Source organism: Mustela erminea, chromosome 12 (assembly GCF_009829155.1).
Source record: "Mustela erminea isolate mMusErm1 chromosome 12, mMusErm1.Pri, whole genome shotgun sequence".
Taxonomy (NCBI): Eukaryota; Metazoa; Chordata; class Mammalia; order Carnivora; family Mustelidae; genus Mustela; species Mustela erminea.
The window spans coordinates 66,682,831-66,743,778 of record NC_045625.1 but is presented as its reverse complement, the minus strand read 5'-3'; the positions used below and the strand labels follow the sequence as shown (position 1 = coordinate 66,743,778).

The 60,948-nt window shown below is 48.2% G+C and overlaps 1 protein-coding gene across 3 annotated transcripts; it reads right to left on the bottom strand.

The window, feature by feature from the left end:
* Positions 1–251: 251 nt before the first annotated feature.
* GOLM1 (golgi membrane protein 1) lies at positions 252–57,017 on the bottom strand. Of its 3 annotated transcripts, none has more exons than XM_032308648.1 (10): positions 56,789–57,017; positions 45,591–45,739; positions 43,593–43,772; positions 25,029–25,083; positions 22,222–22,324; positions 14,640–14,769; positions 9,524–9,683; positions 8,640–8,912; positions 6,986–7,099; positions 252–990 (listed from the first exon to the last, which is right to left on the bottom strand). In XM_032308648.1, exons 2-10 carry the CDS (start codon positions 45,717–45,719, stop codon positions 914–916), a joined length of 1,221 nt encoding a protein of 406 aa, XP_032164539.1. In that variant the 5' UTR covers positions 45,720–45,739; positions 56,789–57,017; the 3' UTR covers positions 252–913. The 3 variants fall into 3 exon arrangements, with proteins under 3 accessions (XP_032164539.1, XP_032164538.1, XP_032164540.1); XM_032308647.1 differs by lacking the exon at positions 56,789–57,017 and adding an exon at positions 56,331–56,439; XM_032308649.1 differs by lacking the exon at positions 56,789–57,017 and adding an exon at positions 56,331–56,439 and having other exon boundaries at positions 9,533–9,683.
* Positions 57,018–60,948: the final 3,931 nt, after the last annotated feature.

Below are 60,948 nucleotides of genomic sequence, written 5' to 3'. Positions count from 1 at the left end.
ATGCTCTTAACATCAGCTTCCTCTTTTTTCCCTACGATGGTGCAGTAGGCAGTCTGTCCACAGCAAACATGCCCCCGTAGTGCTGTGCTGCCCCCCCACCTTGCTCTGCCACAGGCCCCAGGGTCATCTCTGCTTTGGCCCTGTTCTGTCTGAAGTCTGATCCACTCATGGCTCTTGGTAATACAGACTTAATACAGAAGATTTTGCTTTGTCCACACATTATTAAGCAAAGTAAAAATAGATCACAAATGTTCAAATGACAAGCATTTTTGTATGTTAATGACAGGTTGGTTATACAAGTAGGGTTTTCTTTAAATTCTCACATAAAATGCCTTTGTATATAGACTTGTTTAAAACTGTTGCTAGTGATGTTTGTTTAACAGTTTTGTGCTCCAGGCCCCTGACTGTCTGAACCAGAAGTGAGCACATGAGAGCATAAGCCAGTAATCATTCGGCACTGACGTGGGAGAACAGAAGTACCAGGCTGGTACGGGCCACTCGGCACAGCATGTGAAGGACACCAGAGGGACCAGAGAAGAATTCTCAGGTGTGGCGGGTCTCTTGGTGTCAGAAGACAGACTCCTCCTACAGGCTTTGATTTTTTTTTAAGTTACATTCCAGAATTTCTGAAGCACCACTGTCCCCATACTTGGAGAACTTGGGTTCTGTTTTTGATGTTGATTTTCTCATACCTATTAGCTGACAAATTTTGACACCTTAGTATAAACACCTTGAAAATACCCCCCAAAACCATCTATAACACAATCATTTTCCTACATAAAGTACATATTAAAACTCCACAATAATCATCTTTAGATGTATATTTTACTTAGGACATTTCACAGTATTCATCCCCTCATAAATATTCTGTAGTGATCGCTCTTCAATCCTGAGGTATAGGATTCCAGTTGATTCAGAGTGTTTGGTTCTTCTTTTCACGCTGATCAAGTAAATTTATCATGTCTCCTTTCTGATTTTCAGCATTAAGAACTAAAAAAAGAAAAATAAATAAAAACCATAACCTAACATTAAATATTTAGGGAAACCAGCCAGGCAGTTTCTGTTTGACCTGAGTATATAGGAACTGCTTCATCAGGAGGACAGTATCTCCCACAGCAACATAATGGGGAACTGCATTGCTAATCAAGGACAAGATAGTGAAGAGACTACATGTATAGCCAACATGGTGTCATGAAATAAAGCTGTAACACCTAAAAACGTCCTATTTAAAATAATGAAATAATGCCCCATGTCCTCATGTACTCCTAAAATCTGTGACACAACCACAACTCTTCCGTGCTCCATGCATCCCTGTTGGTGTCCCTCCAACAGGAAGCACAAGGCCCTCAGAGCTCCCTGCAGCTTCAGTCAGCACTTGCGTCTCTGAAGCTTCTGCTTTCCAGAGCTGAAGTCTATGTGGCTCCCATCATCCTTACTCTATCCTTTGACACACACAGGACATACAAAGACCTCACAAAACCTAAAACCACCATGCTGATTTACAACTACAACACATTAAATGGTTAATGATTTCGTTAAATGCCTTAATACTGTCTTTTAAAGTTCTCTAATAAAGTTGGAACGAATGCCTTTTTCTCATTTCCTGGAGCAAGCAGGATCTCAAACTGTTTCAATGATAGAATCTTAAAATGATGGTGACGACAATCCTTGAAACTTAAAGCTTACAGAGAATTTTTCTTTGCCCACATCCTTCGTTTGAAGCCTCATACAAGGTGAAATATGATCCTGGGACCCCTGTATGTAGGGGGTGAAAATCCCAGAGCTCTACTGCAAAGCCAAACATTTAGGACACTAGACTGATTTGAAAGGATAATAAAACAGAGGTCAGGACCGTAACCACACCAAGTAGTCAAGGACCGAGGTACACAAATGAGTGGAATCGATGACAGAACAGAAAAAGACTTTGTATTTGTTTAAAATTCTGACTTGCTAATATGTTTCTTTTGCGTTAAAAAATCACCTAAACAGTCTAAGAAAAATCAAGTTAGAACCTATTTCTAGAAACCTCAAATAACTCTGCCAACTGTAATAAATGCTGGATGAAATATGAAAAGATACTTTAAAGAACACACTTTTTTTTTTAAAGAGAGCAAGAGCAGGAGGGAGAGGGAGAAGCAGGTCTCCTGCTGAGCAGGGAGTATGACGTGGGGCTCGATCCCAGGACCCTGGGATCACCACCTGAGCGGAAGGCAGACACTTAACTGAGCCACCCACGCGCCCCGAGAACACACTGTTGAATCAAATCCAGGTTGAGAGACTCTACCAAGTAACTGGCCAGAACACTTCAAAAACTATCAACGTCCTAAGATAAAGACAGATGGTTTTGAGTTAAAGGACCCTAGGGAGGTGTGACACTATGGTATATAATTCTGGATTATTATATCTTGGACCAGAAAAGGGATATTAAGTTGGACAATTCACTGAATTTGCATAATAGCATTGTATCGATATTCATGTCTTCATTTCAATAATGGGACTGTGGTTATGTAAAATGTTAATATTTGAGGAACCTGGGTGAAAGGTATATGGAAGGGGCGCCTGGGTGGCTCAGTGGGTTAAGCCTCTGCCTTCAGCTCAGGTCATGATCTCAGGGTCCTGGGATCGAGCCCCACATCGGGCTCTCTGCTCAGCAGGAAGCCTGCTTCCTCATCTCTCTCTGTCTGCCTCTCTACTTGTGATTTCTGTCTGTCAAATAAATAAAATCTTTAAAAAACAAGTAGTTTAAAAAATAAAAGAGAGGTATATGGAAATTCTGTTTTAAATTAAAATCAATTATTTTCAAACTGCAAAGTTAAAAATTTCAAAGACATTAAACTACACCATCTATAATGGCAATTGAAGAAGGATTCTGTGAGGCCAAATGTGAAGTGGAAGTTCCAACCCCTGAAAGGTAATAAACATTAAAGCTAGCTCTACCCTGAGGACTTCTAAAGCCTGAAGCTCCTCTCTTCACAGCGTGCAAAGATGCAGAGGGACAAAAACTAAAGATGAAGATTCCAGTCTGGATGGTAAGTCCAGAAGGGTACTTCTAAATAAAGCTGAATCTCAACTCCCAAAGGCTCACGTCCTTGGATTAAAATAAAGGTAATGGAGCATAAGTCTGCCATGAAGATGGCACAGCCAGAAAGACGGCCAGAAACTCCAGTGGTTAGACTGAGGAGGAGGACTTCTTAATTATGAGATGACCGTGCAAGTGTACAGTTTGAACTCACATTTCCTCTGTGAGAATCTACGTTATTAAAGAAGTGGTGATTTTGTCGTGCCCTTCTTGAGACTGCTAGAGGCAAATGACCTCTAGTGCAGTGCCAGTGTAACCCCAGAGGCTTCCTACTGATAACTGTTCCCAGGAAACCAGTAGCTCACGGTTAAAAGCACAAAACCCCAGAAAAGAAGGTATCCTAAGGACAATCTGATAAATACCCACAAGGTTTTTCCGATACTGCAACTGGAAGATAAAAAACGTTTGTAAACATGGGCAAAGAATAAGAAAGTTTAGATATGAGAAAATTAGAAACAAAGCATGAGTTAACAGATAAGGCATAGCTGAAGGCAAAAACTGGTGATCTCGAAGCTATGTCTGAGGAAATTCTGAATGTAGTAGATCAGGGAAGCAGAAATGGGTATTATGAAAAAAACAGGGTAAGAGACGTATAGAATGGTAAGACCTAACATTTCTGATCCGAGTTCAAGCAGGAATCAAAATGGGAAGAAGCATTATTCAAAGAGATCTTGACCAAATTCTTCCAGAAGTAGACTTGTCAGATACTTTTAAAAAGGGTGGGGGGTGGGGGGGGGCTGTTCTCCTTAGAACAGTGTGGTATAGTGTGAGTCAGCAGGGAAACCAATGGAACAGAAAGTCTGAAAAGTGCATACAGAAGTTTATTTGGTAAAGGTGGCACCTCAAGTAAGTAGCCTTGAGCTGGTGTTGCCCTTAGGAAAAAGAAAAATGGAGCCAACCTTGTGCCACACTACCTGAATACATTTGGAATTAATGAATTTGAGATCTAAATGTAAAATATAAAAACAGATGATGGTCCTGGAAAAATGGTGGCAACTGTGCCATAGTTTTTGTATTTCAGGGTCCCTACATAAAGCGACTACACTGAAAAACTCAAAAGTCAGACATTTTCAAGAGTAGATGACAAGGAAGCCTATAGACCCCAAAATACAAGTGGAGACGAAAACAATGGACGGGGTACCTGGCTGGCTCAGTGGGTTAAAGCCTCTGCCTTTGGCTCAGGTCATGATCTCAGGGTCCTGGGATTGGGCCCCGCACTGGGCTCTCTGCTCAGCAGGGAGCCTGCTTCCTCCTCTCTCTCTGCCTGCCTCTCTGCCTACTTGTGATCTCTGTCTGTCAAATAAATAAATAAATCTTTAAAAAACAAACAAACAAACAAACAAAAAAAACAATGGACAGTGCTTGTAGGCTAGCAGAGTCTAGAAAGAAAACAGGAGCCCTGGAGCACCCGATGGGCCTGAGAATAGAACAGGAGAACCCCAGGCAGCCGAAAGACACCAGAAAGCACCTGGGAGAAAGCAGGAGACTTTTTGCTACTCCCGCAGCAGATGACCACAAAGTCGCTGTGGTAAGGACTGAAGGGCCAGGGGAGGCTGAGCCCCATGAACTTCTGACACTCATTTGCCAGGACTCCTTTCTGGGGCTCCCCAGGTAGAGCCCCATGGGGGGAGGGGGAACGGCTGGGTGTGGAGGACAGCGATGGCTGAGCAGGACAGGGAGAAGAGACAGAGGACCTGAAGGTTCAGATTAAAGTGGGGGAAGGTACTAGTGGCCAAAGAAGACAGGACAACTTGAATTTCAAAAAGGATTATAAATACAATTGAACAAAACCCATCAAACAGCTTTAAATTCAATGAATTTGTATTTTCACCTTCAAAGGATGACAGGGAAATAATTCATTATTTTGAAAATGGGTAAATAAAAACAAGCACTTTTATCCTATGTTATATGACTAAAACCACTGACTTGCCTGTTCATAAAAATATTCCAGTTAACGACTGGAATAGAAAAAGCTAAATTAGAATACCATGAATGAATTAATGAAAGCACTGAATACCAACTGCTAGTTCTGTCAGGAAAAGAAAGGCGCTCCTTGCCTTCTGATGAAAGAACATGCCATCGCCTCCCACTTTACAAGGGCTTGTGCCCAATCTGAGCCAAGCCTGTGGATACCAGCTGCCAATATGCGGGAAACAGGAAAGAACATACTGAACAGCACTGTGAAGGTACTATCAGCACTATACAGACTATGGAAAACTCCAGGGCAAATGGAGGAAAGGAGTGGAGGGGAACCTGTAGACTATGATTTTAAGAGCTAGCAATTTTAAGAAGATGGGCAAAATTCAACTCCGGTGTCCAGGGATGCCCACTTGAGTGTTCAGCTCACAGAAATGCAAGAAAATACCCTCTAGAAAGGTCAGGATAGGGGGCTATTATGGGGAGAAATGGGGCTTCTGGAGGGCTGGTCAAGTTCTAGTCTTTGAGGAGGGTGGGGATGGAATCCTAAAAACATTGTTTTTAGGGGTACTGGGTGGCTCAATCATTAAGCATCTGCCTTCAGTTTGGGTCATGCTCCCAGCGCCCTGGGATCGAGCCCCACTTCGGGCTCCCTCCTGCTCAGCTAGGAACCTGCTTCTCCCTCTGCCTGCCACTCCCACTGTGTGTGTGCTCTGTCAAATATACTTTTTTAAAAAAAGACATTTGTGTGGTTTTCTGAATTTGTGTTTTACTTTTTAATAGAACTAAAAGAAAAATTTGAAAGCATACTTAAACACACAAATGAATTCTTCTAACACTAGATGGAAAAACTTACTATGACTCAATATTCAGAGGCAATAAAAGAAAAGAAACATTTTGAAACATTCACATGGTGAAAACACCATACATAAAACCAAAACAGACTGGGAAGAAGTATTTGCAACTTACACCACAGATAAAGGGCAATCTCCCTCAAATATAAAGAACTCTTAACCAGGAAAGGAAACACTAAGAATTTGGTAAAATGAATTTTATAAAAAGGAACCATGAAACCACATGATACTATGAGAGGATATGTGGCAGGGTGACGGCATTAGAGAAGCCACCATCAGACAAGGTTTTTCAATGGACGCTAAAGCCACACCGTTTCAAAGCATCCCTCTCTAGATGACTTCTCAATTACTAAGGGAAAATGGCCCTTTGCAATGGACGAGACCGGCGGGCAATACCTTGACCAAGCCGTCAACCTGCCATGACCTGCCTCCTGGGGGGGAGCTAGAGGAGCACCCTGCAGCTGCAAAACTGTCCAACCGGAATCCAATCACAAGTATATGGACAAATCCAGAAGCTAATACATCCCACTGGCCAGGGCTCTTCAAAATTCCAAATAATAATGCAAAATGCCACTCTACAAAGCTGCTTGGAAGTACTGTGCAGATGTAAGGGCTTTTGGATTACTGATACAGTGTGACGAGAGGTGACCGAGCCACCTGTTGGAAAATCCTTAGGTGTCATGAAGACAAATCCTCCAGCCAAAACCTGAGGGCTTGATCCCCCCCCACACCAGACCTTCTGGAAGGTCTTCATCTTGGACTTCTCAATCCTCCCCTTCCCTCCACGCCCCATGTTCAAAGGCTTCTGAACTGGATGCATTACTAATTTTTTTTTTAAGATTTTATTTATTTGACAGACAAAGATCATAAGTAGGCAGAGAAGCAGGCAAAGAGAGAAGAAGGGAAGCAGACTCCCCTGCCAAGCAGAAAGCCTGATGCAGGGCTCCATCCCAGGACCCTGGGATCATGACCTGAGGCGAAGGCAGAGGCTTTAACCCACTGAGCCACCCAGGCGCCCCTGGATGCATTACTTATAACGTAAGTGCTGGGATTCAGTGTTTAGTCACCGCCAAAGAGAACGAAGGACCACAATGTGAAACGCGAGGCAAGCCCACCGCCTCGGCAGGCCTCTTACCGTTCAGGTTTCTGTTGTTCCCTGCTAGGGCTGCCTGCTTATCGGTTTCTGATTCTGCCTCATTTTCATCCATGTTGTAGTCCTCCTCTCCCCCCAGCTTTTGCTCGTGTCTCCCTGAAAAATGAGCACAGGCACAGCCAACACAACCCACATGACTCTCTCGATGCCGCAGGAGCTCCAGAGCCCAGTCACAGCTTATCAGGTCTCTCAGCGACCTCTCAGAGCATGGTGGCGCTTGTGTGTCCGCTGCCAGTATGAAGAGCTGGTGCGAGTCCTCCGCTTCCGTACGCCCCCACTTCAACTCTGAGTCCGTATACACCCAGACCCTCAACACACGGCTGTATTCTGGGCTGGAACTCGGAAAACTAGCTAATTAACCCCAAATCCCAGGGTTGTTTTTGCTTTTTTAAGCGGCCATCAACTCAAGGTTAAAAGAAGGTGCCCCACTGTTGCTGGAAGCAGGTTTCTAGTTAGTGATGGCACCTCCTGAGACGGGCCCCTGGCTCCAAGGAAGGAAATGGGAGTGGCTGCTGGGTGCCGAAGGCTTTTCCATCATCCCTACAGAAGTAGACCATTCATCACTGCAGTCAGCCCTGCAGAGGACCTCCACCAGGCTAGTTGATCAGGACCAAAGGCGTTCAAGAGGCATATTCATATATTTACATACACGTATAGGTAAGTAAACAAAATCTTTGAAACGCGTGTCTGGGAGACCTGGTTCTAGTTACATCTCCTGCACTCACAGCCTGAAGTGGAAGCAAAGGCCACGCCTTTGGGCCCGGCGGCTTTACTCTACAGATGTGATGGCGACCGCGGCCCCAGGATGATGCGTCTCCCACAGGCTCTCAAACCAGTCTCCTCATGCTACCCTCTGTGGCCAGTCTGAAATCTGTGTGCCACTGGGTCAGCCACTCGAGCTTCCTCTTCTTTTTAATTCTTTAACTGAAACCTTGTGAAAACAGTCTTCAGAAAGAGAAACTCGAGCACAAATGAGATCTGGAATCGGTAATTTCCACAAATAAGCACATTCTCCCGTTCTTGTTAGTGACCTGTCCCAGAGCACAGGTATTGTCCATAAGTGTTCCTGGCTCGGCTGGAACAGCTTTTAGGGACATAAATACATCCCAGAATATCGTGTTGATCTCAGTTTTCCCACACTTTATCTTTAAAAGATACACACTGTATCTTTGAAAAAAAAAAAAAAAAGAAGAAGAAGTGCATCAAACCAGATGGGATTCATGGGTCACTTTGCTGCCAGGCTCAAATATGCCCGAAACCCCATCTACCCAGTCACCGCCCCCACCGCCCCCCGTCACCGCCCCCACCCCATTCACCAGGCACGTGACAACACGTGCGGATGCGGACCCAGGCGGGGCCGTGTTCCAGAGCGGGGGCCGCGTTCACGGGCGCCGAGCGCCCGCCTCACCGCCTCCCTCCGGAAAGCGCCCGCAGCCCCCGCCGAGCCGCTGGGTTACTTGGGACACCTCCACCTGCCCGCGAGCCGGCGCTCTTCCTCCCGCCTCCCGCCTGCTCGCGGAGACCCAGCGAACAAGAACCACCAAATCGCCCACGGGGCCCTTCGCAGGGGCCCTGCCCGCGTCCGCCGGAGCAGAGGAGCGGAGTCCGCAGACGACCCACAGCGCGGCGCACCCACCTTCCTCGGCCGCGTCCTGCTCCTCCTCCTCCTGCCCATCAGGGATGACCAGCTGATCCCGCTCGAGGTCCTCCGCGTCCCGATTCTCCTGGCCGGCCAGCCTCGCCGCCGGCGCCCGTGCGGTCTGGCCCACCGCGCCAGCTCCCCCGGGCCCTCTGCCAGCCGCGGCTGCGTCCGCCTCCACAGCCTGCTCGCGGCCCGGCTCCGGCGGCAGCCCCAGGCTGTCCCTCGGAAGCTCCTCCTCACTGGCCACCTGGATCTCGTTGGTTTCCTCTGTGCAGGGAACAGTTAGCTGTGACCTCACCAGCATTTAGCTGAATTAAAATGAAAACAGAAACCCTCCCACCACTCAATTCCCAGAGCCTTCCCAAGGGCTGTGGGCCGGGAGCAACTGGGTGACTGGTTCTGTGGCGCGCAAAGACTGCGGCTTCTCCACACCTGCAGCTCAACTTCAGAACCGACAAGAGAAGCGGTTTAGGAAGAAAATCTGGACAAGTTATTTGATTTCAGTGACAACCTGCGAGCCAAAGTTATTGGACCATCATATGTATCTGAGACAAGGCCCCCTGTTCCCAGGCGGCTGCCCAAGCCTCAGGCATCTCCCCGTAACCCCTCAGTCCCAATGATGTCCTCGGGGAAGCACAGCCTGGACCATCACCAAGAACAAGGCACTCGGTCTACAGGGATGACAGTAAGACAAGGAAAAGCCTGGCGGCCCCAATTCCAAACACCCGGAGAGACCTTCACCTGCCTCCAGCAGCCCAAACCCAGCTCAACGGCTGCCTCCCACAGGGACACTTTGCCGTGAGGCCATCTGCAAAGATGCCGGACTGCCACTATGTCTATCTTAGGGCTTAAATGTGCAATTACCAGGCTTCACTTACCTCTCTCACCTTGTCTCTTCAAATCCAAAGCCGCCTCAGAACTGGGGGCTGGTGTCTGGGGCTCGCCGTTGCTGGGCACGATTCCTTTCACCGGCAGCACCTCTGCCTGGGGCAGGTCTGCGTCCTGCGGCCTGGGCTGAAGCTCGCTGGGGGCTCGGAGCTGAAACAGAGCGCACGACAGCCGGGGGCTCCGTGACTTTAAACCTCACAACAACCCCATGCAAGGCAATGGACATCCTTCTGACAAAACACTCAAACCCCGAGAAAGGCCTTGATCTACCCTAGTTGTGCCACATACTACCTGGCATAAATGCAAAGGTCAAAGGTTAAGATCTCCCAGAAAGTACTTTCAGTAACAGATTAACAAGCAGGTTTCTAGCAGTCTGAGCAACAAGGACAAGGATGACCTGAACGCTATAAACAAACCAGACCAGGCTGACTTCCGCAGAACACTGACCTGACAAGAGCAAAACACATTCTTCAAGGGCACATGGAACATTCCCCAGGCCAGAGGCTAGGCCATGAAACAAGCCTCAACAAATCTGAAATGACTGGAGAACATACTCTGTATGATGATAATCACGATGGACTGAAATTATCAATGACAATAAAATTTGAGAAACTCACAAACATGTGGGAATTAGGCAACATGTTCCTAAATTAAACCAATGGGTCAAAGGAATCACTAGGCATAAAGAGAGTATCTCGAAAAAAATTAAAACAAATACATGACATACCAAACTTATGGGAGGCTGTTAAAGCAGTGCTTAGGGGGAAATGTGCTGGTCTATATCAAGCAGATGGTAAATCAGTAACCTAATCTTCCACCGTAAGACACTGGAAAAAGAAGAGCAAACAGAACCTAAAGCAAAGAAGGAAATAATAAAGGTTGGAGCAGGAATTCATGAAATACAGAACAGAAAAACAGAGAACATGAATGAAATCAAAGTTAGTTCTTCAGAAAGTTGAACAAAATTGACAAACTTTTAGCTGGATTAACCAAGAAAAAGAGAAAACTCAAATTACTAAAATAAAAAATAAAATGGGACAACACTACTAACCTTACACAAATAAAAATATTAAAAAGGAACACCACGAATAACTATGTCAGCTTTGAAGACTTAGAGGACAGTAACCAAGTTCCAAGAACAATACAAACTACCAAAACTGACTCAAGAAATAGAAAATGTGAGGGGCGCCTGAGTGGCTCAGTCGGTTGGGTCTGGCTCTTGGTTTCAGCTCAGGTCATGATCTCATGGGCCGTGAGATCGAGCCCCACATTCTCTCCCACTGACCCTCCACCCTGTCCCTCTCTCTCAAATTTCTTTAAAAATAGAAAATGTGTAAAGACTTGTTACATAATAAGAGATTGAATTAGTAATTTAAAAACTTCCCCCAAAGAAAAGCCCAAGCCCAGATGACTTCACAAGTGAACCTCACCAAGCATTTACAGACCAATCAATACCAGATCTTCAAAAACTCTTCCCAAAAAAAACCAAAAACAAACAAACAAACAAAAACCACAAAAAAAAAAAACCCAAACCCTGAAAGGAATATGCCCCAACTCATTCTATGAGTCCAATATTAATAGATATCAAAACCAAAAACACTACAAGAAAACCAGTATCTCTTATGAATATAAACACTAAAATCCTTATCAAAATACTAGCAAACCAAATCCAGCAACATATAAAAAGATTATATACCATGACCAAGAGGGATAAACAACCATGAACGCAAGGTGAAACGTGTAAAAATCCGTGTAACAGTGTATCAGTAGCATAACAGACAAAAAACCCCCACATGATCATCTCAATAAACTGAGAAAAAGAATTTGACAAAATCCAACACCTCCCGATAAAAACACTCAACAATGAAGATGAAAAGGGAAGGGGTGCCTGGATGGTTCAGTGGATTAAGTGTCCAACCTTCGGTTTGGGCTCCAGGCTCCGGTCATGATCCCAGGGTCAGGAGGTGGGAATTCCGCCTCAGGCTCTGAGCTCAGAGGGGAGTCTGCTAGGGATTCTGTCTCTCCCTCTCCCTCCTACCTCTCTCCTGCGTGCTCTAAAATAAATCTTTAAAACAAGAAACAGAAGGGGACTTCCTCCACTTGATAAAGTCTCCCCATGAAAACACACAGCTGACATCAAGCTTAGTGGTAAAACGGAATGTTTTCCCGCCATGATCAAGAACAAGGGTCTCCGTTTTTCCACTTCTGTTAACACTGAATGGGGGTTCCAGCCAGTGCAATTAGGAAACAAAGGCATCCAGAGTGGGAAGGAAAAATACAAAACTGCCTCTGCTTTGATGACATAATACTGTATATAGAAATTTCAAAGAAATCAGATATCAAGAAATACTATTAGAATAAAGTTCAGCAAGGTTGCAATATACCAGATCAAAATAAACAAATGAATTCTATTTCTACAGAACTAGCAATGAATATGAAAATAAAACAATTCCATTTGTAACAGCATAAAAAATAAATTGAACAAAGAAGTACAAGACTTCCGTAAACTATAACACATTGTTTGAGAGATTTTTAAGGGACTTAAATGAGTGGAAGGACATCCCACATTCATAGAACAGTAGACTTAATGTTGCTAAGACGGCAATACTTTCCAAACTGATCAACAGACTCAATATAATTTCAGTCAAAATCTCACCTGGCTTTGTTGAAGAAACTGACAAGCAGATCCTAAAACTCATATGGAAATTCAGCTGGCACAGAATAACCAAAATAGTCCTTTAAAAGAACAACATTGCGGGTACCTGGGAGGCTCAGTCAGCGAAGCACCTGCCTTCTGCTCAGGCAGTGATCCTGAAGTCCCTGGATGGAGCCCCACATCAGGCTCCCTGCTCAGTGCAGAGCCTGCGTCTCCCTCTCCCTCTGCTCCTACTCCCACTTGTGCTCTCTCTCACTCAAATTAAATAAATCAATAAATTAATTAAATTAAATTAAATACAATGTTGGAGGGGTGCATGGGTGGCACAGTCAGTTAAGCATCTGACTCTTGGTTTTGGCTCAGGTCATTACCAGCCCTGAGTCGGCTCCGTGCTCGGTGGGGGGTCTGATGGAGATTCTCTCTCTCTACTCTTCCCACTGTCCCTTCCCTAAGAGAAATAAATATTTTTAAGAAATTAAAATTAAAAAAAGGAGGCACCTGGGTGGCTCAGTCAATTAAGTGTCTGCCTTCGGGTCAGATCACGATCTCAGGGTCCTAGGAACAAGGCCAGCTCTCAGCACAGTGGAGAGCCTGCTCTTCCCTCTCCCTCCGCTGCTCCCCCATTTTTGTTCATAAAATCTTTAAAACAACATTGGAGGAGTCATACCCCCTGAATTCAAAGCTTACTACAAAGCCACAGTAATCAAGGCTGCACATATGGTACCAAAATAAGTGACAAACAGACCAATGGAATAGAACTGAGAATCCGCAATAAACCCTCATAGTTACAGTAAACTGATTTTTGACAAGGGTCTCATGACAGTTCCATGGAAAAAATAAGTTTTGTGTTTCCCCCCCCCCCAAAAAAGTGCCAAGAGACAACTGGATATCCATAAGCAAAACAGTGAAGTTGGACCCCTACTTCACACCAGATACAAAAAATTAACTCAAAATGGGCCTTAGGACTAAATCTAAGAGGTAGAAATTATAAAACTCTTAATATTTTCAAGACCTTGGATTAGGCAAAGCGTTTTAAATTACAACACCAAAGGAACACACAACAGAATAAATAATAAACTGGACTTCATCAAAATTTAAAACTTTCATATTCCAATGAACACCATGAAGAAAGTAAAAAAAAAAACAAAACCTCACAGAATAGGAAAATATACTTGCAAATCATAGCTAATACTTTCATATATATGAATATATAAAGAACTCCAACTCAATTATAAAATAACTCAATTTAAAAATGGGTAAAGTGTACAGACATTTCTCCAAAAAGATACAAATGTCCAATAAAGCAGAAGAAAAGATGCTCAATGTTAGTTATCGTGGAAATGCAAACCCAAACCACACTGACCCAGGGCCCCACACCCACGAGCATGGCTACAATGATAAAGACAGGTAAGAGCTGGCCAGGATGTGGAGAAACGAGACCCCTCAAACTGCTGGTCAAAATATAAAAGAGTATGATTGGTTTTTGAAAACGGTCTGGCAGTTTGTCATGAAACACTGAGTTACCATATGACCCGGCAACTCTACTCCTAGGTATACACCTAAGGGAAATGAAAACTTACCTCCATACAAAAATGTCTACACACATGTTCATAGCAGCATTATTCATAATCTGCCTAAAACTAGAAATAACCCGAATTCCTATCAACTGACAAATGAATCAACAAAACGTGGCCTCTGCACACAATACTGTCCAGCACAAACAGGAGTGAAGCAGTCACACATGTGAACCCACGGGCGAACCTGGAAAGCTGTACACTAAGTGAAATGATCCAGACACACACAGTCACAAGGCTATGATTCTACCAACAGGAGATGTCCAGCTACACAAATCGATGGAGACAGAAAGCAGATTAATTGGTTCTCTAGGACTGAGTGGGGAGAGCAAACGGTTATGGGGTTTATTTGGGGGAACAAGAATGTTCTAAAATGGACTGTGATGATGGCTGCACAATTTTGTGAATAAACGAAAAACCAACGAATTGTAACTATATGTGGGTGCATGGAATGGTCTGTGAAGTGTCTCTCAATAACGCTGCTCTATCTACAGCCAACAAACATGCAGGTTTCCCAAAGGCCTCGAGCAGCCACATCATGGGCCGAGCGGCACGTGCCCGGCCACCGGGGCGCTCAGCAGCCACACCCCTGCCCTGCTGGTGCGGGGACCACAGTACTGAAGCCTCCCCCAGGGGGGCTGCAGACTTCCGCTGAAGCAACCCCGGTGACGCCCTGAGCCAAAGGACCAGGCAGAGCCCGGATGCCCTTCAGAGTGTCACGTCCTGGGAACAGCTGGCGTGTCTCAGGGAACCAAACCCACAGCGGAGAGCAGAGATAAGTGCCAATCCGTCTGCAGACAAGGGAACAGGATGCCCGAGGAGAGGCGAGGAACGCCTTCTGGAATCCTGGGCAGAAAACTCCCCTCCCCGAATTACCTGCTGGTTTTGGTCCTTTTTCTCACTCGGCTCTCTGGCAGCAGCGGCCTCCTTCCCCCTCCTCGTGACCTCTTCGATCCGCTCCTCACACTGCTCCTTCGCCTCCTTCATCTGACTGATGCACTGGCTCCTCCGGGGAGAGAAAGCAGGGGAAAGACAAAGATTTAGGGATGGGTCTACACCGCAAGTCTCCCCTGCCGTGCACGTGCAATCCACCGCGTCAGACACGGCTCCTCTTCCTCCGGGGTCCAGCTCTCCACCTCGAGAGGGCACATAAGGCATGTGGTTTCAACGAAATGGCAAGAAAACTGGAGTTGGCTGAAACTACAAATTTGTCACACTGTTCTAAAACAGGTGAACTTCATCGGTTAGGAAAAAATAATTCTTATGGACACCTGGGTGGCTCAGTCGGTTAAGTGTCTGCCTTCGGCTCAGGTCATGATCCCAGAGTCCTGGGATCGAGCCCCATGTCAGGCTCCCTGCTCAGTGCGGAGTCTGCTTCTCCTTCTCCCTCTGTGCTCGCACGCACACTCTCTCTCTCTCTCCCTCCCTCTCAAATAAAATATTTTAAGAAGTTTTTAAAATACAAACTGTGGTATAATCAGAGATAGCTATATGGTCTTTTCCCCTCTGAGCTAGGTCTCTGAGCTATTAGCACAAAGCTCCTAAAGCCCTTGGAATTTCCTGACTTATAGGAGGGTCTTCTGTCTGTCAAATGAGCCCCCTGGATCACACCCGAGTTTGTGATAATGTGCCAGCTCACAGAGCCTGACAATGGGGGCTGGCGGCCAGGGGGATCACCCCCATGATTAATAGGGCTGGAACTTTCAGCCCCACCACCTCCCTCCAGGGAACGGGGAGAGTAGAGCTGGAGTTCAACTATGTGGCCGACGATTTAATCAATCGTGCCTATGTAGTAAAACCTCAGGAAAAACCTCTGGGTGACAAGGCTTGACAAGCTTCTCAGTCGGGGAACACCACGTACTAGAAAGGTGGCACCCCAACGCCACCAGGAAAGGAGCTATTTCTCCTACAATGGCCCTAAAACCAAGACTCCACCATGTAGCTGTTCCTGAGATACAGCCCTTCTAATGAGCCTCTCGTCGTGAGCACAGCCCTGGGCAGAGTTCTGTCAGCCATCCTAGAGAAGTACCAACCCTGAGGGGTTCGGGAAGCACTGAACTTGTAGCTAGGAGACAGAGTATAGGTGCCTTGGGGACACGCAGACCTTGTGGGTGTCATGTGAAGAGGGAAGAGTCTTGTGGGACTAAAGCCTGTGTGGTTTGTGCTAACACTAGACAGTGTCAAAATCCAGCTGGACTTCCACTTCCGGGAAGATGTATTTAAAACAAACAGAAGAGGATTGAATTGGTAGGAGAGAAGGCAGACTGGCCAGGGCTTTGGGTCTACAGAACACCCCAGTGGTGACACCGGAGAGCGCGTGGGAAGAAGCCTGTGTTTCAGCCCCCACTGATGGGAATGTGTCCTCTCCCCTCGGGATGGTAGCCAAGCAAGTCAGCGATGAGTCAGGGCTTCTCCCAACAACCAGAGGTTTCAACTGAAAACCACCATCACCTCAAGCACCAAGAAGATCTCAAATGAGTGAAGAGAGACCACCAACAGATTCCAACGCTGACATGACAGAGAAGTTACAATGATCTGACAAACATTTCCAAACAGGCACCAGAGAAATGTTTCAGTGAGCAATTCGAAGATGCTTGAAACAAATGAAAGACTAAATGTCTCAGCAAAGAAACAGAAGATGTAAGGAAGAACCACATGGAAATTTCCAAACTGAAAAATGCAATAACCAAAATTAAAGAACTTAAGGAATGAGTGCAAGTAGCAGAATGGAGGCAAGAATCCATGAACTGCAAGAGAGAACAACAGACATGACCCAATCACAGTAACAGAAAACAGACTGGGGAGAAAAAGAAAAAGAAAACAAACCCACTGGGAGATCTGCACAACTATGACAGAGATCTAACATCCCCGTCCTGAGTTCCAGAAAGGAGGAGACTTTCCCCGTGGGGCCCACTTAACTAGTCACCTGTACAACCATGCCCAAAATACTACTCCTCTTAGCTTATCTCCAGGACCACAGGATACCTTTGCCTCACCCAGACCACTCTGAGCTCCTCACGTCCTCTTTCTCTTCTAGAACAAGTCCTAGCTACCCTTCTCGACTCCCCACTAGGTAGGATTCCATTCTAAGTGATCTTCCCTAAGAAGTCTTTTTTTGGGTAACAGAGAAGGATTCACGAAAATAACCGTGTAAGAACAGTATCTGAAGGCACTTTCAGAAAGTCGGTAAGTTAGCTTACCAGGTTTGGCTGGGAGAAACAGGAAGGGCAAATGATACCAATCTGCTCCTTCCATAAACTGAAGTCTCATGTAGGTAGCCCAGCACCAGGATGGCCGATCTGAATCATCAGGGATACAGCACGATCCTAGCACGGGTTCATGATCCTAGCACGGGTTTCCAGCCTCATGATCCAAGATGGCTACAGTGGCCCAGCCATCTTGCATGAGTCCCAAGCAACAGGAAGGAATGAGGGGAGAGGTAAACAAGATGGGGTCTGGTGGACCATCCTCAATTTCAGAAGACTTCCTACGGTCTTGTGCTTCCACTTCCTTCCTGCACTGGCCAGAACTTGGTCACCAGGCCATACTTCACTGCAAGGAGGGTTTGGAAATGCAGGAATTACATTGTGGGAGAAAATCATGGATCTGGAGAAGCCATAGCCAGTCTTTGCCACAGGCAGTTTTAAAAATATTTTGAGCCACAAAATATTAATAATTGCAAACTCTCCCAAGTTGAGAAGATATCCAAAACAGACTGTTCTGTTAACTTAGATTAGAACGGGAGACACCAATCTTACAAGACAGAATTTAGGCTTGGTTTAGTATGCATACAGCTGGGAACCTATAGAAATAGTCATCAATGTCTGTATACAACACAGGTTAGTACACACACAGAGCTCTTTACCCTGCAGCCGATGGGGCCTAGAAACAACCACACCTCAGCAGCAACAAACACACCTAGTACCCAGATCTTGGCTTCTTTTTTTTTCTTAAGGCTTTATTTATTTATTTATTTTAAAGAGAGAGAGAGAGCATGAGATCAGGGAGAGTCAGAAGGAGCAGCAGACTCCCTGCTGAACAAGGACCCTGATGCGGGACTTGATCCTGGGACTCCAGGATCATGACCTGAGCCAAAGGCAGTCGCCCAACCAACTGAGCCACCCAGGTGCCCAGAACTTGGCTTCTTAATACCACTCTCCAATTCAGAGAGAGAGAAATGGTTGATTGAGGGGGCATCCAACTGGGTCCCTCCCAGTACAGAGGGAGAGATAACAGAGTAACTTTATGGTGAAGAAACCAGATAAACACTACCTCAGTAAGGTAATCAAGATTATCATCAACAGGGACAAGCCATATGGATAGTATGTACCCTTGATACCAAGTAATGAAAGTGGTACTTGACCTCTGTGGCCTTCCTCCTAGAAATGTGTTGCCCCAGTTTAACCATGAAAAAAACACCAGATAAATCCCAACTGCAACAAACTATAAGAAAACATATTGACCAGCACTCCTTAAAACTAACAAGATCATAAAAAAGTAAGTCTGAGAAATGGTCACAGCCAAGAGGACTCTAAGAAAACGTGAACAGACGGACTGTGGGAACGGACGGACTGTGGGAATGGACGGACTGTCCAGGAAGAGAAAAAGGCCATTAGGGGGAAACCGAGGAAACACAGACAAAGTATGAACTTTAGTTAATGATGGATCCACACTGGTCCATTAACTGAACCAAATAAACCCCATCACTGGAAAGCGTTAACAACACGGAAACCGGGTCTGCAGTACACAGGAGCTCTTGTAATACTTCTGCAAACCCGAAACTGCTCCAAAATTTAAGCTTCATTTTAAAAAAATAAAAATTAAAAAAAGAACTGAACTGGAGGATGCCCAGGCAGTATCAGAAAATTGTTACTGGAGCCCATCACCTGGCTCAGGCTGAGCCCCCTTTTAGCTAAGATATTCTGAGGGATCACTGGAGCTTTCAGCCTAGAGTTTAAGAGCATCCTGTGTGTCAGGGTTGTAGAGTAATTGAGAGAATTACCCATTTGTAGAAATAAGGAAGTTGGGAAGTGACCTGAATGTGGGCCGCTGACCAGGGTCAGAGAGAGAGATAAGGCTGAAAGCAGAAGCCAGACCTGGGGTTTCCTGGCTCTGTGCCATGCTCTTTCTAGGGCCCAAGCTGCCTCTTCTGGGTCACGGGCCCTTCAGAGCCAGCTGTACGCACACTCAGCCCACAGCTCTTATAATGTGACCTATGGTGCAAAGGAGTCCGTGGGTCCCCAAGAACCACATGCAGAGAAGGGCATCAGGGGTTGCAGACAGAGCAGAAGACAGACTTCCAGACTTTGGACAGCTTACAGATCAAGAGAAGACTTGCTGAAAAATTCATTTAAATAAAACTGTCACAAATAGGCAACTCGCAGGTGATAGACTAGTACGCAGTAGTTCAAACGCACAGAACAAGAAGAGAGACCGTCTAAATCCCGAACGTACTAAACATGCCAGTTCACTGTTAGCTGACAGCATCCCCGACGCTCGGGACCAGCCAACGAACAGGGGCACAGCCATTCCTGAACCTTCAGAAACCTACAAATGGGAAATACGTACTGTTTTCACCTGCTCTCAGCCCTGCCAAAACCGAGGACAAAGAGCCTCACTCTCCCAGCCTTGCGGGTGGAGGCCAGCTTCCCCAATTCCAGCTCCACAGCGGTAAGGAAACAGCCTCAGAATGAAGCTCAAACACCGGGACGCAGGCCGTGGGGACGGTGACAGTGTGACGTCCCAAAGGCCTCAGGTGAGTTTCCGCTTCCATGCACATGCCAACCGTTCAGCCACCAACTAGAGCGAAAACGCAGACATGCGGGACCTGCCGCCAGGGTGATCATGGCTGGTGCGACGGATGCGCGGGTCGTACGCCACACAGGAGTCTACGCAGGCAGGGGGCCTGATCGTCCAGGACGCAATCTCAGGGCAGTGCTGGGTCTCGTCCAGTAACGGCTCTGGCAAACTATTTCCTCGTGGCATGGAAATGAGAAGACAAGCAGTTCACATGAGAAGCCAACCCTACGTGCTCTGGGGAGGAAGCCTGCAAGGCAGTGTGTGACCAAGACCGACAAGAACGTGACCGCTTAGTGACATCTGCCACAGGGGTGGGAGCGAGGAGTGGGGACGCCGATTCGGAAGAATGAACACTAACTTGTGCATCAGGAAGGCGGCCTCACTGTCCTGTCCGCTCTTCCAGTCCCAGCATTGCCAGTAGAAAAGGTTCAGGCCCGAAAGGGTGTTTCCAGAGCGGCTGTGCAGGTGACCTTCCGCTGTCCCACCAACAGAATGCACAACTTCGTAGATACTGCTAACAAGAGATCTGCACCCTTCATCAGGTCAAAAAAGGTCTCTAACCCAAAGACAGCTTCCAACACTCCATGAACATCATCCCCAGGAAACACACCGTTTCTGGGATAACATTTTGGGCACGACCACTGCAATACTGACGTCAGCCAAAAAGCGTTTCAAATTAGCCATCAACCTCCTAAGAGAAAAAGGGTGAGTCCAGCAGGCCTGGCCACCTTCCCTGTCTGCTCCAACATGGGGAGCAGAGCCACCCTCCCGTCGCTGGGCCTGGCTGACTGCTGATTTCCAGTGAGGTCGGCTCCTTCTGAGTCAACATACATCAAGTGAGGGCATTAACGGCTTATCCTATTTCAAAGAATGGAAGGGAAGTGCGTTTGAAGGTTTCTTCTAAGGATGAATAATAAAAGACTGGGCCGTCTTCACTTCTGTCTGAGTGTTAGTGATCGTTGATGACTGGCCCAGCTCCGGGGTCCTCAACTGAACACCACCGTGTTCAAAGCCAGGGAAAACCCCGTTATGAGGTCTGCCCTGTGCACTGCAGAATGGTGACCGCAGGTCTCCGGACATTGCCAAAGGTTTCCTGGGAGCAAAATCGCTGACCAAAATTGAGAACCTCTGGGCTGGCTGAAGAAGGTTCCATATGCATATTTTCTAATTACGTTACCCTTCTACTGACGTTAGTGCATGTCCTCTGCATGCTTATATATTTAGGGCTTCCTGGCTTTAGTAGTATTTTGTTTTAAAGTGATCAGGATGCTACCACAGTGAGTGGACAATCTTTTGGAAGGACCTGAGAATCCCAGTGAGGGCAGTGCGGTGAGGAAACTTATTCAGAGGGCAACTTGGCAATTTATGACACTGAACCTACAGATGAGTCCTTTTTAGAAGGAAATAATTCAAAATAATTATCTTTTTTAAAAGGTATACACATTGCTATCAGGCTAGTCAGAAAAATCAAAAACTTAGAAGTAGCCAAAATACCCAAACACGGACATCATGAGGTAAATTCTGTGCCTCCATAATACTAACCAGCCATTTTTAGTGATGCCACATTTTGGAGCAAGTAAGGACTTCCATTTATAAATAACACAAGCAAGTGGAAAACAATGATTTAAAACTGTTACCAGTGACTGCAATTATATGAAAAATCGATATGACCTTGGACACAAACTAGGGAGAAGTCAGCCAACGGGAAAGAGGACGGGGCTCATAGGTGGCTGTTTGCCTCCGAATCCCAGACCCCCCTGTGCCTGAGTTATGCTGCTCTTATTGGGGAAAACAATAACAGACTAGGGCTTACTCTCCACTCCCTGCAACTGGTTTTTACTATCTTACTATAGGGTTTAGCTAACCTTTTGGAAATTTATTGTTTTGTTTTGGTCATAAAAATCCTCCCAAAGGTAAACGTGTAGAGTTTTTGTACGCAACTGAAGTTCTCATCTGCTTAAAACAGACGGGCCTGACGGTCGGCTGGGGTGGGACGGCCGCGTGAGGAGCACGGTCGCGAGTCACGTACACCTGAATACGCTGAAGGCCAGATCCTAAGTGTTCTCACCACACAGGCACAACGATCATGTTTAATGAGCTTGATCTGGGACATTTCACAACGTCAAGGCATATCAAAACTCCATGCTTTATACCTTAAATACAGACAATGATTACCTGTCAATCATACTTCAATAAAGCTGAAAAATAAAAGTGCTCCCTTCTCGCTGCAGAAATTTGAAGAGACGCTAGGAGTCTCACAGAAACAGAATGTCCACATGCCGACGCCCAGAGATAAATCCCGGATCTGATGCCAAAGACACCTTTCAGTCTAGGAGTGGACGAAGGGCGCATCTGAGCACTTCCCGAAGACATTTTTAAAGGCTTTCCGTTACTGACAGCACACCTGCCCTGTAAAACTTCTGGGAACTTTATAAGTATGTCGACAGGCCATTTCCTGCTCGGGACGCTGCCGTCCGGCGTATTCTGAATCAGGAGCCCCCTGCTGGTCCTCTTCCAGAGCTTTCTGAAGCTCGACTCACACTTACATGAGGAAGGGCGCCGGGCCTCCTGCAGAACTCGGATGCGCAGTGCACACCCACCCGCTCACACCCACGGCTCAGAACACCAAGCTCCCCCACCCCCTGGGGGCCACACTTACAGGTCGTAGGAGAACTTCCGCTCCAGGTTGGTCTGGTTCCTCTGGAACTGGAGCACGTCCTGCTGCAGCCGGCCATAGTTCTTCTGCAGGGCCTTTAACTGGTCTGAGGCCAGAGGACCACCCAGGAGCCGGTAGGTCACCAGCGTGGCGGTCACACAACAGCAGATGTGTCACAACACAGTGGACAAGGACGCGCAGGAGAGTATAGAAGGGAGGAGAGAGGGAAGAGAACGTTCCAGAACGGTGGAGGAGCCTTGGAAATCCACACCCAACCGGAATCTTACCCTCTCTCTAATCGCTTTTGACCTCTGACCTTTAAAATGCATTAGGAGGTTCTGTTCAGCTATTTCTTAGACATCCTAAACCCTGAGCTGTCCCATAAGGTGACCCATGCCACTGTGTCCCCTGGTCCCCAGAAGACTTCCCCTTCAGCCTGTAAAACGTGGATTTCAACATCTGCTCAGGTAAGCAGCTGCTCAGGGCAGAACCCCGTCCTTGGACCCAGGCTGCCGGCCGGCTGCCCCCCTGCGTACCTCCTGTCACTCACCGCCACCAGCCATTCCCCAGGCCTGTGCTCATTTAATCCCCACCCCCCGGCTGGGAAGCAGCATGCTTTCCTTGAGGAGACTCATCAGCCCTGCTGCCCTGACCTCTTGGCTCCTAAAAGTCTTGCAGAAAACAGCAGCCGCTGACCAAGGGCCAGGGGAGAAAGAAGAGCTGCCACAGAGGGGACAGCAAAGTGGCCAGAAGGCTGCAACCAGGGCCTGGGACATAGCCCTAGACACACACCCACATCCCCAGGGTCTGTCCCCATGACTCTAAACCTACAGAGCTTCCTGGGGGAAAATGAAACGAAAGTGAAGGATTCAGTGAAATGCCAAAGACACAGTAACAAGCCTCCGTCTCATGAGCAGTTCTAGGAGATGCTCCAAGACTTAAAACTGGAGGGCTGTAAAATTGCTCAGAGGGGCTGGAGGCTGAGGCAGGGGACTGACCTCAACGGGTTGGGGGGCACTTCCTGCAGGACAGGGTCTGGTCATGGCTGCGGTGATCTAGGGGATGGGGCATTTGTCCAAACACAGAGCTCTGCACTAGAAAGGGTACATTTACTGGGTGTAAATTACACCTCAATAAACTGCACATTTAAAAAAAAAAATTCCCATAATCAAATCAAGTATGGGGCGAGGGACTACTGCTCAGCAACAGAAGGAATAACCTACTGACATCCATGACGTGGATCATTCTCAAAAGGCCAGACGAGAAAGGGGAGCACTGCAAAGCCCCCAGCAGTCCAGGGACCCACGTAACTTTGTAAAACCCTGAATGTCCCCTACTCGTATTCTTAGAACCCACTGTGGGACAAGAACCCTAGACCAGCACGGTCCAACAGAACTACAAGGCAAGCCACGTGGGTAATCTTTCTAGCAACCACATTTTTTTTTAAGATTTTATTTATTTATTTGACAGAGATCACAAGTAGTAGGCAGAGAGGCAGGCAGAGAGAGAGGAGGAAGCAGGCTCCCCGTAGAGCAGAGAGCCTGATGTGGGGCTTGATCCCAGGACCCGGGGCATGACCTGAGCCGAAGGCAGAGGCTTTTAACCCTCTGAGCCACCCAGGCGCCCCATAGCAACCACATTTTTAAGAACCAAACCAGGTGCATTATCACTTTTAATAACATATTTGACTGAACTCGACAGCTATGCAACATTATCTTGCCAACAAGTAGTGAATACAAAAAAACTACGAATGAGATATTTTATGTTCTCTCTTTCATACTACGTTTCTGAAATCTGGTGTGTACCAGTTAGAGCACATCTCAATCCAGACATTAAATCTGCACTGGGAATGCTTCATCTGAATTTAGGTTTTACCACATGCACAGTTAAAAAGTAGACTAACATATTAAGCTGTAAATACTTAGTTCTCCCAATAACAGAGTCGACTCAGAGTTCCAGTCTTTAACTTAAATCACTGAAAATCACACAAAAATTTAAAATCCAGTTCCATCCCACTAGCCACACTTCAGGGTTCACTGGCCACAGGGCTCATGGCCACCACTCTGGACAGTGCAGCTCTAGAGAGACCTACCTGCCGAGAGGCTGAAGTGAGGCTCGGGGCAGGGGTGGGCATAGGAGCTTCCTACCCACGGTAAAGGTTGGCCCCATGGGACCCAGCTCTCCTTTCCCCAGGCCCCAGGACCACCCAGGGCCTGCCGAGCTGCCCAGTCACAGCCAGTGGGGGAGCCAACCAGAGAGGGGTTCACCCCAGGACTGCCCTTGCTACCGCTGCTTCCTAGGGCCCAATGGAAACCAGACCCGGCTACCAAACTCAATCAGGACAGCAAAGAAATGGAATTAAATTGGGCTGGGTAACTGTTAGTTTTCATAAAAGAAATCTGAATTCAGGGTTACCCATTTAAAAGAAATCCTAAAATCCTATATACACCACACATACTATATTTGTGTGTGTGTGTACAGATGTATGTATCTATATATATAGATACACATACAGATCACCTATCATTCATATACATATGTGATCTGTTCTGGTATACTTCCTAACCTACCAAAAAGTGAGCATCTGAATTCTGTACCTAATACCTTATAATGTGTTCATCAACATTTTTAAAAGGAAAAAGCTGTTTAAGAAACTGTTTGGCAAAAAGAATCCAGTAAAAAGTAGTCATTTACTCATGATCCTACCCATCAGTAGATTAGAATAAAAGCCACTAGAAAAGGATGAGAGGAAAGGCGGGCTTTTCCTAAAAGGCCTAACATCTGGTGTAAAGGAGGGGAATGGAACTCACCTTGCAGGGTTCTGATGAGCTTCTCTCCTGTGGTGATATTATGCACTAAAACCGCCTGCAAAAGAGAAACACAGAATGAAACGCGCCCCAACCTAACAGCTTAGAAGAGCCTGGATAAGATGTTCTCATTGGGAAAAGGGAGCAGCGATGCTCGTCCCCCACCAGATGTTGGGAGGGACGGGCAGAGCTCTCCTGCTGAGCTCCCGATGGGATGCTGCTGCACCCACACGGCGCTGGAAAAGGAGCTTCTGTGGTGAGAGGTCTGCCGTCCCAACAAGAACCTGTAACCCTAGAGGGCTAAATGGAGCCTCTGGCTGTTTGGCCCTGAGATGCATTTCCTCCATGGAAGCTGCAGCAGCAACTTGGGACCTCTTGAGGGGGGGTGGGGGTTGGGGGGGGGCAATCCCGTCCTGAGCCACAGGTGTGACTACACCCTGAGGAGGGAACAGAGAAGAGGAAGAGCTTCTTACAGCCGGGGTGGGGGACAGAGAGTGGGGACACGGGCTCACACAAAGTGACAGCAAGCTGCGGAGGCCAAAAACAGAGGAGGAAGGACAACACAGGACTCAGGGAACTGAGAAAACAGAGGGGAAGGTGAGGAAAGGGCGTGTGGCGTGTGCGTCAGGAGCAGCCTGTGAGCCTGTGGCCACGGTCACCAGGTGCCCTTCTGAGCTCTGCAGTCCGCTCGCTCACTGCTCTCCCCAGGCTCTGAGGCGAGCAGCATATTAGCCCATTTTAGAGGGCAGGAAACTGAGGCACAGACTGCTTAAGAGACTTTCTTCACAGCCAACAGGCAAAGCCAAGCGCCGGCAGGCCCGATCCAGAAAGCAAGCTGGTGCTTATCACGTGCCGAATTAGGACACCAGGCTAGCGGGCTGCACCCTGTGCCAAAGCCGACAGAAGCCTGAAAGAGAGGTGACCAGAATCTTCCGTATGAGAGCGCACACACGGGTGCGGCTCTGTACACACAGGGAAATGTCATGAGCAACAAAGCCTGCGAAACACACACCCAGGCCACGCGGCCCACAGCTTGGGGACACGTTTCCTGTGCAACATGTCAACCGTGCCACCTCCCACGTCTGTGCCTCCGGCTTCCTCCCGGACCTCTGTCCAGCCCTGACCCTTCCCTTGGCCCGGACAGAGGGAAGGCCCAACGCAACGTGGCCAAACAAATCGTGTTTATTTGGGGAGATCAGAGGACTCAGAACATTTCCTGGCACACCAGGAAGGAAGTCACAGCGATGGTATCATATCGCTGGGAGAGATTATCAAGAGGGGCGTCTGCAGATACCCTTGTGGGCGGGGGAGAGAGGAGAGCCCTGGGGACGGGGACGCACGCAGCAGGGAGTCCGACAGCCCCCCGCAGGGAGGCTTGCTGCACTCCGAGGGGCTTGCTGCACTCCGGGGGGCGTGCCCAAGTTCAGCACACATACAAAAGACCACAGGAACCAGCAGCTCCCGCTGAGCCGCAAGAACTCAGAGCAGAATTTGAAGAGACGTGTGCGCTGGAATGTTCACGGCAACACTACTCAGGACAGCCCCAAGTGAGGAGCCACCATCCTCTCGGCCAGTGACCGGAGGAAGGAAACGCAGCAGCTACAGTCAGCGGGTATCATGCAGCCTTTCAGGAAAACGTCTGCCATGTGCTGGTCCACGTGTGAACCTCAAGCACACTCTGCAGAGCCAAGTAAGCCAGTCACGGGAGGATGGATACGCTCTGATTCCACTCCTGTGTATATTCATATAAGTGTACATATTCCACATAAATATATATATTCCACATAAATCTATATAAATACGTGTGTGTGTGTGTGTGTGTGTGCGCGCATACTTTTTTTTTTAGAGCACACACAAGCAGGGGCAGCAGGGTGAGGGGGAGGAGCAGATGGAGAGAAACTCAAGCTCCACGTCCAGGATGGAGCCCGACACAGGGCTCGATCTCATGACCCGAGTCATAACCAGGAGCTGGATGCTTAGCCAACTGAGCTACCCAGTTGCCCCCAGGACATTCTCAATTGTTCCTTCTCCACTCACTCCCCTTGGCCCAACTCCAAAAAACCCACATTGGAGTCTGTACCTGAGGGTCGAGGAAGCATCTGAGGAAATGCCTGTCTCCCATGCGAATCTTACCTTCCAAAGAAAAGATATTTTCGTTATCTTCCCGCACCTACTTACTTATGCATGGAAAAGTACAGTCTGCACCGAAGTAAATGAGAAAAGGATGATAAAATGCCATCAGCATGTTTTATATGCAGTTTTATATTTACTTAAAATCTTGTTAAATCATGTTCAGGAAACAAAGGAAATGTTTCTAGCTTTTTGGAGATTCAGTAAAAAAAAAATCTGCACTAAACAATATTATTTTTAAATGAAATATATATTCTCCTCTAAACAACCCCCTATTTCTCACATTTTGGTGAGAGTGACTCTGGGAGAAGCTGCACTTCCCAGAGTGTGGGGAGCGTCCCCGGGGACACTCAGCAGCACTAACGACACCAGAACATAACTGGAAACTGAACTCAGAGGACCTCAGGATCCATCATCCACGTACAAATGTGTTATAACTGTCTGAGTGCATTTGATCAAACTATTTCTGCATTCGATTGCTAGAAAAAGCAGCTCAAGATTTTTCAAAGCAGTAGTTCAACAATAAATTCTACCTCTCTAAAAGCTCCATAAAATGTAAATGACTAACTTTTTAAAATCCTAACTTTTGGAAAGCTTGCTGCAAGGGTGACACAGATCACGTGATAAAGGAGAAAAGATCCCCACCATGGCTCTGTTTCACTCATTGAAATAATCTGCTTTGAAGGCCAGAGGCCCCCTTCCCAGAAGCCGGACTCACACGCCCCTCAGACTACCTAAGCCTTGTCCCCTGTGCCTGGAGAAGGTCTATGTAACGACACTGCTGTTAGTGCCTCAAGGAGAAGATCTCAAAGTGGTGACAGGTGAATGACACGGAGAATGAAGGAAGAATATGCAACATTCCTTCCTCTTCCCCATCCCCCTCATCAATTTCAGAATCTCCCAGAGCAGCGCTATCCAAGAGAAAGGGAAGGTCAGTCCCGTACGGAAGCCTGACGATTTCTAGTAGTCACATTAAAGTGGAAAGAAACAGATTGGGTGAAGGATTGGAACAGACATTTCCCCAAAGATGATAAACAAATGGCCAAAAAGCACCAGAGAGATGCCCACCATCCCCAGAAACAGGAATCCAAATGAGAAGACACCACGTCACACATACTGATGGGGCTGCAAGTTAAAAATAAACAAAAAGCAAAAAGGAAAGGAAGGGTGGGCAAGGATGTGGAGAAAGTGCAGAGAAACTGGAACCCTCAGATGCAGCTGAGGAGAATGGGAAATGGCACAGCTACTGTGGAAAGCGCCTCAGCAGTTTCCCCCCAAATTAAACAGCTGTGACATGACCCTTACTCCTCTTCCCAGGTTTATTCCCAAGAGAATCACAAATATACATCCATCCAACACCTGTCCCCAGACATTCAAAGAATTATTCAGAACTGCCAAAAGGTGGAAACAACCCAAACATCCATCAAGTGAAGACTGGATAAACATGGGGCAGCCAGAGTGGAATATTATGCAGCCATAAAAAGGAACCAAGGCCTGACATGTGCTGTGAGTCCTGAAAACACTATGCTGAGGGCAAGAAGCCAGATACAAAAGCCACAAAAGGTACAATTCTGCAGAGAGGAAATGCCCAGAGCTGGCAAACCTGGAGACAGAATGTAAATTAGTGGGGGGCAAGGGTGGGGAGAAAGGGGAGGTGGGGAGCACCTGCTTAATGGTGCGGGATTTCTCGTGGTGCAGATGAAAATGTTCTGGAATGAGACGGCGCTGACGGCTGCACCGCCTCATGGCACCCCATAGCCACAGAACAACACACAGTAAAATGGTTAACACGGTCATGTCTGGGTTACGTGAATTCTGTCCCAAGTAACAAAAAGAAACAGGTGAAATTCAATGCTGTATTTAATCTGGCATAACCGAGTTATCATTTCAGGATGTAATCAACATCAAATAGTATTAATGAGATTGTTTGCCCACACGAAGCCTTTGAAATCTAGCCTATTTTTGCATTTTTTTTAAAGATTTTATTTATTTATTTGACAGAGAGAAATCATAAGTAGACGGAGAGGCAGGCAGAGAGAGAGAGAGAGGGAAGCAGACTCCCCGCTGAGCAGAGAGCCCGATGCGGGACTCGATCCCAGGACCCTGAGATCATGACCTGAGCCGAAGGCAGCCCAGGCGCCCAGGCGCCCCTATTTTTGCATTTTGACAGCGCATCTCAAACGGGACATTTTCAGGGCTCACAGAGGGACAGCACAGACCTTGAGAAAAGAGAAGGGAGAGCAGCGGGAGAGTCCAGTGGCAAAGGAGTGCCCATTAGTTCTTTCTTTATGTTGTCCTGCTAAGACTGCACACACTCACACCATAATAAGCCCTGCCACCCCAAACCCTTATCCGACAGCCCCTGGGGGCCAAAGACTGGGGGAGGCAGGCTGCCGGGAAACAAGGCTGTCCTCCAGCCAAGGGGCCACAGGAAGAATTCCAGAACTCAGCAAACCTGCCTGGCGTGGGCATCAGGTGTCCAGCACGAGCCTCAGCCTGAAGGCACAAAGGTGGGCCATCCCTGCAGCTGCCCCTCCCTCGCCAGACAAGCCCTCTACAGAAGGCAGAGGGAGCGGTGTGCGGGGAAAGAAGACACCCAGTTCCCGCGACAGCAGAGAGGGGCTGAGTCCCAGCCCTCGGAGGTGGTCCTCAGAGAGGCTAGGCCTATGTGCTGAGTTACAGACCGACTCTGGGGACCCAGAGACCCAGGACACCAGAAAGTATAGGAACTTGCAGCTTGGGTGATTCAAAGTCAGCAAATGGCCGGGCACAGGAATGAGTGTGTGTTCATGCATGAGGAGAAGAGGGACAGATAGAGACAGAATATCCATGCAAGAATGCCAGTGTGGGGGCACCTGGGTGGCTCAGTGGGTTGAGCCGCTGCCTTTGGCTCAGGTCATGATCTCAGGGTCCTGGGATCGAGTCCCGCGTCGGGCTCTCTGCTCAGCAGGGAGCCTGCTTCCCTCTCTCTCTCTGCCTGCCTCTCCATCTACTTGTGATTTCTCTCTGTCAAATAAATAAATAAATAAATAAATAAAAACTTTAAAAAAAAAGAATGCCAGTGTGTGGGGCGCCTGGGAGGCTCAGTGGGTTAAACGTCCACCTTCAGCTCAGGTCAAGATCTCAGGGTCCTAGAATCGAGCCCCTAGTCTGCTTCTCCCTCTCCCACTGACCCTCCCCATGCTTGTGCACATACATGCTTTCATGCTCTCTCAAATAAAACTAAAATATTTTAAAAAACAAAAATAAAGAAAGAGGGGTGCCTGGGTGGCTCAGTCATTAAGTGTCTGCTTTCAGCTCAGGTCCCAGTGCCCTGGGATCGAGCCCCGAATCAGGTTCCTGCTCTGTGGGAAGCCTGCTTCTCCCTCTCCCTCTGCTTGTGTCTTTCTCTGTCAAATAAAAAAATTAAATTAAAAAAGAAAAAAAGAACGTTAGCGTGTGGAAGACGTTCTGCTGCATGAGATAAAACCAACACTAAAGGACAAACACCACACGATCCCACTTACATGAGAAATGTAGGGTAGTCTGATTCGGAGACAGGAGGAAAAACTGAAGTTGCCAGTACTTGGGGGGTGAGGGAATGGGGTGTTTGTGTTTAATGGGCCCAGAGCCTCATGGGAGAAGATGGAAAAGTTCTGGAGGCAGACGGAGTGACAGGTGCACAGCAACGGGGTGTAATTCATGCCACCGCACTGTGCATTTCAACATGGTTAAAACGGTCATTTTTACATTGTGCACATTTTACCACCATAAAACAAAAGCCCCACAAAGAGCAGGAGGTGGGTGGGTCAGTGAAGGAGTGTGTGAGGATGTGGATGCCAGGGGGCAGGAGTGGGCTGCGAGCTCTGGGCTCAGAGTCAGCAGGGAGAGCAGGACGGGTCAGAGGGGGCCGCGGGCCCACAGACAGGGGCTCTCCGGCGGGCAGGAGGGCGGGTGTGGGCTGTGGCCACAGCACAATGGACTCAAGCCACAAAGCAGTAAGAGAAGCTCATGAGGGATTAAGCAAAGGTCTATGTGAAGCTGAGGAAAAAGAACCCCATCCCGGAAGCACCCAGTTCGGCATGGGGCCCACCTGCTCTGCGTGCCCAGAGTGGCTCCTGCTGGGAGGCCGTCAGGAGGAAGGAACGACGTGCCCGTGGCCGGCTGGGAAGGCCGCACCCGCAAGGGGCTGAGGGGCCCAGGGCTAACTCTGGGACTCCCTGGGACTCCCTGGGCAGGTCACGGTGCCCACAGCTCTGCGGGGAAGGGGCACACTACTGGAGAAAGGGAATGAGGAAGCAGGGACGGGGGACAGAAGGAAAGAGGGAGGGAGCTGGGGGGGGGGGGGAGGGGAACCAACTGAGGAGACTGCCCCCAACTCCACAGCTTCCTTCAGTCAGGGCCTCCCACGGGCCTTCAGTAATCTGGGTCAGAGAGAAGTCCCAGGAGGCCCTGAACAGGACATGCAGGGGGAACCCCAGAAGGTTCCTTGCTGGTTCTCCAGCAGCTGACTAAGGCAGAACGTGGGGCCTCCTTCTCCATCCACACACCCTAGATCTTTCTGTCACACACTGCCGGCTGCCAGAGACCTTGGGTGCCCCACCCCGGAGCAGCTCACCTTCAGGTCACACTCCTCACAGCACCCAGCACCGCACCCTCAGCTCTTCCCAGTCTCCCCTCCGGACACGCCCTAGGTTCCCAGGGAGGACAGCACGGCTGTGAAGTGTTGCTCAGGTAGAAGAGCACACCGCACAGGCTTGGGGAGGGGCCTGGACATCTCTGTGTTCAAAGGGAGAAAGTCCCTCACGGCAGCAGAGACAGCGGCAGCGACTCGGAACACTCTGGAACAACGGAGGAACTGCCCCCCTCCCTGCGGGGCTAGTGCGAGGGGCTGTGGAGGCTGACTTCACTTGGGGGGTGGGGGCAGGAGCCCTAGGCTGAACCCTGTCTGTGAGCATTAGTTCTTCTGTTTCTAATTGGGGATCTGAACGATGCCCCCACCTGCACCTGTGGGAAAGGCCTCAACTCTGCAAAGTCTGACTCTCTGCGGACGGGTGTGGCAGGGGGCGGGGGAGGGGGATACACAGGTTACGCCTATGGGGTTACAGGGGCCCACTCATTGTTCTTGAATGCAAATAATCCCAGAACCCCACTAGTGGAGCCACAGAGGAAATAAATGAAAAGGCAGGTCCAGGGGTACCTGGGTCTAGTGGGTTAAGCCTCTGCCTTCAGCTCAGGTCATGGTCTCAGGGTCCTGGGATAGAGCACCACATCGGGCTCAGCAGGGATTCCGCTGCCCCCTCTCCCCCGCCCCACTCTCTGCCTGCCTCGCGGCCTACTTGTGCTCACTCTCTCTGTCAAATAAATAAATAAATCTTAAAAAAAAAAAAAAGGTAGGTTAAACGTTCCTCACTTATTTCACATCAAACACTCATCCTGCAACAAGGGGTTAAGAAGTTCAGAGATAGGGACGCCTGAGTGGCTCAGTTAAGCTTCTGCCTTTGGCTCAGATCATGATCCCAGGGTCCTGCGAGCGAGTCCTGCATGCGGCACCCTGCTCAGCAAAAGCCTGCTTCTCGCTCTCCTACTCCCCTTGCTTGTGTTCCCACTCTTGCTGTGTCTCTCTCTCGGTCAAATAAATAAATAAAATCTTAAAAAAAAAAAAATTGTTCAGAGATGAACAGAGAGGGTCAAGGGGTTCTGAGTCCCCAGATGAGACAAAAGCTGGCCACAGGACCACCTCCCACAGCTCCTACAGAAGGAGGCACTGACCTGTTCCTTCTGGGGGGAGTCCCCCATCCGAGATCCAAGAGCTGAGAGCAGGCATGTCCACGGGGATGGCCTCTCCCCCCATGGACACAGGACAGCAAACGCATCTGCTCAACCCCCAATCCTCTGGGCAACTTCAGCAATCCCATGCAGCAAGACCACATCTTCGGGGCACCCCTTCTGTGAGGAATTAACCCCAGTCCCCTTCCCGTAGAGGTGGGGGGACAGAGGGGACGGAGGCTCGAAGCTCAGTGCAGAGACAGTGCGGAAAAGGGAGTCTGAGGTTCTCCTTAAGAGTCCTCACATGGGAGGTGAATGACTCGATCACAAACCTGTCTGAAGGCCACGTCTAACCAGCAAACTGGAGAATTTACAATCGAACAGACCCCTTCATTTCCAGGGCACAGATTTCAAAGGGACTCCCCTCCCATGTGCTCGCATCTGCCCCTGCGCAGCCCTCTCCACAGCCCACCTGCCCTTAGCCTGGGGACGCCTCCTCCGGCTCCTCAGACCATTTTCCAGACTCCGTCCCTGTGGGGTTTAAATTCCGATTAGATGCAGTCTCGCAACACTAAAAGGCGGAACAGTTAGGACATCGAGTTACAAGTCAGGGCCAGAGGTAAGGTTCTGTGCTCTGGGCTAAGGCTGCAGCGGCCTCCTGAACCGCCATCCCAGAGCCGCCCCTGGATGGGGTGCTCTTCCAGACCCTTCCCACCTCTTCCTGTACCTACTTCCCTGCACTCAGCACCCTGGAATGATGTCTGTCCACAAGTGGCCCTGACAGACCCACCAACCTGTTTCTCCTCTGCCACGCAATGGGCATAGCCCGAACACCTGAGCAGCTCAGACATGGAGTACAGCCCCGACACCCGCACAGCCCCGACACCCACACAGCCCAGACACCCACACAGCTCAGACACCCACACAGCTCGGACTCCCACCCAGCCCGGACTCCCACCCAGCCCGGACTCCCACACAGCTCATAGCTCAGACACCTGCACAGCCCAGACTCCTGCACAGCCCGGACACCCAGCACGACCCGGACATCAGCACATCACAGACACCCAGCACAGCCTAGACACCTGCATAGCTTGGACACCCACACAGCTCATAGCTGGGACACCTCATAGCCCAGGCTCCCACACAGCCCGGACACCCGCACAGCCCGGACACCCGCACAGCTCATAGCTCAGACACCCACACAGCCCAGACTCCTGCAGCCCGGACATCCGCACAGCTCAAAGCTTGGACACGGGCACAGCCCAGACAGCCACACAGCCTGGACACTGGCACATCTTGGACAACTGGCAAAGCCAGGACACCCACAAAGCCCGCTGCATCCCTGGCCCCTGCCCAGCACCCCGCAGAATAAATACTGAATGGACAGAAGTAAGATATGGAAAATCAGTGCAGATGAAAAACGGAAAAGCACTTCTAGAACCGTTTGGTCTTCAGTAAAACACAGTGATAAAAGGTAGTAAAAATAAAAGAAACTTTGTATCTGCATAAGTCTGCTCTGGTCACCCTGAGAAAACTACCTTCTCAGAAATAAGTCACCACCTTCTCAGGTGCACAGGAAAAGCCGCCACAGAGAGAAGCAGCCAGGACCCTTCGAATGCTGTATAAGTCCTACAAGACACACATGCTCGCAGCCTGCACCCAGCCCCGCGGGCCCCTCCCGGCCAGTCACCCCAGCGGGTCTGCACCTTGGCTCAGAGCTAACCACACTGGCCTGCCAGCCAGGATGGTCCAGGAGCTGGGGAGAGGTCTCTGGAAACTCTCAGGTAGGAGAAATGACCACAGTCCTTAACGTTAGTCACTTCCTCTTTAGAAAGTCAGTCTTGGAACCAAACGCAGCTAGAGTCGTGGGGAGCAGCGCAGCCCTGAGTTCAAATCCTGCATGGGAACCTAGGAGCCAACCCAGATGGGCCCACACGACCTGCTCACCCACCCCTGACAGCACCGAAGCCCAGGCAAGGCAAGGTGCTTTCAGACCACACACGCCCCTCGGGCCCACTTGCCAGGGAGGCAGGAAGCTCACTGCTGCACAGGCACACTGGCGGTGACAAAGTGGACACAGGCTGCTCCTCCCTCCACCTCCCCCCTCGATAAGCTTTTCTCTTTCTGGACAGGAAACCCTTAATGTGTCACCGCCATGCCCTCCCGCTCTGCAGCTCTGCAGGCTGGCCCTCCCGCTTCCCCCGCCCCCCACTATAAATGAAATGTTTCTCAAACCTGTTCCTTCACACTACTGCAGCATTAATTTACAGATTTAACACCTAAGTGAAAAGTTCAAAGGTCTAGGTGGAAAAACTGCAAGAAACAAGCCAGGGAGAAGGTCACAAACACAGCTAAGGAAAAGGACACAATTTCAGACACTAACTCTGGAGACCAAAAAAGCGAGCACAGTAGCAGGAAGCTGGGCATTCCCTGGGGGAGGGGCCGCGGAGTCCTTGGGGTCACTCAGGGTCCTCCACTGGGCATTTCAGAGATGAAGGGGAATCTGCCCCTGACAGGCCTTTAGGACCACCTCCTGGCTGTTGGCAGCACCTAGTGGCGGTCTGAGGGGCACTGGAGATCTTGGGAAGTCTTCAGACCCGAAATCATCAGCAGCATTCTGACAACAAAATAAAAGACTGGATTAACACACCCAGTGCCAGCTTTAGGAGAGAACTTTACAAGTGGATCTCCACTAGCTTTTGGCAAAAACTAAAATCTGAGAATCTGTTTTTATTTATGCCCTTTAAAATCTTATTTGATATGTAAACACATATTTAGTGTTAAAAAAAAAAAAAAAAGTGAGGGACCCCTGGGTGGTTCAGTCGGTTAAGGGTCTGCCTTTGGCTCGGGTCATGATCTCATGGTCTTGGGATCAAGTCCCACACTGGGCTCTCTGCTAGGGAGCCTGCTTCTGCCTCTGCCTGCTGCTCCTCCTGCTCCTCCTGCTCCTCCTGCTCGTGCTCTCTCTCAAAAAAAAAAAAAAAAAAAGTATTTCACGGGAAATGTGGTGGCTTAAAAACATGACTCCAGGGGCGCCTGGGTGGCTCAGTGGGTTGAGCCTCTGCCTTAGGCTCGGGTCATGATCTCAGGGTCCTGGGATAGAGTCCCACATCGGGCTCCCTGCTCAGCAGGGAGTCTGTTTCCTCCTCTCTCTGCCTGCCTCTCTGCATACTTGTGATCTCTGTCAAATACATAAATAAAATCTTTAAAAACAAAAACAAACAAACAAACAAAAAAACCACATGACTCCAAGCCCTCAGGCGCCAGAGCCGGGTTCCCACCCTTTCCAAACTGGGCTGGCCTTAGTGGCCTATGAATGCTGAAGAAGTGACCCTGTTGACTTCTGAAGCAGTCAGTAAAAAGCCTCATGGGTTGGACCATGTACCCCCAAAATTCATGTCAACGCAGAACCGAAGAATCCCCTTATTTAGACACAGAGTCTAGGCGGATAGAATGAAGGTAAAATGGAGTCATGAGAGCAGGGCCAGACTCGGCAGGACTAAAGGGAAGAGGTGAAAGTACAGAGACAGGGCGGCGGACGGCCAGGGGAGGACGGAGGCAGGGGCTGGAGGGACACATCTACGACCAAAGGCTGGAGGCAGACACCACGGACCAGAACCGGTGAAGGTAGGATCCTCCCCTAAAGCCTTCAAGGGAGCACAGCCCTGCTGACACCTTGGTTTTGAACTTCTATCCTCCAGAACCTAGAAAGAATACACTTCTGTTGTTTTAAGCCACCTGGTTTATGGGACCTTGTTACATGGCTGCTCTGGAAAATGAATATAAAAGGGGACAGCTTCCCGCAGGCTCTCTCATTCCCTCCCCGTCAGGACAGCGCCCTAGGAGCCTGGCCTCCAAGCTTCAGGGAGGCCTAGCAGCCACTCAAAAGCCACACAGAAGTGTTGTGGCCTTGACCCCACCATGGTCTCAGGTCACCAACAACAGACACATAAGTGAGGGAAGTTTCAGGCGATTCTGAGCCTTTTGGTCACCCAGAGAGTGAACCGTGGAACAGAGACAAGTTTCCCCTGAGCCCTCCCAACTGCAGATGTATATGAACAAAATAAATGCCAACATGGCTTTAAACCCCTATGTTCCGGGGTAATTTGTGATACAAAAATAGATAAGCAGAACACCACACACACTGTTCACCTGAATGACGTGTGTCTCTTCAGACTCAAAACAGTCACCTGTGCCAATTAGGGATCAAGGTAGACTACGAATGCAAATGCTATGAAATGCTACAAAAGCAAACATTCATGAAGAATGTTCTTGCTGGGGCACCTGGGTGGCTCAGTGGGTTAAGCCTCTGCCTTCGACTCAGGTCATGATCTCAGGGTCCTGGGATGGAGTCCCGCATCAGGCTCTGCTCAGCAGGGAGTCTGCTTCCCCTTCTCTGCCTGCCTCTCTGCCTACTTGTGATCTCTCTGTCAAATAAATAAAATCTTAAAAAAATATTCTTGCCGGAAATGGTCACCTCCATGCCCATAAATTGAGTTTCTGGGCTTTTTAATGATGTGCAAATACCAGATGTGTCCGAACGTGTTTCTCATTTCAAGAACCTCCTTTATGTTCCACCGTCTTCACAGCACACCTACGTTTATAGAAGCTTGAGTGTAACAATCATTTATAAAAACTTAGATGTAATCTGCACGTTTTAAAAAGGGCATGAGGGGTTCTCAGTGGCTAATCTCAAGAGTGATGAAATTACATGGGATTTTAACTTCTTTGTATTTTTAGAACAGTAACAGTATTTCGATAATTTATAAGACAACTTTTTTGAAAGTTACTTAAGGCTACCTTACACAGTCACTTCTGCTGCTTTCAAAAAACTGAAACCCCCCGTCATCTACAGCTCAGGAAGCGACCACACCTGTGCTCCCACCGAGTTCTACAAGTTCTAGAAGTATGCATGAACTTGTCTACCGACATTCATGCAAATCTTCACCATATCTCCTTCTGCAGCACACCGGGAGGCAGGGAAGAAGGGAGACCGAAGGGGCGTCTGGGTGCCTCAGTCCATTAAGTGTCTGCCTTTGGCTCAGGTCAGGATCCCAGCATCCTCACCAGGGAGCCTGCTTCTCCCTCTCCCTGTGTCCCTCCCCCTGCTTGTGTGCTCGCTCACTCTCTCTCAAATAAAATCTTAAAAAAAAAAGGGGGGGGGGTAATGAAAACAAAAATGTCCATCTTCAAGAATCAGCTGAAGTCTCATCTGAAGTGTTTATGATCAAAAACTCAGAGGCTTTGGGGGCACCTGTGTGGTTCAGTTGTTAAGCATCTGCCTTTGGCTCAGGTCATGGTCCCAGGATCCTGAGATCAAGTCCCGTGTTGGGTTTCCTGCTCAGTGGGAGCCTGCTTTCTCCCTCTCCTACTACCCCACTCACTGTGAGTATTTCCCCCTCTCACTGTGTCTCTCTCTGTTAAATAAATAAATAAAATCTTTAAAAGAAGAAAATCAGAGGCTTTGGTTAAGATAAAAAAAAAAAGCAGTAGGATTTGATTCTTATTATCGAGACAGAATCTGATGGTCAATGCTCTGGCCACTGGACATCTGCAGAGGTTAAGAAATATAAACTATAACCACTAGAATTCAAAATAGTAGGGGGTGAAACCGGTGACGGTGGTTAAGGAGGGCACTTGTCATGAAGAGCATGAGGTGTTTTGTGGAAGTGTTGAAACACTATATTGTACCCCGGAAACTAACATAACACTATGTTAACTACATTGGAATTACAATTTAAAAAGAAATTTATCATGGTGGCGATGTTTGGGCAGGAAGGAAAGAAGGAAGGGGCAGAGGAGAACACAGAGGACCTCAACTTGATAATGGTTTTGTTTTACATAATTTCTGGGGGAGGGACACACAGGTATCAGCTTATTATCCCTCTGACTTCTCTTCATGCCCTGTTCCTTCCTACAAACTCTGCTCCCGGGCTCATTCCAGCACCACAGCGAGGCTAATGGAGCTCACCTGGTGTCTCACACTTGCCCACCCGTTCCAGGTGAACTCGAAGGGGCGCTTGAGAGGCTGGTCTCAGGACCGAGGACCCAAAGACACACCCACATCCCAAGGCTGAGGGAGCTGGCAATCTTGGGGAAAGAAAGTGAGCAGGAAGTTTGCAACTTGGCCCATCTTCTAAAAACTGTCAAGGATTCTAGTAATGCAGGTAAAGATATCAGAAATACCTTAGAAAAATCAGTATCCACATCCGTTACTTTGTAACCACACCGCCAGATTATTTTTAAAGAATTCTCTAACTTCATCATAATGCCCTCCATTTTAAAGTCATTTCATTGAGAAAGAGTAAAAAAAACAAAACAAAACAAAAAAAAAAAAAAAACGAAAATGAAAACCCTGATACGGCAATTTTATTTTTAAGAGTGCAATACTGCAAAACACCCAGTAGCTCCCCCATGGGTCTCCAGATGAACCCCATCCACACCCCCGCTTCTCTGGGATCTGAGCATTTGGAGAAAACCATGCACCCACACGTGTGTGTACCATCTTTCAGAAAAATTCAGTATTCTCCCAGGCCCAACACCTGTAGAGTCAGACCCAGCGTATTTTTAAAATCTGTGTGTGTTTGCACAAGCTCCCGGGTGACCGTGATGTGCTGCCTGGCAAAGCCGGTTTTCTCTGAAATAAACAACCAAGTTCTTAAGCGCCAACAGGATAAGCTGAACGGAGAATTCCGCACCACTGATCACTGCCTAGCAACAGAGGCTTCCACAGGGAGCACAGCTGCCCCACCACAAGGTGACCTCGTCATCCATGGCCCAATTCAGAATCAAAGAGCGAAAAGGGAAAGACAGCCTAGAAGCAAAGGAAACCCGGACTTGGCCCGTGGCTCTCCCACAGAACAGGACACTCAGCCTTTCCACCAGAGTTCAACCTCTATCATTCAAACCCGTGCTGTTCAAGATTTGGCCACTTATATGTATTTAAAACTGAGTAAAATTCACAATTCAGTTCCTCGGACCCACCAGCTACATTGCGGGTGTTCAATAGCCATACATAGCCGGGACACCGCACAGCAGAGCACAAACGGGACACTTCCCTCCTCCTGGGGAATTCTACCACACAGTGCTGGCCCGAAGCATTCCATTCACGACCACATCATCCCTGGTGGGTTTGGCCTTCGGGCTTCTGTCCACACCCCCATGTGATGGCTACAACACCCACCAGGGCAACAGTGCCCACCCAAGGCGGGGTAAGGTTCCAGGAGGTCAGAAATATCTAGGGCACGTGACATGTGACGTTTTGCAAATCGCCCCCACCCAGAGATGCTGACCCCCACCCAATCCTCCCATGGCTGAGAAGCTCTATTCCACCACCAGATGATTCTTCAACATTCTGAAAAAGAGCCTCATTCCAATTCACACACGTGCTGACCTCCTAAGTGGGGGAAAAAAAGAAAAAAAAAAAAAGATAGAGAGAGAGAGAGAGAAGGTACTGGTACGACGGACCAGCCCTACTTCTCCGGAACTGCCTGGCTATAGAGAATCTGGTATTTTAATGCCTGAGAATTTAGAAATGGGGCCAAAAGAGAAGGAGCTGGACAACCGTGTTCTTTTGAAGCATGGAGATAAATATAGGATCCCATCACCTAACTTCAACAACTATGGACTCGGGCCAGCCTGGTACCCTGTGGCCCTGTGTTATTTAGGGATGGAGAATTCTGGAGGACCACCCTCCCCCCACCATGGCCCTATATCTGCACAGAGCAGAGGGAGGCCCCCCGTGTGGGCTCTCGGGGGTCTAGGCCTCCACCTGGGGGAAGGCTTACAAACTCTGAGCTGAAGCACCAGTCTCATGAGGCTGCCGAGACAAATCCAGGACACCATCCCTGGGGAAAGCTTAGTCCGGGGTCTGGTTAGAATCAGCAACACTGGTTCTAATGGCCACCCCAGCATCTTTTCATCCTTTCCTAAAAGTAGGGCAATTTTGTTCCATGATATCAATTTGGAAGTTTTAAAAAAAAAAGTCCACCTTTCCCCCACCCCAAAAATAGTGTTATCACTTCTGATGTTGTGGTTTACGACCATCTCTATCCTGATGCCACTGCTGTTACTACAATTACTGGGACTAGTTGTAAGAACACCAGCTCCCAGTTTTTGAGCTGCTGGTCCACGTCAAGCATTGTGTCAAGCCCTCTGTAAATATTATCTCACCAAATCCTCACAGTGTGGCTGTGAGGGAAATTCTGTTGCTCTCCTCACTGGAGAGCTAAGAAAACAGACCCAGAGAATTTAAGTGACTTGCCTAAAATCATAGAGCTGAGGAAAACAGGATTTGAACCCAGGTCTGCCTGAATGGACAGCCTATGCATTTTACCACCACACCAAGCTACAGCTAAACTCCTCCTGGAGCTAAGGGACTAGCCCCCACACTCAAATGAGAAGAACTTTCTATCACATATTTTAAAAGTTAAAAACGTTCTTCCCCAGTGGCTCTCTGTCCCGCTTTCAAATACATATTTCACCCTCTTGACTGGGACTTCCGAATTTTCAATATGTAAGCTGCTTACTGCAAATACAACAGCCTTCCCCACCCCATTCCCAAGCAGTTTGGAGTGGAGGGGGTGGGAGAGCTAAGCCCCCTTTCAGAAAGAAGCCATAAAGCTGAAGCATTAAGAACCAAGGTGAAACAGTCACCTCATTTCTGGCTGGAAGATGTTCCCACTCGTCTCTTTATCTACAGAGAAAGATGTTCATAAAATAGTTCCTCTATCATATTTCAAAGAATTCCAAGTTTGTGCTGTTATCGCCACGTCAGATTGTACTCAAATGGACCAGCATCTCTATCTTGAGGACCCGCCTATGGGATGATGCTCCACCGGCTGCATTACCAGGAATTCTCTCGGACAAACGCTTCTGTGCCCAGCGCGCTCTGCGGGCTCTGCCCACCCGATACGGAAGCCCAGTTGTTTGCAGCCCATTTCACAGGGGTCTGGAGCCAAAGTAGTGCAAACGCCACCAAAGCCGAATGCCCATGAGCTGAAATTCGCCTGCAGCCACTTTTCCTTCTCCCCACCCAAAATATGCGCCCGCACTTTCATGCAACACACTGAAATCCCGGAAGCTTGGAGGAGAACGAATGAGAGATTATCACTCCCCAAATTTGGGATGTCGCAGGGCAGTGGAATTTCGGAAGCATCTGGTACACTGACGGGAGTTACGAAAACAGGTGTGAGCGATAAGCCAACACCTCACACAGCCACACAGCCATACTATCTTCTATCGCTACCATTTCAAAAAGGAAAAAATTTAAAGTAAAAACCAAAAAAAAAGCCAGAAGCTCAGATAAAAGACAATGCTTCCTCAGAAAGAGAGTAGAACTTTCAGGCACGGACACATGGATGTACAGGGGTGTGGTGGCGGCAGACAGTTCAGGAAACACGCTCCTCATTTTCCTCCCTCCCTGAGGATGGGACGACAGCTTTTAGACCACAGCTGGGCGGGGAGGAAGCACTCAACCAGCCCCGACACCAGCCCCTCCCAGCCACCCCCGGCCCAGCAGGGGAGCCCATCTCAGCCCAGGCCCTCCCTCCTGGGATCCCCCACCCCAGCCGCACACTGTCCAGTAACCAGGCAGCAGGCAGCGGCCAGACACGGTCTCTGCTCCTACAGCCCAGACTAAAATCCTGCCAACTTTGCTCCTGGAGAATAAACTCTACTTTCTCCCAGAAACAAGCTTGAAAGGGATCTGTCTGTGTACACACTGGGAGCCACGCCTACGTCCTACTGCAGTCGGTTACGGGGGACTGAAGGAGTATAAATAGTGTCATCCGCAACTAGGGGACATTAAGAAGCACTCACTATAAAATGGGGGCCATCTTCAGAGAAGAACACATGTGTGAACACGGTACAGTAGCCCGCAAATGAAGAGAGCATTTCTCTAAATCAAAACCATGTGAGCAATCACCTTCCACGCGTCAGAATGGCTAAGATCAAAGAGACGAGAACTAAAGGTGCTGCTGAGGATGTGGACAGACGGGAGCCCTCGTGCGCAGCAGGTGGGAAGGCGTGCGGGTGCAGCCGCGATGGAAAGTGGGATGCAGCTTCCTCAAAAAAGTAAAAGTGGAACGACCGTATGATCCAGCAATCCCACTTCTGGGCATCTACCTGAACAGAAACACTACTCTGAATGCATACATGTACCCCACGTGCCCTGCAGCGTTATTCACAACAGCCAAGGGAGGGGGGCAGCCCAAGTGTCCATCGACAGATGAACGGATAAAGTACATACACACATACACACACACACACACACACAGGAATACTACGCAGTCACAAAAAAGCAGGAAGTCTTGCCATTTGTGACAACACAGATGGACTTGGAGGACATTACACTAAGTGAAATAAATCTGAGAAGGGCAAACACGCTGTAGGATTTCACATACATGTGGAAAGGCTCACGGATGGAGAACAATCCAGGGGTGGCCGGAGGGGAAGGGCCGGGGGTCAGGTAACGCAGGGGAAGGGGATGAAGAGGGACCAACGTGCAGGCCTAAAGAAGACAGGGAGACAGGGATGCACAGAACAACGCAGGGAACCGCTGACACGTGACCCGCTCCCCCTCATCACACGAACACCATCCCCACCGCTCCCCCTCCCAGCCGAAGAACTCAGCGGTGTCCCAACTGGCATCTGGAACAGAACTAAGGGGGGATCTAAGGGGGGTCTTGCCTTTTCGTCCTGGTAGATCTTGTTGACGCTCTCCAGCTGCGAGTCGTGGCTGGACTGGATCCGGTCGAGCTGCTCCCGCTGCTTTTCCAGCTCCCCCTGGAACTCGTTCTTCTTCAGCTCCACCGCGCCTCTCTCCGCAGCGGCCCTGCGCACCCGGCCCTCCAGCTCCAGGATCCGGGTCTAGAAGGACAGCACAGAACACGAGGGGAAACCCCAAGCTGTCCCTGGAGACCTGGCCGCTGGAAGGAGCTCCCTCTGAGAAGCCGCCTCCGGGGCCAAGAGCCAGCAGCAAGCCCTTTGCTGGAGGTGTGCTCCGAGGCCCCGTGGGCAGTGCTGCCGGGCCCTCCGGGGTCCCCTACCCAGCCCCCCACTCCCCAGCTCCCATTCCACTCCTTCCTCACCAGGCAGCAGCCTGGGGCCAGACACGTTCGATGCATGTCCTGCAAAGCCCAGATGGAATTTCTGCCAATTCTGCTCCTGGAGAATAAACTCTTCCCCACAAAAATGTGCCTGAAGGGGTTCTATTAAGAGCAATCTTGGAAATCAACTGTACAGAAGCTATAATTTTTCCCAGAGAAACCATATTACAAATAGAGGAAGTCACTTCTCTGGGCTTCTTGGGCACCCCAGCTTATCTCCCAGGAAATCCCACCACATCCCTCCCGGAGACTCTGAGGCCTGAAGGAGGGAAATCCATGAAGTGCCTTGCACTTCCCCAGGTGCTCAAATATTTCGTTCCGTTGCCCTCCCGCTGACAGAGCACTCAACCCTTGGCAGACAAAACCTCCCAGAACAGATTCAGTTCTCTAACTCAGGACCCCCAAGCCCGCGCCTGCCCGGAGACCAGCTCCCGCGGAAGCTCCCAGGAAAACGTGGCCGCCTGGGGCCTGCTGGGACGGGGCAGGGTTTCAGGGCTGAGAGCCCCAGCTCTGGGGGAGAGGAAAGGCTGGGCTGGAATCCCTGCTCCTGGGGTACTGCCCCCGTCTGCGTCAGGATCTGCGTGCCTGGGAAGGGGGGAGATGAAGTCCCAAGCTCACAGAGTTTGTTTTGTGTCCTAGAGCAGAGCGTGTATATAACGCCCAGTTAAAGAAAAATCACTCGGACACTTGTGAACACGGGAAGGAAAACTTCCTTCAAGGCTCCTGCAACAGGGGTCTGTTCAGGAGGGGAGAGAACCGGTTCCATTCTGAACCCAGCTGAGGCAGCTAAGGGTTTGCAGCCAACAGCAGAGTGAGGAGCCAGTTGGGGGGAAAGTGTCAAGAGGGGATCTCAAGGGCAGGGAGATTTCTTGCTCAAGGCAGGCAAAGGGCTCAGACATCAGCAAGAGGGAGGAGGTGCCTGATCAGATATTGGGGGGTAGAGAGGACTCAGCCAGAATTCTTTGCTAAGTGGGCTGGGCAGGCTAAAGGCGAGATGGCAGGATGGCGGGGGAAGCCAAGACGGAGGCCTAGAGAAGAGGGGTCAGAGATGCCGGAATGAAGTCTGGTCAAGGAGAGTGCCTGTCCCAGCTCAGCCCTGTCTGACCCACATTATGGGAAAGCTAAAATTACCGTCCTTGAGTGAGGACTTGAACTACTGGCACCTGTAGAAACACACTTCCCACACCCGTTACCCAAATATACTTCCAACACCACTCTGAGATCTGGTGTGGACTGGAGGACCCAACGGCCGTCGGGGTGACGAAGCAAGCGGCCTTCCCAGAACCAGCCCAAGGGGATCCATGAAAAACCCTTCACTCCCAGGCCAAGCAGAGAGGGGGACGTTCTGGGAGCCATCCTAAGTCACAGAGAGGTTCTCTCCTACCCAAGTGCAGAGTGGATGTGGAGAGTCTGGCCTGGGCGGGCTGGGGGATGTGGCGAGCCCCAACCTCGAGACACATAGTGCACAAGTCGCTGAGCGGGATGCCTTAGGGAGCGGTGGACACCAGGGCCCTGGGACTCCACCACCCAGCCACCTTAAACATGGGGAGACGCTCATGCACCCAGACGAGCCAGGCACCTGGAGATCCACGCTTCGGGAGCTGGCGATCCAGTAGTTGAAGCCCAGGACAATGATGCAGGCCACCAGGGCAGCCAGCACGAGGGGCGGCGACTTCATGCTCCGGCGCCCGTTTCCCAGTCCCATCATCTCAAAGGCTTGGGGCGAATCTGACAAACAAAACAAGCAAAGAAGCCTTTGTGCTCGCAGTGCCGCCCTGGGAGCAGATCGTGTCCATCCCCACCGCCAGCAGGAGGATTCTGTGCCTCCAAATGTGAACCTGCGGGAAAGAGACCACCAGCAGGCCGGCCCCCTAGGACAGGCTGCTAGGAGGCAGCACGGCCCTGGGAACCCACTGCCTGCAGGGAATGTCTCCTGCACATCAGTTTCCTCTTCTGTAAAATGGTGTTAAGTGCCTTCCCCACCCTCCCCACCCCTTTCTCCCTGCTGCCTCCAGGACAGGTTAAGAAGGAATCAACTCTGTGAACAGCAACAGCAAATGTTAAATGCTTCCACATCACTTTAGGGGGAAAAAAACCCATTTCTCACTGCTCCCCAAAGAGGCCTTTTTGATTTAAGTCCTAACAAGGGAGGGCTTTTCACCTTGGAGAGAATTACTAAGGACACCCAAATAAAGGTTTGTTGTGCAAAGCCAGAAAGCACCCCGGAGGAGTGTGGATGCTCACTGAGGAAGTCACAGCCAGCGTGGACCCCCCACTCACACACACATGCAGGGTGCTGCCGGCCCAGGTTTCCTCTGAACGCTTGCTGCTCTCCCCGTACAGGCCATCCGCGTTAGCTAGAGAGCTGCAGAGAGCATTACCTCTGCAGAGAAAGCCAGACACGGCTTACAAAAGGGAGGGGACCAAGTTTGTTCATGGACTTCAACCCAAGACCAGGTCTGCCTGGATACCAGCCCCAGAACCAAGCACAAGGAAAGCCGACCTTCCCACGAGGCGGGTAAAACAGGCCTTATCAGAGGAACGGTGGCAGGCACCACAAAGGGCATCTCTGTGAATAGGGCCTCTTTTATGCCAGGTGTGGCCCACAGTGCAGGAAAGACCTCCCAGGGACTCAACCTCCAGGTTAAAGTTCATTCGAGCAGGAACAGAGCAGAGTCCACAGGACCAGTTTTCCCCCTCAGGTGTTCCTGGTTAGGCGCGGCCCTGGGAGACCGCTTCCATAATAATCAGGTAGTAGTGTGGCTGTCTAAATGGGGTAAATGAGCGCTGCCTGGAATCACCTGAAATAAAGGACCATCAGAATTCCGAAGCACAGAACTACCTCAGCTTCCCTCGCCAGCCGCTGGTCTTTCAGGGTGAGAGGGGGAAAAAACTAAAAATCCATTATCAGTGGAAATCAGCAAGCCCCATACATATTAAAGGAGAGTAATGCTCAGAAATACTAAACTTCTAGAAAATTCTGTATATCTGCGGATACATGTCCTGTCTCCACTGCCTTATATCTGATTCTGATCACAAAACAGTCTTTTTCACTCTTTTCATACTTCAAAAAATATATATAAAACTACAAACACAACTGGGGAGAAAAGCTGCACAGTAAAGTGTGAAATTTGAAGTCTCCTCCTATTCCAGTGGCTCTCGACCCTCCCAGGACCCCAGCATCACCTGCGACGGGGGCGTGGGCCCCACTCCTCCACTTCCAATTCAAGGGCTGTAGAAAAAGGCCAGGTGTTGGCCCTTCTAATATGCAGCGAGTCTTCTAGATGTTTCTTGATGCTTATACAAGCATCAACATACATGTTTTTAAATCGAAACAAGAGCATTCACACTGTCTTGTAAATGTCAGGAGTCACTTAATCATACTTCTTATCACACTTTTCCTCGTGGCAAATTATAGCTTGCTCTTTTCTCTCGAAAGTCCTGGAGGGGGCTCCACTGTGTGCCAGCATTTATTTAACCAGTCTCCTACAGAGGGCAATTCGGCTTATTTCCAACCACACTGCCACGAACACCCTTGACATCCACACCTGTGTTTGCAAACTGCTATCCAGGTGTGCGAGCCCTTACACACAACTCTGAAACCCCAATGCTCTAAAAGCATTTTGGACAACTAAACAAGGGAACGGTGAGTGAAGGACATATAGGAACCTTCTGCACTATGTTTGCAACTTGTTCATAAATCCAAACCTAAACTAAATCCAAATCTAAACTAAAAAATTGATAGATCTTACTCAATTGGCTTTCAAAGCACTTCCAATAATTTACCCTCTCACTACTAGTATGAGAACTGTTTTCTCACACAGTAAAACCAAAATAAAACTTTTTAATGTTTGGCAATCCCGTCAGTAATGATATTTTAAAATAAATCTCTTGGGGGACACAGCCGGCTCAGTCCATATAGCATCTAACTCTTGATCCTGGGATGGTGAGTTTGAGCCCCATGGTGGGCATAGAGCCTACTTTAAAAAAAAAAAAAATTCTTTAGTTATGAACATAAATGAGCACCTTTTCATTTACTGGCCATTTGTTCATTTGGTGAAATGTCTTTTTATATTCTCTGCTTATTTTTAACCTTGGGTGTTCATCTTGTTGATTTGTAAGAGCTCTTTGTATGGTAAAGATAAATAAATCTTTGGTCTTTCATGGCAATGGTCTTTCATGGCAATAGCTTTTATTCTCAATTTTTCGTTTGATCTTTGAAATTTTTTGCCCATGGTTTTTGGTTATCAGTGGTGTTTTTAAGACACTCTAATCTTGCCAATCTTTTTTTTACTGTTTCTGGATTTTGTTTGTACTCAGGAAGACATTTCCACTCTAACTTTAGAAATACAAATTTGCCCACCTCTCCTCTCAACACACCTATGGTCTCATATATTTAAATCTTTCATCCACTTAGAATTCCCTTTTAATGTTAAGAATAAAAAATACCAAAAAAATCATGAAGTTTTGGTTTTATGTGTGTGCATGTGTGTAATGGCTAGCCAGTTCTGTCAGCACTCCTTATGGAAAAATCTACTTTTACCTTTGAAAGCCTATCTTTGTCTATACTTAATTCCCTAGCAATATACTTCTAGAGGAGGGGTCCTTTTATGACCTTTTATTTTATTCCAGCAGATATAAGTCAATGGATGGGTATACTACAAGTCTGAAAAGAGTAAAAACTCAATTCTCACTTCAGAGAAGTATTCAGATGATCATTCAAAATGCTCCTTTCTTGAGCCAGCCAATGAAAATGTAGTGAATAGCTATGATAAGACAGGCGCCGTGCTGACACCGAGCAGCTCAGGGCAGTGTTAAGAGAACAAACTCTGGGACCTACTGGCCAGTGTCGGACCCTAGTTCCACCTCTTAGGGACCACAAGACCTATCTGAGGATCACTGTCCTCCTCCTAAGGATACCTGAGAATTAAATGAGTTAAGATATAAAAAGTGCTTAGAACCACAACTGGCAAGTAGTAATTGCTCAATAAATTTTAACTTATTCTTCTTCTTATTATTATTAGAGATGGAAAGATGAATAAGAAATCATTTCTAGATCTAGTGTTTTCCCCATTTTATGAAGAAAAGGTGATGAATGTCACTCTTCTACCAACCTTTCTACTTTATGGTAACCAGGCTTGTGCTTAGGCCTATGGACGCCACTCTCAGTGCAGCAGCGGTAACTCCCACCCTCTGGGGCTGTCTCCCTGCCATGGCAATGGGACATCCCAGATAGGACCACAGTATGACAAAAAGGGGTTCCAGGAAGCCAAACACGATTCTGGTCTCCGAAGCCCCTCACTATGGCCCAGCCCTTGGCTGGCCAGGAATGTATGCAGCCGCCCGGAGAGCACAGTTAAGGGAGCTCAAGGCTCCCAATGGACACAGGGCTGGCCAGCTAAGAAGGCGTGCAGGAGGAAGAGAGACCAGCACCGAACCTCTGGGTGGCAAGGTGCTGCAGCACTGACTTCCAGGACTGTAGAAACTCCTGCAGCTGAAAACAAAAGGCCAGATACAGGTAGGAAATGAAGACTAGGGCAGTAACTCAGAGCCAGAGCTTACAGGTTCAGATACATGAAGGCTCTCCTGCCCCCACCTTAGTTCTGTGGACCTAGGCAAGAAGGCAGGAGACATACTGCATCGGGTGTACTAATAATCATTATAACTGAGGCTCCAGAATGTGTTTTGTCTCATATTTGATTGTCAGTATCTGACATACCGAAAAATGATTAACTCAAATCAGCTGAACTCTGTGAAAGCCCAGGTTTCCCTGGAGAAAAAGGAAGTGGATGTTTCTGCATTAAAAGTGTCTTGGTAAACTGGAAATGTGAAGAAACTGCTCAGTCCTTCCTACTGGCTTAATTCAAAAAAATCCAACCTGGGGAGCCTGGGTGGCTCAGTGGGTTAAGCCTCTGCCTTCGGCTCAGGTTGAGATCTCAGGGTCCTGGGGCTCCCTGCTCAGCAGGGAGCCTGCTTCCTCCTCTCTCTCTCTCTCTCTGCTTGCCTCTCTGCCTGCTTGTGATCTCTCTCTCTGGGTCAAAAAAATAAAAGAAAATAATTCAATCTACTGGTTAAAATTATTATTTGCATGTTAGACAAAAATTTTTTTGGAAAAGAAAAGAAACCTCTAATTACTTTAAAAAAAAAAAAAAAAGAAAAGAAAAGAAAAAGCACCTGAAAATGAGCAACCTGTCAAATATACTGGCCCCTTGAACCTGCTGGTTAAATACTTTTATTTTTTCTCATTTCCTTATTTGTTTGTTTTAAGAGAGCCAGAAGAGAACGCTCAAACTGGGGCAGGATAGGCAGAGGGAAAGAGAAAATCTATTTTTTTTTTTTAAAGATTTCATTTATTTATTTGAGAAACAGCATAAGTAGGAGGTAGGGCAGAGGGAGAAGCAGACTCCCCACTAAGCAGGGAGCACTGACACCTGGGATCATGACCCGAGCAGAAGGCAGCGGCTTCATGGACCGAGCCACCAAGGCGCCCTGGAGAGACAGAATTTTAACCAGATTCTACACTCAGTGCAGAACCTGATGTGGGGCTCAATCTCGTGACCCTGAGACCATGACCTGAGCTGAAATCAAGAGCACAACCAATGGAGCCAACCGGGTGCCCCAATAATTTATTTTTAAGTAATTTCTACACACAACGTGGGGCTCGAACTTACAACCCTAAGATCAAGAGTCACATGCTCTACGGCCTGGTAGGTCTTTAGTCACACAAGCAAATACTGTACATGAGAGCAATCGAATCAGAGCAGCGTGTTATAACAACGTGACCCCTGCAGAAACAATACAGCTGCTCTAGCCGAAGAGTCGCACCTTCCTTCCTTCTCTGAGGAAATGGCCTCACCTGGACCTTGGAGAGTCTGAGCAGGAAGTCCACAAGCCCCTCGGCAGCGAGCAAACAGGCCTGAGAATGCCCTGTTCCGCACAGGTGAAGGATTCGGTCACCAACATTTTTCTGAGGGTTTAAAAATACTCTGCCATGCCCCAAGAATGTCCCCAAGCCAGGGGTCAGCATACCAGGCCCACAGGCCCTCAGAGGCCTGTTCTGTAAACACAGCCACAGCTGTTTTCTGGCTACGCAGAAGAGCTGATCCAAAGCTACTCGTGGGGTTATTATTCGGACTCTGCGGGTCAAAATACTAATTATCTGGTCCCTTAGAGAAGTTTATCAACTCCTGCTTTAGTCTAAACCATGAGGGTTGAATGACCAGGTCCACAGCATTCTCCTTCAATTGCTCCAAAAGCTTACCAGGAAGTGCAGAAAATCTCTCACTACCCTAATCCCCAATTATAAATATCATGTTTCCCCAACTCTGGAGTCTGACAGTTTATAAATGAAAAAACTTCAACAACATGGTGATCGCTGTTAATAACACTGTACTGTGTATCTCAAAGTTGCGAAAAAGAGTACATCTTACAAGTTCTCAGGTAAGGAAAAAATGTTGTAACTGTGGTGACAGAGGTTAACTAGATTTATTGTGCTCAACATTTTGCAACACACGCCAATCGTGAATCGTTACGTTGTAACCTAAGACTAGCATATGTCCGCTATACCTCAAACCTTTTTTTGAAGAAAAAACTTTTAAGGTTCATGTGCATGACAGGGTCCCTGAGTGGCTCAGTCAGTTTGGCCTCTGCCTTCGGATCAGGTCATGATCCCGGGGTCCCAGGATTGAGTCCCACACTGGGATTCGTGCTCAGCAGGGAGTCTGCTTGTCCTTCTCCCTCTGCCCCTCCCCCACCCCTCCACCCCTACTCAGGCTTGTTCTCTCCCTAACCCACTCTCCCCTTCCCCGACCTTTCAAATAAATAGTTTTTAAAAATTCATGTGCGCGTTTAGTATCATGCAGTGGAAATACCAAAGAGCGAGATGGACAAGTGAAAATGAATGAGAGGAACCAAATTCTTTTTTTTTTTTTAAAGATTTTATTTATCTGACAGAGAAAGCGGCACAAGTAGGCAGAGCGTCAGGCAGAGGGAGAGAGACAAACAGGCTCTCCACTGAGCAGGGAGCCTAACATGGGGCTCGATCCCAGGACCCCGGAATCATGACCTGAGCCGAAGGCAGCCACTTAACCAACCGAACCACCCAGGCGCCCCAAAAGTAACCAAATTTTATCCTGTTTTTTCCAACACTTGAAATTGTCTGAAGAAAGGCCACCTCCCATGTGGATGCCAAGACTACATCCTGGCAGGAACTCCCAAATTTTTCTCCAGTTCAAGAGTTGCCAAACTGCAGCCCAAAGGCGGAATCCTGCCTGCCACCTGTTTCTGTACACTGCCCATAAGCCTAGTTCTCAGTTTGTTTTGTTTTTAAAGATTTTATTTATTTATTTGACAGAGAGAGATACAGCAAGAGAGGGAACAGAAGCTGGGAGAGTGGGAGAGGGAGAAGCAGGCTTCCCGCTGAGAGCAGGGAGCCCGATAAGGGGCTCCATCCCAACACCCTGGGATCATGACCTGAGTCAAAGGCAGGCATTTAACAACTGAGCCACCCGGGCACCCCAAGTTTTCAGTTTTTAAGGGTTGAAAAAAAAAATCGAAAGAATAGCTCATATGTGAACAGCACATGAAGTTAAAATTTGGACGTCCATAAATTAAGTTTTATTAGGACACGACGACTCTTCATTTAAGCCTTGTCTGCGGCTGTCAGACTGTTAAGAACTGAGTCCACCAGCAGGGCACAGCCTCCCGGAGGGCAAAGATGCTCCATAAGGTGAGGGAAGAAAATCCTAGAGTTAACATTAATTTGTATCCAAAAGTGTGAGAGCAACTACATTTCCGTAATTTAACTATCAGATAAAAATAACTTGCAAGTACATACATATACTAATTATATTAATTATTTTATGCTACATTACATTTTGCTAATTCTATTATACTACCATAAAATAAATACTAACAGTGGTAATGAGAGTAGAAACTGACTCTGCATTTTAAGTCTCTCTGTTGAAGGTCAACAAGTCACCACCCTCTGAGGGGCCTGAGGAACTCCTCTGACTCGGTTCGGCACTGAGCACAGTGCGGTGGGCGGAAAAATTCTAACTACACTAAACCTTACAGAGACTACGAAGCTTTACCATTCTTATAAAAGGCATGAACTGAATTTACTCTGATAAATGTAAACATGGGCAAACACAAACCCCCCGCTGGAAAGGCACAGGTTTCTCACGCAGTTCCACGTTAGCCATGTCACAAAGTAAAACCTATGGTGATACAATCAGATCTGACAAGAAACAGGTCAAAAACACTTAAAATTTAAGGAGTATATGAAAGAGGGGTCTACCTCCACTGTCACTAATCCAGCCCTGAGGGTATCCTGGGCCTTGAGATACAAAGACCGTAACAACAGGACATGCACCTAATTGATAAATTTGCAACATACAGGCCAGGGCTAACCATTTGTTTAATTGAGATGATTGATATGTAACACTGAATTAATTTTAAGTTTTTGCTTTTTATTTCTTATTATTTATTTTTAAGATTATTTATTTATTTATTTGACAGAGAGACATCACAAGTAGGCAGAGAGGCAGGCAGAGAGAGAGAGAGGAGGAAGCAGGCTCCCTGCTGAGCAGAGAGCCCGATGCGGGACTCGATCCAAGGACCCTGAGATCATGACCTGAGCCCAAGGCAGCGGCTTAACCCACTGAGCCATTTGACAGAGAGATGGTGAGAGAGGAAACACAAGCAGGAGTGTGAGGAGAAGCAGGCTCCCTGCTGAGCAGAAAGCCTGATAAGGGGCTGATCCCAGGACCCCAGGATCAGGATCGTGACTTGAGCCTAAGGCAGATGCTTAATGACTGAGCCACCCAGGCACCCCAAGTTTTTCTTTTTTCAAGTAATGATAAAGATCAAAAAACTTTGGAAACCACAGCAAATTACCGTCTGTATCAACATGATCAGATTATATAGTACTCTTACATATCTTTTCCTCCTGTCAGGCATTAATTAATCTTTAAAATCTTAGCTAGGGGAAGTTCTATTAAAGTTCTTATAAAAATAAGAGCAAAATATTATAACAATCAGAGAAGGCATGATCTTTTTTTTTTTTTTTTTCCTGGAAGTGTAGGAAACTACTGTGTGAAACAAAGTAGACTCCCTGGGAACCTGGTAAGCATTTCTGAAACTTCAAGCCAAGTTTTCTCATGTAATGTCATCAGTAACTGGAAAAGTGTAGAAAAGAAAATGACCACAATCTAAGAATGTTTTTTGCTAGAGGAAGCGGGAAGCAGGCAAATGAAAATACCACTCACACTTTTCAAAGGTGAGACAAAACATATCAAGACCATTCTTCCTACTTTTGTGGGCACGCACACACACGCACGCACACACACATACACACACAAAACCAAACCGAAACAAAAAACTAAGACTTTGTTTTAGCTTTTTTTTTTTAAACAACAACCAAAAAAGAAGTGTTTCTTTTTTCCTTATCCCAATGAGGGATGTTACTCCTCACCTTAGGTCGTTAAAAAGGTAATAAAACAATACAACCACATCAAAGCCAGGGAATGGGACCTCCCATCCCTAATCTGGGCCTCCTGCCCTCCCTTTCCTGGGGCTGGCCTTCTCTGGAGGCCAGGCCACCTTCAAGCTCCCCTTCACTAAGGTACCAGCCAGGGGCTGTGCTTCCCCAGGCTCTGCCCTTTCTACCCTTTGCGCTTGAGACGCAGAAAGCCTGTCTGCACACTCACAGGATTTTCAATAAGGTCAGCAGTTTCCTCCCTGCTGGGGGGAAGGTGGCCACACAAACCCCCAGGCCAGGCACCGTCAACCATCCCCCCTTCTGTTTCCGCCCCACCCCTCAAAAAATAACATAAATACAAAATATTTTCATCCCCCATCAATAACTGGGCCCATGGCCAGCAATTAGAAAGGAGACGGCATCCTCTGCTCCAGCAGCAATGTCATCCATATCTATTACCACCACCACCACCACCACCACCACCACCACCCCCGCCCGCACACTTCCAACTACTCCTTCCTCTCATTCTCGGTCCTTCATTTTTGAACAAAACTGATGGGGGAGAAAAAGTGATAACCTCTCCACAGGAGAACAAAATACATTTGGAAGAGCTGATAGTTTTCTTTAAACATCTTCAGAATTCAATGTATTTTTGACCACCGATACCTTAAGAATTGAGTTCTGGTCCAGGGACACAAATCTTACTAAATTCCTGCTTTCTATTCACAAATAAAATTATTCTTCCCGTGCATGAGCTTACATTAATCTTCTATAACACAAGCAGGAGAGGCCAGAATGCCCTAGGAGACCCACAAAAACCAGTCAGCCTAGAGACTCCACTGCTCCCCGGTCTCACGCTCCAAAAATTTCAGAAACACTAAAACTGCCTAAATTTGAGTCAATCTGATGGCTGTAAGCCAAACAGAGTCACTCGAAAGCTGTTAAATATTTCATCAGACTGTGGGACATCTTAATAATCCTGTCCCTAGGAATGTCCCTCAACATTTAGGGAATTTCGAGCTTGGGGCCTTGGAGACCCCAAACCAGACAAAGAAAATCTCAGACCCACAAAAGCCACACAAGTTTGGTTAGGCAAATTTGGAAAACGGAGATTTGAAAATGACCAGCAACATCACCGCATTCCAAATACAATGGTACTTAAATTCCGCTAAAAAGAACATCCATCAAAGTAGGTATTTTCTTACTTTACCTAAAAAAGAAAAATCATTTTAAACATCAAACACGGTGTGAACCAGAAACGGTATATAAAGTCAGGAGACTGTTTTTACAGCAGAGCAGAAGTTCTATGGATGCCCCCACACAGTCATGGGTGGGAAACACACGAGGGACGGAACCTGGAGCATCCCCGCGACCGGCTCCGGATGCTGCGGCGGCTCGCGACCCAGGGACCCGGCGCCCAGCTCGCGGTCACCTGCCGGGACGCGACCGCTGCCAACGTGGGCGCCCGAGCGCCAGGACGCCGAGGTGAGGGCGCGCGGCGGCCACGCGCTCTCCCGCGGCGCCCGTCACGCCCGCGGGACCAGCACTAGTGCGACTTCGTGCTGCACGCTTCCGACTTCGGATGCCGACGCGCGTGACACAGCGGAGAACAAAAAAGAAAGGCCCCGCACGCCCCGACCGGCCTCCGCCGGGGCAGAGAGCCCTCGCACAGCCCCTCGCGGCGGCCGGGGGCCTGGGGGCGGCGGCGGTAGCCCCGGCGCGAAAGCTCCGGCCCCGCGCGGGTTCCGGTGACCCGGCTGCGGCCAGGGCGCGGGCCCCGGGCCGGGAAGGACGGGGAGAGGGAAGGCGGCCAGGGCGACCCGGGAGCCGCGCACTCACCTCCTGCCGCGGCTCCGGCGGCCCCTCAGCGCTGCCCGCCCGGCTCCACGAACGCCCGCTGCTCTCCCGCCGCCGCCGGACTCGCGCCCTCGCCCGCTCCGCGCCGAGCACCCCGCGCCGCCGCGTCTCCGGCCTCCGCAGCGGCGAGTCCCCGCCCCCGGACCGCGCCGGCGGCGTGGGGAGGAGGCGGCGCCGCGAGCGCGGGGCGGCGAGGCCGGGGGCGCGCCCGGACGCCGGCCCCACGGTGCGCGCGCCCCAGCCCGGCGCCGGTGTCGCGCCCCCTCCCCGACCGCCGTCCCCACCCCCGCCCCACGCGGCTCCGAAGCCTAAGGACGTGCAAGGATGGGAAGCGGCGGCGCGGAGCAAAGGGACCTGGAGGAGCGACCTCTCACCTCACCCCCAACCCGGCCGAGGGAATTTTCTGGAATGTAGGGCCGACTCTATCCAGCGCCACCCACCTCGCCACACTCGCGTCTCCTTCAGTGGTCCCGGCCCAAATCACCCAGAGGAAAAGGGGCCAAGGAATAGCAGGAGTTTAGGAGGTCTAGCCCCACAGATTTGTCTTTTATCTTCCACCAATCTGTCCCAGTTCCTGGTCTCCCCAAGACTGTTATCCCTCAAGCTTTAATTTTTCGGCCTGTGGCCCTCCGGACTCCTTGTGGGTAAGATGAAGATTCTCGGACGCGGCGCGAGTGTGATCTAGTGCTCTCTGAGGAGGAAGCTCAGGAGTCTGAATTTTAAACAGCGCTCAGAGCGCACATTTGCTCCTGAAGCCCCGCTAGGCCACGCCTCCCTGAGAGGATGCCACGGAACAAATGATCTGCTGGATACCCATTCTAGAAAATTCTAAAACACTGGTTCTTAACCCTGACAGAACTGGCCAGATGTTAAAATTATATATATATATATATATATATATTTATATATTTATATATACTTTTAGAGTATTTGGTTGCCAGGGTCCCACCTCCAGAGCACTGAGTCCAAACATGGGTAGTTTTGTTTGCTATAAAGCTTGCCAGATAATTACAACATATGGTCAGCACTAAGAATAAATTCCAGGTTTATCGCTTTTCGAGCCCACCTAGCTCTGACTTCTGGAGAAGGAACCTCTTCCTGTCCCCCTTCCCAGATCTCTCTCTCTCACACACACACACACACACAGAACACACAAAACAACTGCAGCAACAAACAACACAAGTAAATACACAAACTCCTAAGGGAATGCTCGCAGCCAAAATGGTTTTCAACCAGAACAAAGACTCACCTTGAAAAGACCAACGAGATTCCTTACTACCACTTGAGCACAGTCTCAAATTCAGGAAAAGGATCCTTTATGAACCAAAAACCTCCTAACTGAATTTAAGTAATAGAGTAATAGTCTATAGCCCAAAATGATATTTTTGTGATCTGATGTTAGACAATTGTCCTGCTGGACGGAGACTGCAAAAGCCAGGGGTGCCTTGGACATCCGCCTTGTCTTTTCGGATGAGTTGTATCACTCCTTTCTAATCTTCTACTAACTGTAAGTGACTACAATCAGGATTTTTGGATAGGTACAGTAAATTGCTCCTTCTGGCTTCCCTAGTTATGGTCTGCCTTCTTAGGCTGGTGGGCCATAACTTGCACCTCATTTGCCTCTAAGTAAGATTCCATTGTGTGACTAAGCTAGTGACTTTTTCCCCAGTTTTATTAAAAATAATTGACCTACCTCTCTGTGTAAGTGGTCTACCTTCTTAGGCTGGTGGGCCATAACTTGCACCTCATTTGCCTCTAAGTAAGATTCCATTGTGTGACTAAGCTAGTGACTTTTTCCCCAGTTTTATTAAAAATAATTGACCTACCTCTCTGTGTAAGTTTAAAGTGTCCAGCATGATGGTTTGATTTATAGATATCGTAAAATGATTACCACAGTAGGTTCAGCTAACTATAGGACAATTGTGTTGTTTTTGTTTTCCATTTTCTTTTCAGTGTTCCAAAACTCATTGTTTATGCACCACATGCAGTGCTCCATGCAATCAGTGCCTTCCTTAATACCCACCACCAGGCTCACCCAACCCCCCAGCCCCTCCCTTCCAAAACCTCCAGTTTGTTTCTCAGAGTCCACAGCCTCTCTTGGTTCATCTCCCCCCTCCCAATGTCCTCCCCATCTCCCAATGTCCTCCGTGTTATTCCTTATGCTCCACAAGTAAGTGAAACCATATGATAATTGACTCTCTCTGCTTGACTTATGTCAGTCAACATAATCCCCTCCAGTCCCATCCATGTTGATACAGAAGTTGGGTATTCATCCTTTCTGATGGAGGCACAATACTCCATTGTATATATGGACTATAGTACAATTGTTTAAAAAGAAGAAAAAAAGGAAGAAAAAATTTCTTGTGATGAGAACTCTTATGATTTACTCTGCTAACCACTTTCTATAAATCATACAACCGTGGTAGCACTAGGCATCACGTTGTACGTCACAACCCTTGGTACCTATTTATCCTATAACTGCAAATTTGTACCTTTTGACACTTCTCCGATTCCCCCCTCCTCACCCAACCATCTCTGGTGACCACAAATCTGATCTTCTTTCCCTAAGATTTCTTTTTTTTAAGACTCCATATATAAGTGAAATCATACAGTACTTATCTTTGTCTGATTTATTTCACTTAGCATAATGCCCTCAAGGCCTATCTGTGTTGTCAAAAATGGTAGGATTTTCTTTTTATGGCTGAATAATATTCCACTGTGTGTGTGTGTATGCGTAAATATGCACACACACCACATGCCTATTCATACATCCATTGATGGACACTTAAAGTTGTTTCCATGTCTTGGCTATTATAATGTTGCTGTGTATTTGGGGGTGTATATATCTTTTCTAGTTAATGTTTTTGTTTCTTTTGAATAAATACCCAGGAGTGGAATTAAAAAATTAAAAGAAATTTTTTTAATTTTTGAGGCTCTTCCATACTGTTTACCATAGTTAAACCTGTGATTCTTTTTTTTTTCTTTTCAAGTAGGCTCCACACCCAGTGTAGAGATTACAGTGGGGCTTGAACTCATGACCCTGAGGTCAAGACCTGAGTCTTGACCTGAGTATCAAGAGTTGGATGCTTAACCGACTGAACCACCCAGGAGCCCCTAGCCCTTAATTCTTTTTTTTTTTTAATTTAAATTAATTTAACAAACATAAAGTACATAGTTTCAAATGTAGTGTTCAATAATTTATCCATTGCATATAACACCCAGTGCTCATCACATCACTTTCCCTCCTAATGCCCATCACCCAGTGACCCCGTCCCCCACCCCCTTCCCCTCCATCATCCCTCAGATGAGAGTCTCTCATAGTTTTTCTCCCTCTCTGATGACTTCCCATTCAGTTTTTCCTCCCTTCCCCTATGATCCTCTGCGCTGTTTCTTATTTTCCGCATATGAGTGAAGCCATATGATAATTGTCTTTCTCTGATTGACTTATTTCACTCAGCATAACAGCCCCCCTCGTTCCATCCACGTTGATGTAAATGTCAAGTATTCATCCTTTTCTGATGGCTGAGTAATATTCCATTATATATATGAACCATATCTTCTTTATCCTTTCATCTGTTGGTGGACACCTTGGCTCTTTCCACAGTTTGGCTATTGTGGACATTGCTGCTATGAACATTGGGGTGCAGGTGCCCCTTTGGATCACTACATTTGTATCTTTGGAGTAAATATACCTAGCAGTGCAATTTCCCATTCCATGATTCTTAAACATTTATGGAACAGGCCCACATGTCTAGATGTTAGGGCAGTTGTTTGAATCAATACATCTTTGCTGAGGGGGAAGGAGTCCTTTTCAAGTTTCATGAGACTCCTTATGATGAAATTTGGCATTTAAAAAAAAAGACTTATTTATTTATTTTAGAAAAAGAGTGCTTGGGCTGGGGGGAGAAGCAGAGAGAGAGAGAGAGAGAGAGAGAATCTCAAGCAGACACCCTGCTGAGCACAGAGCCCAATGGGGGGCTCCATCCTAAGATTCTGAGATCATGACCTGAGCTGACACCAATAGTCAGTGACTCAACTGACTGAGCCACCCAGGCACCCTGAAATTTGGCATTGAAAAGAAGCGGGTATACATATAGGATTTGCATTCTATAAAGTTCTCTTTGATTTCTTCAAGGCCTCTCACCCAAAATATTTAAACTAATCAATCACCAGCCCTAAAAATTCGGCTGGGTAGATTCTAATTCACTGACATGCGAGGGGCTGTGGTGGCCGGTTGGAGTGGGCATCTGTGTTTTGTCTGTTCAACATCCTTTCCCATCACTTCTCGGCCTTTTGTCTAAGGTCAAGTGTAGCATCCTTTCCCTCACTTGCTAGTAACACACTGTTTTCATACAGGAATCTCCTCCCATCTCCAAGGGATACAGCCTTGGTAGACTGTCAGTCAAAGCAATGTTCTCTCCAGCTCAAGGGATGGGCCTTATAGAAGTTTCCTGTTTGCCGCTCTAACAAATCATTCAACTTAAACCAACACAAATTTAGTATCTTAAAGCTCTGTAGGTCAAAACTTTCACCAAGGCGTCAGCAGGGCTGCATTCCTCTCTGGAGACTCTAGAGAAATCCCTTTCTTGCCTTTTCCGGC

Bases quoted from the DNA above. Each gene is read 5' to 3' on its own strand.
- GOLM1 (XM_032308648.1), bottom strand. From the start codon at position 45,719: ATGATGGGACTGGGAAACGGGCGCCGGAGCATGAAGTCGCCGCCCCTC. The intron at 22,325-25,028 runs GTGAGTTCCATT...CTCTGGCCTCAG, and splicing joins GCTCATCAGAACCCTGCAAG to ACCAGTTAAAGGCCCTGCAG. The intron at 991-6,985 runs GTAAGAGGCCTG...TTCTTTTTTTAG, and splicing joins GAACAACAGAAACCTGAACG to TTCTTAATGCTGAAAATCAG.